The 72,089-nt window shown below is 37.7% G+C and overlaps 1 protein-coding gene across 1 annotated transcript; it reads right to left on the bottom strand.

The window, feature by feature from the left end:
• Positions 1 to 33,779: 33,779 nt before the first annotated feature.
• LOC113100308 (adherens junction-associated protein 1-like) lies at positions 33,780 to 60,055 on the bottom strand. The gene is made up of 5 exons (XM_026265095.1): positions 59,332 to 60,055; positions 38,224 to 38,311; positions 36,653 to 36,895; positions 34,370 to 34,492; positions 33,780 to 33,863 (listed from the first exon to the last, which is right to left on the bottom strand). Exons 1-4 carry the CDS (start codon positions 60,053 to 60,055, stop codon positions 34,420 to 34,422), a joined length of 1,128 nt encoding a protein of 375 aa, XP_026120880.1. The 3' UTR covers positions 33,780 to 33,863; positions 34,370 to 34,419.
• Positions 60,056 to 72,089: the final 12,034 nt, after the last annotated feature.

Consider the following 72,089-nt stretch of genomic DNA (forward strand, 5'->3'; position numbering starts at 1 on the left):
CAATGGAAGCATCTGCCATTAAAACTGCTGCTGTCACCCTGTGACAAAAAAAGCCAACTGCATAATTACTCTTTCTGTCTGCGGTCTTGTTATTTTTTAATTAGTCATACGAGTAATTTATTTCTTTACAAGCAAACTTTCTTATATCAAGTTTGAGACCGTACGTGCAATAGGCCAAAAGTTCATGTTACATTAATGTCAGGTTTGGGGAATGCTGTTGCATGCTTATTAAGTGGGTTGTCATGTGTTGTACATTTTTTTCTGATATTTTTTGTTACATCCAGTGTTATTATAGTATAATTTATTGTTGTACTATTATAGTTTGTTGGGACCTCTGTAATGATAAAACCCTGGCTACGGAAACACAATGCATTAACTCAAAGTTTTATATAAGTTGTATAATTATTTCTGATCTAGTGGTGCTGTAAAAATTTCATAAGTAAGAACACAGGAAACCTGCTTCATCACCTGTGTTCTAAAACCAAGTAACTAAATCCAGGCCAGCAGAAGTACATTAGTACCTCTCTATGTTTCTCACTTCCCACTAATCTGCTGGATCAGGGCCTCTGTCTTAGAGTTGTCCAGGGGGTCTGGAGTGTTTCCCAGTTTCAGTGGAGGCAGGATCTGGGGAGAAAATACTGACACATTACTACGTTCTAACCGAGCAAGGCCAGGAGGGGAAAGGTTAGTAGACACTGAACCTTACTCTCCCAGCCTCTCCAGCAGTGTTGGCAGTCCGTCAACAGAAAATCGTCCCTGTATCCTTCACATTTCAACAACAAATCCCAAAAAAAGAAAAGGAAAAAAAGAGATGTGGCCTACATTAGCGAAGAGCCCATAAGTAAGTTGGCACATCCAAGACATGCTCCATATTGCATATAGTCATTTTTCCTGTGTCATTGAACCCCATTACGAACAGAAATCTGGGCTCATATATCATAGCAGGTGTTCTGACTGACAGGGTCGTTGTGGGAAATGTGACAGTTGCACAGCTCTGCCATTTGCATGATTTCTTTTTCTGCGCATTATCCATAATAAGCATTAGTCAGTGATATATGCAAAATGAAGAGAGCTTCTTGGTATGATAAAAAAAAAACATGCAAACCAACCAAAGGGAGGTTTAGCCATATCATTACATGCATAAACTATATTTATAAATATATATGGCTATATGTATATGTACATACAAGAGCTTTCGCTCTGTCAGCAAGCGCTCTGTGTGTGCATGTCAAAAGTCTGTCCTGTTGGTCCTATTTATTGTTGTCTGTCCCTAGCCATTAAAAGATCGCCAAAACAGCTCAATATGCCAAAAGTAGAAGCATAGACCAACATATTAAGGGCGATTCCAAGCCATGTTAGATTGTGTGTTCCTCCCTGCCCTCGCTACATTACGAGTGGGGATACACACAGTTTGTGTGTGGCTTGCCTGGGATCGAAGCACGCTGAGTCAGCTCTCGAGGGGGCCGACTGCCCGCATTGTGAACGATTGCCAATGCGGACGCTTCGATCCCGGAGGGCTCTCTTCGAGAAGTGAGCCTTCGCCAGCTTTCCTCGCGATGCCGGTTCCGCTTTCGCTGAGGCGGAGCCGCGCCGGCATTCGTTGGGTTCGCAGATCGATCTGCTGGAAGGAATGGAGACGGGCACGTCCTTATCTCCTACCTTATCCACCAGATCTGCCTGATTCCGGGGTCCGGAAGCCCGAGCTTCGGTTCTTCTCCCCCGAGCATCTGGCTTGACGCTCTGCCTTTCTTTCTCCGAGGAGATTGACACGGAGTGCGTCGGCGAGCTTGTAGTTGCACAAACATAAAGTTGCATAAGCACAGTATAAAACAAACAGTGTTATGCCTAACATTATACAGGCAGTGTTAATGAGCAGCTATTTTAATCTCCGAGGGGATTTGTGTGACTAGTTATTCGCGCGCTGTCGAGACAACGCGTGTATTACATCATTTTCAGTTTTGATGTGAATTTTTCCATACCCGACCGCGTGTCTGGTTATTTAAACTCAATTTAATAAGCAGGAGTTAGTTCTTTCACTTCTATGTGTACTATCATGTACTTTCACTTCTATGTGTACTTTAGACCGTGTTTACTTGTCTGATTGTTTGATTATTTTAAATTCTGAGGAATTTAATGATTTGAGAAGTCAATATATCACTACAATGTGCACTTTATCACAATCTAGACCGCGTTTACTTGTCTGATTGTTGAATTGAATTAGATTCTGAGGAATCTAATGACCGTTATCTAACTTTGAGGAGTTCAATATATCACTTCAATGTGAATTTTATCTCAATCCAGACCGTGTTTACTTGTCTGATTGTTTGATTGCATTAAATTCTGAGGAATATAATGACAGTTATTTGACTCATGAAGTCTGGGCAGGAGCAGCCCCGTCCGCGTACAAACAGAGCGGTGCCGCCGTGTTCCCCGCTAAGGAAACGGGACCACAGGCTGAAGCAACGCTCTGGGCCAGTGACTTCTCAGCCTAATCCGAATCCGACGGAGCCATACTTCAGGCTGGGAGGTCCACGGCCAAAAAGTCATGACGCATTTCGGTCACGACTACAGAGGGCGGCCCCTACTGGGGTAGAGCGGTGTCCACGTCATTACACGGTGCCCGTCTCACCTCAGTGCCCTCGGGAGGTGTGTCTGCCAACCCTGCCAGAGTTTCAGGGTGCAGCGGCTTCCAGCGAGCACTGCTCTCAGTTATTTCCGCCCGTGAGCGTAGCGGAGCTGAGATGCTCGCAGCCCCTTCGGGGGCCTTTTTACACCAGAGGTCAGTCTCGAGAGACTGATTCCCTTAGTACATAAGTTTGCAGCGTGGAAACTACTGCCAATGTATCTCAATGGGTCCTGCACACAGTAGAAAGATGCTATCGCATTCAGTTCGGCCTTTCACCGCCGGCATTCAACAGGGTTACATCGACAATAGTCGGCCCTCGGCAGGCTCTGGTGATGGAACAAGAAGTGAAGACCCTATTAAGGAAGGCGGCCATCGAGGTGGTCCCTCCTCTAGACAGGGAATCCGGGTTTTACAGCCAGTATTTCATAGTTCCAAAGAAGGATGGGGGGGTTGCGTCCGTCATCTAAACCTCTCAGTAATGTCACTGAAGTTCAAAATGCTCACTGTCGAACAGGATGCAGCTCAAATTTAGATCCGAGGACTGGTTTGTTGCAATAGATCTCAAAGATGCATACTTCCAAATATCCATCCTTCCACAACACAGGAAGTCTCTGAGGTTCGCTTTGGGGGCAAAGCCTACCAATATCGAGTACTTCCCTTCGGCCTTGCACTCTCACCCAGCACGAAATGTGTAGATGCGGCTCTGGTATCCCTCCGTATGCAGGGCATCCGCATTCTTAATTATATCGACGACTGGTCGATTCTAGCTCAATCAGAGCAGATGGCGGTTCGACATCGAGGTGTCGTTCTCGCCCATATGGGGGAGCTGGGTTTGAGACTGAATGCCAAGAAGAGTGTACTTTCTCCAGTTCAGAGAACCACCTATCTAGGCGTAGTATGGGATTCGACCACGATGCAGGCACGTATGTCTCCTGCTCGGATCGAGTCGATCCTCACATCAGTCAAGAGAGTCAAACAAGGCCAGTCACTCACTCTCAAGCAGTTTCAGAGACTGTTAGGGCTCATGGCAGCTGCGTCCAACGGGATACCTTTTTAGCCTGCTGCACATGAGGCCCCTACAGTGGTGGCTCAAGACCAAGGGGTTTTCCCTGAGGGGAAATCCTTTCCGAACTATTCAGGTCACGCGGCGATGCCTTCGTGCCTTAGACATATGGAAGAAACCTTGGGTCTTGAATCAACACCGGGTCAAGGAAGGGCCCGGTGTTGGGAGCTCTTGGTCGCCGTGTAACGCTAGCGACAGACGTGTCCCTCACCGGTTAGGGTGCGGTCATGAGTGGCCACCCTGCCCGCGGTCTGTGGAGCGGTCGCCATCTGACATGGCATACCAGTTGTCTAAAGATGCTAGTTCTGCATCGAGCATTGAAATATTTCCTCCCAGACGTGAGAGGTCACCATGTGTTGGTGCGCACCGACAACACATTGGCTATCTCTTATATCAGTCACCAGAGAGATCGGCATTCGTGCCCCTTGTACAAGCTGGCACACCAGATCCTTCTGTGGTTCCAGGACAAACTCCTCTCGTTCGGAGCAGTGTATATTCCTGGGAGATTGACTGTAGGAGCAGACATACTGTCGAGACAGGGGCCGAGACCCGGGGGCTTCACCCCAAGGTGGTGAAGTAGATATGGAGAGTTTTTGGACCTCTTTGCGACTCAAGAGATATCGCAATGTCCCCTCTGTTTCTCTCTAGTTCATCCAGCTCCTCTGGGACTGGACGCTATGGTACAGACCTGGCTGAGGCTTCGTCTGTACGCCTTTCCCCCTATCGCTCTGCTCCCGGGAGTTCTGGCGAGAGTACGCCGGGACGGGGTCCGTCTTCTATTAGTAGCCCCGTTCTTGCCGGGCCCAGTATGGCTCGCAGATCTGATCTCTCTCCTCGACGGCTCTCCATGGATGATTCCGATCAGGACAGATCTGCTCTCTCAGGCGTAGGGCAAAATATTCACCCTCGCCCGGAGTTGTGGAAGTTGTCTGTGTAGCCCCTGAGGGGGAACAGCTCATAGCTTCCGGTCTCCCAACCGAGGTTGTTGAGACCCCCATACTCCAATCCAGAGCTCCCTCTATGAGGAAACTGTACGCCCTGAGGTTGAAACCCTTCTCCTCACGGTGCAGAGACCGCCAGCTTGACCCTGTTAACTGCCCAGTTGGTACAGTTCTGGAGTTTCTACAAGCTAGGCTCTCTGCAGGGTTAACTCACTCCACCTTGAAGGTGTACGTGGCGGCCATAGCTGCTTAACACGTCCCTTTCAGTGATCAGTCACTGGGTAGACACCCCCTAGTTACACGTTTCCTCCACGGTGCACTGAGGCTGGGACCTCCAGTACAGTCCCGTATTCCCCCCCTGGGACTTGGTTGTGGTGTTAGAGGCTCTTTGTAAAGCTCCATTTGAGCCGATTCATGAATATTACTGGCAGGCCCCCTCGGTGGCCCCTACCTACTTAGACTTTGCCCCTGGTATGGCCAAAGCATTTATTATACCCGCGAGCGGGTTACATTCCTAAAGTTCCCTCTGTTACGCCACAACCCATAGTACTGCAGGCCTTCTGTCCTCCTCCCTTTCGGGAACCAGACCAGGAGAAGCTAAGTTGTATGTGTCCAGTTCGAGGACTGGACGCATACGTCCACAGAGCTGCTGTGGGAAAAACCTGACCAATTGCTTGTTTGCTACGGTCCTCCTAAAAAGGGTTCCCCTGCCTCTAAGCAGACCCTTAGTCATTGGATAGTCGAGGCTATCAACGAGTCCTATGAGCCCTCTGGTCTTCCCCTTTCTTTGGGAGCCAAGGCTCACTCTACTCGGGGTATGGCGACCTCCAAGGCCTTCTCAGCAGGTGTGTCCCTCTTGGACATCTGCAACGCTGCGGGGTGGTCCACGCCTTCTACATTTGTCAGATTCTACGATCTTGATATGCAAGCCACTCCGGGCTCTTCTGTTCTCTCACCTCAGCTGTGCTCTTTGGATACACACTAGGCAGGGATTTGGTAGTCTGGCAGCGTGGGCACATCGTTCCCCAAGCGCTTCGACGCAGCTCGAGTTCCTGAACAGGAACTCCTCAAGGTTACGTATGTAACCCTAGTTCCTTGAAGGAACGAGACGCTGCGTCGCAGAAGCCATACTCCCGGCACCCCTGCCGGCGCTTGCTTCCCTACACGAAGCTGAAGCCAGCTGCACGGTACGTGCTTTTATAGCTTCCTGGTCGCTACGTCACCCTGCCCGTGACGTCACGTCCTTCCATTGGACAGATTGCACACGATGTTCAGAGTCGGTCTCGTCAGGGACGTTCCCCAAGCGCTTCGACGCAGCGTCTCGTTCCTTCAAGGAACTAGGGTTACATACGTAACCTTGAGGCGTTTTCAGTAACACGCAATCCTTCAGAAATCATTCTAATATTCTGATTTGCTACTTTTTAATTAGCTATTTTAATTTTTTGTCTAAAATGTACTTATTTAGATAATAATAATTTAAAAATCCCATTTGAATGCCTAAACTAAATATAATTTCATTTTGAAAAAGTTGTGTTGTTTACATTGATTACAAGCAAATATTTGCAGTATATTCTGGTCAGAAGAAAACTGGCATACAGACAACTCAATATTTTTTATTTATTTTTTATTATTTTTTTATCAACAACTGTAACACTTTACAAAGCTTTTAAGCTTTATGTCTTTAGGTCATTCCCAGGTAATGTGAATCAGTAAAAAACATATTTTTGGTTGCCCGAATAAAACAGCTTTTTCTAAGTCTTAATGGCCAGAACAGATGCAAAAGCCAACATGCAGATGGAAAATAAATATAACTGATAGCAAATAAAAAGATAAACAAAAAGAGCAGACCAGATAGAACATAATTAGACACTTCTTGTCTCTCTACAAAATATCTACAAAACAGCAAACAAATTAGCTTTGTAATTTGCAGTAGAAAACATTTTTCTCTGTGATAAACTTTTCACTCCTCAAACTTCAGCTTATAGTCTTGGCTTTATTTATTGTTCTTTTTTTTTCTTTTTCTTTTTTTAGATTCCTGACAGAGGCCTACTGTACTGTAACGGATTACCATCCCAGTGATGCTAAGCAGCACACTAGCAAAACAGCTGACTCACTGAATTGTACATAAGCATGTGATTAACCCATTACATTGTATATTTGCACATCTAAAAAGTTAATCCTCAGGCGACAAGGGATTTTGTGACTTGGTGGTTATACAATGCCAGGGGAAATAAAATGAAATTATACAAGCTGGCAGATGACCTAAACATGCACATCTAGTGTAGGCCTAGTATATAGTAAACATGCACACACATAAGCATTTCACTCGAGAATTCACAAGAAAGAGACATCTCAAGAACTCAAGAACAAATAAAAAATAGTACTCTGTAAAGTAAACTCATAGATCAGCAGTTTAGATCAGCTGTTTGACAAGAAGAGTTGTGGCAACCAATAAAAAAAAAAAAAAAACATGGCTTGTCCTGTTGTGTAACACCCGCTGTCTCATCATTCACAAGCTTGTCTCTTTTCCGCTGGCACATGAACATCAGTATGCCTGGCAGTGTCCTAAAAATCCCTTGTTCTTCAAAGGACTCTGTAATTCTTCTATGTTCTTCCATTAGATTTATTGTCCATTTAATAAGTCAAAATGTAATGCAAATGAAACATATCAAATTTAGGCTGAAATAATGGATTGAGGAAGATAAATCAAACACAGTGTGAAGGTAGAACCTCATTAGTATAGCAGATGTTTTTGCTCTCTGCTCTGCTTTTGTCTTGTTGCCAGATGAATCCGGACTGAATAATTAAGCCTGTGGAACAAAGACCCTTTATTGTGGAATATATGATGTGTTTTGTCAACCAGTTTCAGATGGCAAGAGAAAAACTATTCTGTGCCGCATCAAAATAAATAAATAAATAAATCATGCCGAGAAAAAAAAAAAGTGTCGAGTATTAGTATTTATAAAGCCATGTTTTAGCTAATGTGGTGCATTATAAATTGCTCTGACTATCTTTACATGCAATAAAATTTAAAAAGAATTTAAACTGTACATAAACTAATGTCAAAGCTGTATTTAGGCTCTTTGTGCCTAATTGGAGAGGTTTTTAAAATTAAATTACTCTAGTGTTTACTGTTATCAGAATAGTGTCATCTTCACAAAGGAATATTATTCCAATGTAATTAATTTGGTAATGTACACTGGTGTTGTATATACGTTTTACCTCAGTTTATAAACAAATGAACCATAATTCTGAACATATTTAATCACACTTATACAGTAAAATGTAATTAGGAACATCTTGCTTGAAAGTGCAACTTAAATGTACTGCTACCAAGCTTGTCAAGTGTATAGTCTATAAATATTACATGCATTTGGTTAAAAATTTATTTTTAGCACTGATGAGAGACGCTAATCAAAGTGTGCTATGCTCTTTTGTGTTTCATGTCATAAGTCTCCTTCGTCGAGCTCTATTTTTGAGTTAGTAAGAATTAAGGGCAAGAAACTTCTAGAAATCAGTTAATATTCTACAGCTTATTTCCAAACACACAGTGAAATATGTTTTAATGCCTTTTTAGTTTCAAACTGTGGTTTATCAGCACTGCCAGAGCGTAATATGTCTAAGGTTAGCATTCTTGCTTCCAAAAGTCATCGAGTCATCAGATTATTTTACCATGGCATATATTAGCATATAAATCCTGCCGCACTTTACAGATCAGTCTCTCCCTACGAGTTCTTTGATCATTTCCTGCAGACAGCAAAAACTCTCAAAGCTGTGGAAAAGAGATGTTTTAAACAGGAAATGACACATCATCCTCTCACATGAAGTAACAAAATCTATTAGTAACTGATGACACAGTCACTCTAAGCTGCTCTAAAAGATGTTACTGGCTGAATTACAACCTGACACTTCATTTGTGGGAATCAAAAATGTTTATAAATCAAGCCAGAACAGTCCAGTTCCCCTGAATCTGGTCCACTGAAATTATGTAAGTAAGTATATAGAAATGTAAACAAAACTAGAGATGGGGACAAAAAAAAAAATCGGGATTGGCTCCTTTTCAAATCACAATTTGTAATTTGAGTAGAATTACTTTGTGGATTATTGTGCATTATTGACTCTCACAACCTACAGAATATTAGAAAAATAAACATGTTTTTTTTTTTTTGGTCATCGTATTTGTATCAGTGATCGGCATGAACGATTGAACCAGAATGATATATACCATCTCATTATTTTTGAGCGGATAATTCTTTGAGTTTCCAGGCTCACATTAACTTAACACTGCAGCCAGGCCAGAACAATTATTAGAGTGAAAATTAGAGAAAGCAAATGAGCTTTAACATGATATATGAATGTGTTGTGTAAGTGTTTGTGTGCACGCATGTGTATGTTCTTTGTGCAGGCTTAATTCCTGAATAATATTTTGTGAATTTCTGGAAGAAAATAGATGGGATCATAAGAGACAAAAGACTGTGCATTAGAAAGATGTAATAGAGAATGAAAATGAAAGAGTGACTCATGGAAGGAAAACGAGGAGACAGGAACATTCATATCTCTTATGTGGAGGTTGAGATTCACAGACAGCAGGGCAGGTTTGTTTTAATATTAGTGTGGAGTGTGACAACATTTCATAGCATGTGCTATATCATTTTTTTTGTTTTTTTTTTTTTTTTTTTTGCTGAGAATGGTAGTATGTAGAGCAATAAAAGATTTTGTATTTCAAAAACACTAGTGTGGATACACTGAAATGTCATGAGGAAGACTCTCCTGATTATTCTGAACACCATTTTGTCTATTCAGATCAACTAAACAAGGTAGCAGTGATCCAATTTTTAAATCCAGAATTTAAAAAATATCACCTTGGGTTTATGTAACAGAATGCATTTTTTTATTATTATTATTAAACAGTTGTTAGCCAAAAATGATCTGGGCATTTGTCAGCCAAACAAATTCATTCAGAATAGAAGTTTGAACATGAGGAGCAGCAGTCGGTAACGTTTGGAAATGAGCAACTGAAAGTCTGTAAACGATGAAGTGTACTGAATAGACACTTTAAAAAATAAACACTCAGTTGGAGAAAAATTGCCTTCAAGCTGAGGAAGCCGAAAATGTTTCATAAGTAAAGGAAAGTGGTCTCTAGGTAGCTGTACTGATGACATTTGTCTGGAAATCCATTTTGTTCTTTTAAGCCACTTTTTACTCCCTGCTTTAGTGAAAAAAAAAAAAAAATATATTCCTATTCCTAGCAGGTTATTCAGAAGTTATTGTTCGGTTATATATATATTTATAAATAGTGTTGAATTTACAGTGGTCACAAAAAACATATTTTCACAGTATGGGTGCACTTTAAAATGTCTTTGTATTATACAAGAAAATCTCAAATCTAGTGACATTTATTTTTAAAGAAAAATAGCACAAGCACTCAAGACATTTTGTAAAAAGACGTTCGTTGAAAAACAACATATTTTCTGGTTGTCAAACTTTAGTGGCAAGGTGATGAACTATGCTATCTTTAAAAAGGTTTGGAGTCTGTTCGATTTCTTTCCTGTGATGGCCAAGCTTGAGTGCCTTTCTTCAGTGTCACATGATCCTTCAGAAATCTTTCTAATATGCTGTCTTGGTTTTGATTTTGAACATTTATAACGTGTATGTATGTGTATATATGACAATATAAATAGATATAACATTCTGAATGTCTTTGCTGTCACTTTCGAACAATTCAATGCAACCTTTCTAATTAAAAGTTTTCAAACTACAAACTAAACTTTTAAGCTATATTATACATCTGCATTTTTTTCTACATTTATTGCATTCTTCAGATTGTTCTACTAATTTGACAAAACATTTTTGAAGTATCCAAAAGTGTATGTTATTGGAGCCACTCAATGGTACTGAGGTACTTATGACAAGTGAACTGGTATCCAGTATTATTTATTTAACTTCACCCACTACTTTCATCTTTGCCATCCAAACACCTAATTCTTTACTTGAAATTTGAAATAAAAGAATTTCAGGCTCACAAAAGTTAATTACCCTTTAAGTGACCATGAGAAATGTGTGTAAATATTTTAATAAAATGTCTTAAAAGAGCATTCAAAGAGCATGCTTAAATTAACTTTAAAGGCCTTCCTCTAAATTGCACACTGACCCAGTCATGCCTCTGTGCTTTAGTATCCCCATCTAACACCATTAAAAACAACAGAGGTAAGTGATCTACCAGCAGTTATTTATTCTTTTTTTTTTTTTTTTACAGGCAACATATTCTTAAACATTGCATGGGCGTCTTGCTGGCTCAGAAGTTTAATAAGCAGAATGGGCTTTCTGGCAGGAGGAATGTGTTTGAGGGTGGGGGATGTTGGAGGAAGATCCGTGTGATTGTTTTGCATTATCAGCAGAAAATGCACCAGTCCAGATGGAAGCGGAGGTTGCATTAGTAGAAGGGCCAAGAAATGTATGACCCGAAAATTAACCCCACAAGTCCACTGGTGAAAAGATGGTTTTAATGGTGTTAAACCTACCTGAAAATCTCCCAGATAATTCACTGGGTTCTAACTGAGCATGGTTCCTCACAAGTATCTGACAAACTGATAGATAAACAGACATCATTTATTTTCTCCCAGAGGGGAGGCGGTAAATCGAGGGTCAGCTTTCTTTCACTCGTCTGTTTCCGAGGCACATTGTTAGTGTCATAATGGCTTCTGTGTATCTACAGACATGATGTTTGGCCTTCAGGAAAAGGTCATGTAGTAGCAGTTTAGCAGTGCTTTTGGAAACAGCTTGTAGAGGTTACAGTAGTTTATCACAGATATCCAAGAGCAACCAGTCAATGGATAGAATGCAGTGCCCTTTCCCAAAGGCTCATAATATTACAGAAGATTTCCTCTCAAGAGCTCGATCCTCCTCACAAGCAATTTACCCTCATTTCTACAGACTCTGTGCCCTTTTGCTGAAGAACTATTGTTTCTGTTCTTATCATCTGTGTATGTGTGTCTCTGTGTGGAAGCCATTCATTTTGTAGTGTTTTTCTCCTGTCCTAAAATCACATATGCATATGACACGTGCAAACAATGCTTTCATAATATTGCATTGATATACAAGGTACTGTTTAATGCATACACTACAGCTCACGCATGCATAGGTGGAGATTTGACTGCAGATCAATCACCTGTGACAACAGGTTTGGCTGGGGAGATGACAAAGAGTGCTAATGTTATTGAATCTGCATCCTGGAAGGAAACACCGATCCCATTTTTGTCCTTTTTATAAAATTGTATATGATTTTGGTACAGTTCTTTAGTCAGCAGTGGTATCTGCAGTACAATAACTGAACAGTGAACACTTGAGATTATTCAGAAATTTGAATATTTAAGTTTGAATATGAGAAATTGATCAGTGAACAAATCACTGGCCATTCAGACAATTTGTGTTATGTATCTACTGTTTAACTGAAAAATTAACCAGACATAATTGTTCACAATAATGCCAAGGAAAGCTTGTGCGGATGTCAAAATGTTCAGTGAATAACAGTTTTCGGTGCATGAGTCGTATTGACCTGTTTCATGATCCATTTTTTTTTTTGGGGGGGGGGGGGGGGGGGGGGGGGGGCTTGGAAGATTTGATTCCTGAGCATTAAATTCCTTTTGTTCTCTGCATAAGAAAGAAACTGGGCTATCGTAATTGTTTATTACTGTCATATTTTGTACATGCAGCTCAGCTAGTTTTATTGTAAATAATAATAATAATTTCATTTAAACAATCTATTGCATCATCCTTGTTTCTCACTTACATGACTCAAACTTTGAAATTCAGGGCTTAAAGAAACATGTGTCAGTGTAAGTACAACATTGTGGGGCCATTTGTGTTTGTTAAATTCCTTCTTTCTTTTCCAATATTTTAATTTCTCTCACATGTCCCTATAAATAACACTAGGAAAACTAAAGAAAATGCATTACTGAAAAGCTTTTTCTTTCCCAGCCGTAAAAACAGTGTAGATCTGGGTGAGAAAATAAATGAATAGTTGTTTTCTGCCAAGGGTTCGCTTGGTCATTGATTGGTGTCTCAGCTCCTCTGGCCTGACTCTCAGATGTTCAAAAGTCTATTGAATGATTTTGTCCTAGGTCTGAGATGGATCCAAATGGATCTGAGCCATGCCAGGGTGTTTGAGTGAGCTGATGAGGTCCATCATCAGGGCCCAGAGGGTAACAGTGCATTTAACTGATTAACACTAGAGAGTCAAAGTCATAAGACCCTGTCCGCGGTTATTAATGAGAGGTGATTTGCTTGCTCAATATCTCTTTTGCATGCCTCCTGTGTCATTGCTCAAACTAAAAACCCAAATTGTCCCTTTGTCCTTTTCTCTCCATTGCAGATCTGCTGTCCATTTAAGAAGCTGGGTACTGGATGCTCTGAATGGGGCCAAAACGATCGCCTCCTGTTTGTGAATGTGCGTGAATATCCTTAATGTTTTGTCCTTCAATGCTTTTCACTTTGCCAGTAGCTGTTGCTATGGCCACAGAAAACTTCTCTTTCATTCGGCTGCTGCTCTACCACTTTTGCCAGATGTCAGTTTCTGTAATGAAAGCAGTCGACCTCATTATCCCCTTATTATTGTGCTTGGATGTGCTGCTGTGTTCTGTAACTGTGCCTCCAAGCAGAAGTGATTTTGTGTGTGTGGACCACTGTGCCTGACAGCTGTACATCATAATAGGAATGGCAGGGGCATTGGGTATGTTTGGTCAGGACAGCGAGGCCATTGAAAGGATCCATAAAGCGCTCTTTCAATCACTCACTCACTCTCTCTCTCTTCCAGAGATTAAAGACAAGCTGAGTAGATGAGGCTTGCCGAGAGAGTCCTGCAGCTGGACACTTCCTGTGCTCTGATAGGATGACTGATGAGTGATGGCAGTGTGTCTCCATCTGTGACAGGAAGCTGTTACCTCTTCTGACACACTGTAGTATAGATTCAGGTGAGGAGGCCACTATATTACCCATACAATCACAGCAAAACATGTATATAAAAAAGTATTATCACATAGCCAGACTTTTGTCTTGTGGCATAAAGTCTGGACCGGTTTGTAGTTTATTTTGGCTTACAACCGCCAATGGCTCAAAGTATGTCAGGTTACCATGGCCCATTTAGCCCCTGCTGGTAGATGCCATAACTACACCATCTGGCAGCAAAATGCATTTCTTTTCATTAGCAAATATATATATATACAGTATATATGAATGTCACATTTTATAATTGGGTGTTCAGCTGTGTCCTGTTGCATTAATTCTTCAGATATTAAAAGCATGGAATGTGTCTTATCAGTTATTTCCATTGCTTTTGCATTCGACGATGACACATGCAAACCATGATGAAGATGAGAAAGCCGACTCTGAAAGAAAAAGCAAGCAATTTGGGCACTAAAATAAAAGAGGAAGTCAATTAGAACTACAGGAAAAACAAAGGACATGGAGAAATCAAAAGTTTGGGAAATTCCATTGACATCAGCAACCAACGACAACCTGATCAATCTGAGAAAAACAACAGTAGTTGATGACAGACAAATCATAAAAGCTTTGAGAATAAACCCTAAAATACATGTCTGTAAAATCACCAACAACCTCCAGAAAGCTGAGGTGATGCTTTGTGAAATCTACAGTCCGCAGGAGAATTTGACACAGAATTACAAAAGCTATACCACAAGATGCAAACCTCACCAGCAACAAAAATAGAAAGGCAAGGTTCTTCACAAATGTGAGCCAGTACAGTTCTGGAACTGAGTTAATGAACCGATGAGACAAAGATTAACCTTTATCTAGGTGATTGGAAAGCAAAAGTGTGGAGAAAAAAAAGGGAACTGCAAATGATCCTAAGCATACAACCTCATCTGTAAAGCGTGATGGAGGTGGTGTCATGGCATGGTCATGCATGGCTGTCTCTAGAGCGGGACCTCTTCATTTTAATGATGACTTTATGTTTGATGGCAGTAGCAGAATGAATTTGGAAGGGTACAAAATCATCTTGGCTCCCAATATTCAAGAAAATGCCACCAAACTCATTAGAAAGCACTTCATATTAGATCAGGACAGTGACCCAAAACACCCTGCCAGTTCAGTTAAGGACTTTATTAGGGCAAAGAAATGCAAAGTATTAGATTGCCCAAATCAATCTCCAGATTTAAATCTGACTGAACATTAATTTCACCAGCTAAGGGGTTGCAGACTCACTGCTATGATGGCATGCAAGGGATCTGCAACTATTCGCTTAAATTCAACCGTTCCAATACTTATGCTCACATAAATCAAATAGCGGGATGAACTCTCAAAGTGCTGTCCTCTTTATTTGGTAAAACATGTATGTGTCGAAAGACCTAACAATAAAATATGACATTCTGTAGTTTTGTCGCATATTCATCTTTTAATCATATTTGCAAATGTATGGAAAACAACAGGTCTTTGATCATTAAATTTGTTTCATATACACTACATGCATTTCCCCACAAGGATATTAAAACCTGACATATTTGACCTTTCCCCATAAAAGAAATAAATAATAAAAAATGCTAAATTATGTTTATCTGAAAATGTAAGAATCCAATTTTAAGGGGTATGTTTAGAGGTAAGTGGCAAGTCCCCACAGAAATGGCTGTGGAAATGTGTGTGTGTGTGTGTGTGTGTGTGTGTGTGTGTGTGTGTGTGTGTGTGTGTGTAGGGTTTTCCAGCAATTTAAGCCAGCATTTAGATTATCTTAGATTCAACGGTATTGTTATTGCACATATAAGGTACAAGGCAATGAAATCAGTTGGCATCTAACCAGAAGTGCAATAAGCCGTAATTACAGGATATCCAGTGTCTACAATATGTTACAAATCTACAATAAATATACAGATAAGGCAGTAATATGAACATAATTTACAGATTTTTAAATACTATTAGCATGATATACAGATAGGTGTACTATGAACATACTATACAGATGGATTATGTAATAAGTGTATGTACATTATAAGCAGAAAGTATGAACATAATTTACACTAGTGCAATGGACAGTTAAAAAGTTAATAGAAAAATATGCACTTTTTGGCAATTTTGGCTTATTTGCTTGCTCTCAACAAGGTAATGCACATTTGCCATTTTTGTGTAGAATAAGCATCAGGTCAGGCAGCTGTCCTGCATTGCTGTGTTGCTTTATCCCCTGAAAACACAACACATCACATTTGGTATTGTGCACAGCTATTTTTAACATTGCAAGGATATTTTTTCCCTGAATGAATGAAACAATCATATCTTTTCCATTTAATTTATTTCCAGGTCTTGAAGTAAAGATTCTTTGTGCGCACACTTTGATGACTGACTGGCCCACTTTGCTTCAGTTGTGCTATATAGAGAGTTGTAGGGTCCATTCATCACAACCGCTCAACCTGAGCTTAATCTCACTAGTAATGAAACATCTGGGTTCAAAGGACCACCCCGTGCTATATAAAAACGCAAACACACTCAACACACACACATGCACACATTTTACACACACTATTCTGAGAATGGGGCAACAATCACGAAGGCCGAGATAATTAGTTCCTCTTTTTCCCTACGGGCTGGACACAGAGAATAACTATCCTCTCACTCTTCCTCTCTCACTTTATGTTTCATTTTTTTCCCCTTGGCATCTGCAGATACTTGGTTAAATGAAGACATACAGCCACCAGGTCTGCCTGCCCGTTCAAGGTAACCTCTACTGTCACTATGCATTTACTAATGTTGGCTCCCAGCACTTTTCATAAATAATATGGCATTGAGGTAAAGCCTAATACATGAAAAAAAATGAATTTTCATATGTCAAATTACTAAAGCTATAGTGTTACCCCAGGACCTTGCTCAGATTTCTTTCTTTTTTTTCTGTTTAATTTTTTTGAGATCAAGCAAATAAGGCAAAATTGTCAAAAGAGTAAAATATTGAAGCGTATGTTTTATTGAATTTAATTTGAGGAAGAGCATTTGCACCAAACACATGGGATTATCACATTAAAAAGTGATATTTCTCACATTTATGGTGTTATTGTTAGTGTTATTGTGTGCAGAGTCAAAAAAACAAACAAAAAAAACCCTTGGTATCTAACTGAATCGCATATGCTTGCACTCTTTGTGTGCTGAACTCTGCTGTGACAGGAGTGTGGAAAACTCCTGGTGTGTGTGAGAGAGGAGGGATGCAGAGTGCCTGCATGCATGGTTAAACACGGTTAAACATGTTAATGAATGCCAAAAGATTTTCCATGACAGTGCGCACATGCTTGACATACAGTTCAGACTCATAAATGCAATCACATGTGAGAGGCCACGTGTGATCAACAATGGCTCCTGTTAGGGCATTGGTCTTCTGTATCATTCACTTTCTCGTGCCCTCATGTCAGAAGCTCCACTTCTGTTTTGGTCATCATCATCAAAATTGCTCATACCGTTATTGACATTATTATTGTCATTGACATTATAATTTTCATTATCATTACCATCATAATTATCATTACCTTTTCCAACATTGTGCATTCTGTTGATAGATGAACAGGTTCTGGTGACCAGCAGGTTATGCAGAAGGAAACAGTGACTGTTGTGCTTTTTTTCAGAGATAATTTGGGGTTCAGATTTGTCAGAATATATCATTTCATAATGCATAATTTGTGCATAATTCAATGGCATAATCATTGACTGTACTTATAGGTCAGAAGCATGTATCCGATACAGATAATCTAAACGTGATTGTGTATTACCAAATATGACAGATTTAGGTCCTTGCAAGGATTGATTATGCTGCTACACAGCCCTAGGGAACCAACCACTTGGAGGTTGCTCAGAAAAAGAAAAAAAAATTAAAAAAAGATAATGACAGGAGTAAAAAATATGGAAAAGAATGAGGAGTTAGAAAGATAATCATGCTATGATACCTTTTGTGATTTTATGTTACACAGTTGTGAATAAATTGTGACTTTATATAATTATTTATTGTAATTGTGATTTTAGTTTTTGTATATGCTTGCCAAGTTGCTTATAAAAATCTAATTGATATATGTCTGCAAAATAAAATATGACATTATCATTCATTGTGTTCAGTGGCAGATCAGGACTGGCAGATGTGAACGCCTAGGGCAGCAACGTTCTCTGCATATTGTTTTCAGACACGATGTCCACTTGTTTATTTTTAGTTCTAAACAATATATTATATGTGTAACATTTTCTGTATGTTTTTTTTTCCCCCGTGTTACTTCTGCTGTGTGTCTTCCACTGAAAAAGTCCCACATGCTGAAAGCCCAACGCAAGATCTGACTCAAGCAAACCAAGTTTACATAAAAGGGAAAAGAATAAAAATGAAGGTTAGAGTTGTGGTCTTGAAGGGATGCCTTTAGAATGGCTTTAAATGCGACTCTTTAATCGTGTCATAAAACTGAGGTATGCAGAAACTAGAACATGTTATGTGATTGGAACATACAGTATAGTGACTAATGTAGTTTCAGTGTCTGTCTTCTCAAAGCCGTCACTATTAAGAGCTAACAGGCCCTGGTATTGTTGAAAGGCTGATCTTTGGTTCACACTATCATGCATTAGGTTCTCGACTTCTATAAAAGCAATGTGTCCATGCATTTTTTAAGAGCACTTTACGGAAGAGTGCTATCAAGAGCAGTGTTTTTGCTTCAAGACCCAGATTTTACATCACCAGTTTGATAAAATGCACAAAGAAATTTAATTAGTTTTGCTCTCCTAACTCTGTATGATTATATGGCTAGCTGCAGTTTATAATTTGCATTTGCCCCAACAGAACAGACCTGCAGCCCATTTTTGTGTGGCGACCTACCAATTTCCTACCAATCAGGTGAGAGATAGAGAATATATACACCACATAAGCCTCTTTCTCACTTATCCTGTACTACTACCCCCATCTCTCTCTTTTGCTCTCTTCTCTCATTCCTTTGGGAGGTAATTAGGAAAACCTCAGCTGAGATGCAGCCAAGGCTCAGCACAGCTGCTCTAAACATGCTCCACTTTTCACAATCTATTGTACACTGATGCAAAGCAAGAAAAGAGAGACACTATGTTTAAAAGATGAATAATCAGGCCTCTGAGTGAAAGAGTGGTGGGAAATGTGAACTGTTTTTGGATTGAAATCCACATCTGCTTGTTTGAATATTTGTCCGTTTTAATGAAATAAACAAGGCAATCTGTAGCAACACAGCTTCCATAGAAGTGCCATTAAAACTTATTTGACTCAGTGTCACAGTATGAATTTTTCCCCCCAGCTAGTCGGGCTCAGGAATGGAGGAATTTGATATCGCAGAAAGGTCACATTACAGTTGTTATGATACAAGTTAGACAATCAAAACAAAAAGTCACAGCTCTGCTTTCCATCTCCATGTAGCATTATTACATTCCCTTGCTGAGGGGATATTCAAATGAGCTCTTGCCCTCCTCCTCACAGGCTGTGCCCACAGTGTAATAAAAGTTGGTCAGAGAATGCATGATGAATCTTCATCTGTATCGCCTTTGATGCTTTAAATGTATCACGCTGCCCTGGGGACACATACAGCTCTCTGTGATCACTCACCGTCGTGTATGATTTTCATCCAGTGTTAAATATCCATCCGTTCGGGACTATTAACCTGACATTGCATTCTCTGCACGACGCCACGGAGGCCAAACCCTATAGCGTCATTCACAAATCACATGCATTGTGTTTTAGCAGTTGCGAGGGAGCAATCTGAAAAGATTAAGTGTCAAACTAAACATGCTGCTACCGTATGCTCACACCTGCAGACATAATATAATGCATCTCCTTTTGTGGCGGGCTGAAATCAATGGCTTTGTGATTGTTGATTTGTAAGTTTGATATTGTTGCCGGCCAGATGTTATCCAGAAGAAAGAATGCATGTTTCATCAGCATGTGAAAGAAAATTGTGTTGGTAAAACAAATGTATGAGCCATTGAAGGAGATATTCAACAGGGTTTTTCAATAGGGTCTTTATTGGATCTGTGTTGTATCACTAGCTGTTCTTTTTTTTTGCTGAGTCTGTGTAAGCACAAAGTGGAGTCAGATGTGTGTGTGTGTGTGTGTGTGCATGATTTATGAATGCCTATATTTGCTGGCTGTCTCCCTCTTTTTGTTGCTGTCCTGCCAGAGCTGAAGTATGGAGCATTTCAGCTTATTACAACCTGAAGAGCCAAATCTATCTATTTTTCTTTTTGGAATATGGTAGCTCATTTGTTCCACTTCAGACCCATCAATAGGTGGTCTAGCAGGGATTTTTGTACATTTTTATGTCACAAACCCCCATTTATGACAGACTGTTTGCTAAAATATAAAGGGATTGATTTATTTTATAGCATAAAGACCTATTTATATGATTTAAATTAAGTGGTTTTAGATGCCAATTACACTAAGTGAATTTAGCCATCGATGGTATTTACATTAAACTGTAAATATATATTTAAAAAGTACTTTCTTTGCACTAAGTGTAATTAGTAGTCAGATGCTATTTGCAAGTGTAGATAGTATTCAATATTGAGTGAAAATAAAAGCAGATACTACAGTTTTTGTACCTTTGTGTACCATACATTATTAAACATTATGCAATTAATGATTCTGCTGCCTTATTGAGATCCTACTTGTCCATATCAACTAACAAGAAGGGCTTTTTTGTTAGTGTAAATAGACAATCCAACCAACAAACAAATAAACTAAGAATACACACACACACACACACACACACGTATATAAGTATTGAATGAGCAAACTCATCGTCTGCAAGATAAGATGTTGAAGATAATTGATATCATTCTGGTGCAGTGTCTCTAGAAATCTCGTGGACCGGGAGGATCAATTCAAAGTTTGTCAATAACTGCAATTTAAGGAATAGATCACATCATTTACTCACTTTCACGTTATACTACATTCCTCACACAAGTTGTGTGGACCATTTCAGATCCTTTCTAAAGCTTGAAAGCTTCAATCTCCTTTCCCTGTAATTGTATGGAGTAGAATGATAAGTTCAATTCTTCAGATTTTCTACGGAAGCTTGGAATCCTTGCAGATTTGAAATGATATGAGGCTGATTAAATGATGACCATTTTAATTTTTGGATGAACTGTTCCTTTAAATGATACATACATGCAGTTTGGCAGAGCAGAGTGCAGTGATTCGCTGGTATTTTAGGTGAAGTTAGACAGGTGCACCAAAATGGCATTCTCAGTGTGGTGTTGCCATGGTGATGGAGCAGGTGTGTATTGTTTTGCTTGATGTATGAGGAAAGGTGCCCTCCAGCGAGCCAATCTGTCCTTGTGTTTCTGTCCCATCGGAGGGATGATGGATTCTGAAATATAGCAATAACAGGGCCTGATCCGATCGGACTTATCTATGATGCAATATGAAGACGTTTTTTTTTTTTTTTTGTTTTTTTTTTTTGAAAAAGTGCATGTCTGACACAATACATTGGTCAATTCAGTGGAACTAGATTGAGCCTTGTATAGCAAACTTTGATTTACTGCAAATCACACGGCCTTATACATACATACCTTTTATATATCATGGGGGTGTGTGCAAAATATATAAAAACACGCTCAGAAATTATTCCATTAGGTCTTTAATGGTTGTTTAAAGTTTTAATCATTAGTTGACATTCATTTCCTTGCGGAACTCTAAAAATGTCAGCGTGTGAGAGAGTTATGGGATAAATTTGTGTGTATGTATGTGTGTGTGAGAGGGTGTTTTTGTGAATTATACATCCGGTTGTCTGGAGCTGATCCATTTTGGCCAGAAAACTGCTGTGCCCTCAATTTTTACAGAACTCAACAAAACACAGAACGTCTATCTCCTTCTGCTCAAAAGATGACATGGGGAAAATATTTTTTTTAAATTATTTTATATAAACATACAGTAAAAACGGTAATATTGAGAAATATTATTACTATTTTTAATAACTGTTTAATTGTTTTCTATTTTAATATATTTAAAATTGCATTTATTCATGTGATCTCAAAGCTTTTCAGCAGCCTTAACTCCAGTCTTCAATGTCACATGATCCTTCAGAAATTATTCTGCTGGTTGCTTTAATGTTATTAATGTTAGATGTGCTGCTTAATACTTATGTGGAAACCATGATTTTATATATATATAATATATTTTATATATATATATAATTATTTTTTTTTTTTAGAACAAAACTTAAGAAAGAAGGTCCACCCCTAAACCTAACTGGCACTGAGGCATAATCAATTTGTACAAAAATGTCTAAATTTGAATTACAATTTAGCCACCAGTTCATGGAAATTAGCCATAAATTTGCCAAAACACAGTTGCATTTTGCCATGATAGTGTGTTGGGTATAATCAGTCGAGACCCATTAAATCACTTAGAATTCATAAAAACTTGTGAAATATGAGTAAAAATCTGCTTTCTTGTAGTTAACTTATTTTTGTTCAAATACAATAATTTGATTGTATATACTGTAGTACTGTAGCAGTTTCCTTAGCCACTCTGATGGAATCGGTGGGTTTATTCGCGCACGGATTGATTAAAGGCCCCCCTCAGTTGATTCATTCAGTTTAGTCAAATATAAGTAAATTAGAACACTTCTATTGTACAGAAAGAGAGCAAAATATAATTTAAATGATCAAAGAACATTGTCACTGACATTATCATTGAATTCAAGGACTCTTTTTGTCTTCAGGTTGTGAATCCTGCAAGTTTCCAATATTGGAAAGGGTTTTCCTTCGTTGAAATTTCAGAGTAGAACAATGACACATACAATGTTCCAAGACTAATATGCCTACCAAACATTTGCTCTTTCATTGTTGACATCTCCTAAGGATTGCATTTTTATATTTGATGTCTGCTTACTGTGCATGACAGGCATTTCCCCCACGACAGAATTTCATTAATATTTGGTCGAGGTGAAGCCTGCGAAACTCGGATAAATCTCTGGTGGTGCGTGCATGCAGACATTGCTAACATCAGCCTGTGACTGTAGCGTGCCGTTGTGCATGGTTTAATCGTGGCGACAGTTTCAAGCAGACACATTTCAGCATGCTACACAAGCAATGATCTATCATCCACACCCATCAAATCTATGGCAGCTCTGAGATGCAACTCATCCGGCTGTCAGAGACGAAAACAGGAAGTGACTTTTACACCCCAGGAGTTGGTTCTTGTATTTGGCAATTCCTCGTCATCTTAACACTTCCAAACGAAACATTTTGGAAAGATTAAGCTAGTGTAGGGGTGGGATGGTGCTGTTTATTCAGGTCAGAGATGGAGAGAGCTGATACTCACAGTTATTCAGACATTAGTAAACACAGCGTGGTGCGTGTGATATTCTTCATCAGCATGTGCCCACACTGAAATAAATCACACTCTGGGAATTTGGTGTGGATCAAGATTAATCTTCTGTTAGCTGAGGCAGGAGATGGTTTGAAAAGAGCCTTTGGATTTCACCTGTAACTCAGAGCAGAACGCTTAGAAACAGCATCAAAGGCTATCTCACAAACACACACACACACATACACACAATTTTTCTCAGATACATCTGTAAGGGATGGAGACTGTAGAGATCATTGTTGATTGTTGATTTCTTCACAGTCCTATAGGTCCTATAGGTCAAAAATGAAAATAAATGCTTGTCAGTTTCTTTTAACTTTCACAAAATTGTCTATATAAAATGCCAAACACACATCTATATGGCATGTATGCCATGATTTTCCAGAATGTTATGAATGAGTTATGAATTTTTGTGTTAAAGTCTTGAATTTGTCTTCATTATTATAATAACTGTATAATTTCCAGGTATTATTGCAAACTTTTGATGATAGAATGCAATTCGTGTATGCGTGCAATTTTTTTTAACATTTATTGTTTCATAATATTTAATATACAAAAAATACATAATAAAATAAAATTTGATTGAAAAATATTTATAAAAATAATACATGGTAAAATTAAAGAATTTGAAATCTGAAATATTCAATTATAAAAGTAGGAAATTCTAAATTTAAATTAATAAAAAAAAATGAATAAAAATTGATTGATTGATTGATTGATTTCTTGTTATTGGGTGCTATCAGCCGACATGTTTACTGATCTCTCAAATGCAAAATAGGACTTGTGAAATTACAAGCCTTGCTCAATTATTGGCATTAAAACAAAACACATTTTGATAAACAACATAATAACAAGCAGACAATGCAAACGTTTGTGTGTTACATGAGAGAGGTCATGCTTCCCCAAAGTGCTTGGATTAGTTGTACTGGAGCTTTGTATTACATTTATTAATCTAATATATGCATGGAGAGATGCCACGTCCCCACAGGTCCATCCTCGTGCTGCTCAGAGATCCGCCCAGTCCCAAGAAAACAGGGGAAAGGTCACACTGGTGGAGTCATCTCTGGCAAACATGAATATATCTCACTTGTAATTGCAATCACACAACATTCCTCCTTCTACTCTAAGAAGAGGATCACTATAGGAAGCAGCAATCACTTGTCTGATTACAAAATCAAACCTAATGTAGGAATGAAAGCCACCCATCAGGCTCATTGTGTTCTCTGTGTATGCGAGATGCCAGTTGGAGGGATATATAAATGAATATTTATTGTTTTGGAGAGTCCTTCCCTTGCAGTAGTTGTATATCAGCTGGTTTAACTAAACAATTGTTGGTGAAAACTGGATCTCTGGCCCTTTACTGTCATGCAGAGCTGCAGATCAGCACTTGTTTACCAAGCCTGCTGCAGAGAAAGCTGATCTTTTGTTTAGAAATGTGATGAAGTTTGCCACAGGCTGATGTATCTGGGTCAGAATGTGTGGCTTGAATAATTTGTCCTGTATTTCTGTAGGGAAAGGATGGAGTCCAGGGTTATCATGCCAGTTTTAGACAAATATTTTGGTAGTGGCATGACCTCTATTAGACTGTATCAGCATGATTTTTGTTAGGCCTACTTCTAATTCACTGCTGTCTGTTTGTTTCATTTTATAGAATGCCTTATTTGATGGACATGAGGGAACAACAACAACAACAACAACAACAAAACATTTTTTAAAGTAAATAAATAAGGGACTTATTTAGAGCCCATGAATGAAAAGCAAATCTCCACATAGTACCTGCACACACAAGTTCAATAAAATGTGTTAATTTTTCTGGTGGTTTTTATCATTACCTTTGTAGCCATTGTACTGAAAATGGGTGGCTGCAAAGTGAAATGCCTTGTGAAACTGTTTTGAAATTTATGGTGAAAACAGCTATTCAAAGTTAAATAAAATCTTAACTAAAAATTAATCTAATTTTTAAATGCATCTTATTGATCTTATAGCAAACAATTTATGCATTAAATTTATAACATCATATATTTTTTACAAGCGTACATCAATCTTTAGGTTAAACAACAGACTACTCTCAGAACTCAGAACTTTAATAAAAATTTTGACCATCATGCATACAATCTGTAATCTATGGATAGAAACAAGACTTTTTTTTCTTTTTCTTTGACATCTGCTTCACTCAGATGTATAATTATATGGAAGAAAAGATCTTCGGCTTTATATTGACTTTATAGGTAGAAAAATATGTGCTATCTAACTGCTATTCTGTATTTTTCTTTTTTTTTCTTTTTTTTAAAGATAATATTATTTTGTTCAGGCTTCATTATAGTATTATAGTAACAATATAAAATCTGCAAAGCCCATATTAAAATAATTTAACATTACAATCAAAACCTGTCTAAACTGTCACATTCTCTCTTACACAGAAAGAAACATGAATGCATGAAATATTTAGCTGCATACATGACACTAAGGGTATCATATCTGGGGATCTTTCAAAAAGTTTATAGTATATTTTATTTTTGAGTAGATATATAATTTCTATAGTAGATTTTAAATTAGAACTATGGAATAGTGTACAGAAATGATGGAGGAGATTCTGTATCAAAAATGGAGATTCTGGGACAGTTGCAATGATTCTATATTAGTGATGGAGAACGGTGGATGGAAATGTAGAATTGTAGATGCTAGAGTATGTATGTGTGAAGGACGGTCTGTGAAGCAGCGGTGCGTGACTGTCAGGAAGACAGCTAGAGTGACAGCAGCTCCACTGAGCTGAAGGTATTCCAGCTCCATCTTACAGCTGCTGTCGTCACTGTGATGCGGACGTGGGCACTGCCTGCATAATCACAATTAATAGACTAACAGCTGGAACAGAGTGTGTGCGATGAAGTCAGTGAGCACTGTGTATGAAGTACACATTTCTGCAGATGTCATATATTCTGTGAGAGAGTGAGTGAGTGAGTGAGTGTGTGAGTGAGTGTGAGAGTGAGTGAGTGAGAGTGAGTGAGTGATTGAGTGTGTGACTGAGAGTGAGTGAGTGAGTGAGTGAGTGAGTGAGTGAGTGAGTGAGAAAGTGAGAGTGAGTGAGTGAGTGTGTGAGTGAGTGAGTGAAGTGAGTGAGTGAGTGCGTGAGTGAGGTGATTGATAGGGAGTGAGTGAGTGAGTGATTGTGAGTGAGTGAGAGTGAGTGAGTGAGTGAGTGAGAGTAAGTGAGTGAGTGAGTGAGTGAGTGAGTGAGTGAGTGAGATTGAGTGAGTGAGTGAGTGAGTGTGAGTGAGTGAGTGAGTGAGTGAGATTGAGTGAGTGAGTGTGAGAGAGTGAGTGAGTGAGTGAGTGTGTGAGTGAGTGTGAGAGTGAGTGAGTGAGAGTGAGTGAGTGATTGAGTGTGTGACTGAGAGTGAGTGAGTGAGTGAGTGAGAAAGTGAGAGTGAGTGAGTGAGTGTTTGAGTGAGTGAGTGAAGTGAGTGAGTGAGTGCGTGAGTGAGGTGATTGAGTGATAGGGAGTGAGTGAGTGAGTGATTGTGAGTGAGTGAGAGTGAGAGTGAGTGAGTGAGAGTAAGTGAGTGAGTGAGTGAGTGAGTGAGTGAGTGAGTGATTGAGTGAGTGAGATTGAGTGAGTGAGTGAGTGTGAGTGAGTGAGTGAGTGAGTGAGATTGAGTGAGTGAGTGTGAGAGAGTGAGTGAGTGAGTGAGTGAGTGTGAGATTGAGTGAGTGAGTGTGAGAGAGTGAGTGAGTGAGTGAGTGAGTGTGAGAGTGAGTGAGTGAGTGTGTGAGTGAGTGAGTGAGTGAAGTGAGTGAGTGAGTGCGTGAGTGAGGTGATTGATAGGGAGTGAGTGAGTGAGTGATTGTGAGTGAGTGAGAGTGAGAGTGAGTGAGTGAGAGTAAGTGAGTGAGTGAGTGAGTGAGTGAGTGAGTGAGTGAGTGATTGAGTGAGTGAGATTGAGTGAGTGAGTGAGTGTGAGTGAGTGAGTGAGTGAGATTGAGTGAGTGAGTGTGAGAGAGTGAGTGAGTGAGTGAGTGAGTGTGAGATTGAGTGAGTGAGTGTGAGAGAGTGAGTGAGTGAGTGAGTGTGAGAGTGAGTGAGTGAGTGAGTGTGAGTGAGTGAGTGAGTGAGTGAGTAAGTGACTGAGTGAGTGAGTGAGTATGTGTGTGTGTGTGTGTGTGTTTGTGTTTGATGATGGCCTTTTGTTTAGCTAGTCTGGAGTGTGTATGTTGCTGTGCAAGGGATGGAACGGATGCAAGTGTGGCTGTCAGTCGCTATCCATGTGTATCTGTTTGTTTGTGTGTGAATAGAGAATCCAGAAAGTGCTTGTGTGTGTGTCAGGCAGGCTAGGGATCTGAACAGCCTCATATATATGCAGTGTGGTTTCCTTAGGAGCAACAGGAGGCAGCGTGAGAGAGAAACACAATTTGCTTTTATGTTTTGTAATATTTAATTTTATCACACATAATTGCTTTAGCAACACAAACACAATTGTCAAGATTACAGAGCCTTTCAATACTTAATTTTGGCGAGTATGACAGAGAAATAGAAAGGCGAAGCTAATGCAAATGTAGGCGTGTTTAGTACCCTGGTCACAGGAGCGATTGGAGAGAGCGCAGAACCACCGCAGCACCGCTAATGAAGATCTGAGCAGCAGGCTGATGGGAATGCTGGCAAAAAGATGCAATTTATGCAATTCGGATCTCATCATCAGTTACTTTGTGTGCCGTTCACCTGCACATACAGCCCATAAACTGATCAATAAGTAAGTGAGGGTTGTGGATTTGAGTCGGTTTGGTGTCGGGTTGATGGTTTTTGGGGCTGTGAGATCATCTCCTGTCTGAAGTTTCAAGAGGATATGTAAGCTGCTCTGACAGCAGGTGTTCATCTCCTGTTCTCACTCTCAACGCCCCAGAGAGGAAGCGCCCTTTCAACAGAACCAATCAGATTAAAGCGTCCCATTCAGATAGGGAAATCAGATATGAGAGTGTTCTGTCTGACAGACATTTATCAAATAACTAGAAATGATGGGAGAGAAATAGATTATGGCTTCAGATGACTTAAAGCAACACAATTTCTGAACATTTAGTTTTAACTGTGTCCTATCTACAGTGTGGAGTTTTGTTTGAATTTTGTCTAAATATGTAAACGTTGTTTTCTTTTTTTTTTCTTTTTTTTTTTTGCTCACAACTGAAACTAGGAAGTGGATTTTTAGTTCCCAGAATGATCATAAAATAAAAAAAATAAAATAAATTAGATTCACTTTGATTCGTATCTTATCGAATGTTATCAAATCTCACATTGTCTCACACTTTCATTGAACTGTAGCACTTTAATGAGCAACTTTTTGTAATCTCCTGCTTATTGGGGTATCCATCAATATAGACAATGTTTTGGTACTTTGTTGTGTTGATTTCACAGCACAATCCTTTTCACAATCTCTCAGTCTCTCTGCCTCCTGTTGTTCCTTGGAGCATGATGGAGTGTTTTCATTTTTCATCTCGATCATCATCAGAGAAATGCTGCTCATTAGGCTTGGTTTAGCCTAGTCTTTTGATAAATGGGAACACAAAATCATATTTTATGGGAAATCATATAGTGGTTCATCTGGTAAAAATCCGATTGGACGCTTTCATGTCTTACGGCCGGTGTACAGCTAGACCTGATGGTTTAGCCGTACAACAAAAGATACAAAGAGGTCTGTTAAACATTCCTGTCTGGTTCAATCAATAGGAAAAAATATTACATTAAATCTTAGAGGCTACTAACAATCCTGTTCACAAAATGCAATTATTGCAAATAGAGCTGAATGAATGGAACATTAAAGAAATATTTTCAAGAAACAATCAGCAGTAATATGCCAGCATGCAGTGCTTTTCTTTTTTGAATGACTTTTATTTTCAATATCATTGTCCCAGTCCAAATAACACCCCATAATCATTTTACAAACATTTGATGGTGTTTATAGAAAGACAGCCCATTTCATTGTAACATCTTATTCATAGTAACTTGAGAAAGTACTAAATGTACAGATTCATTCTGATGACAGCTGCATTTACAGTGGCCAAAACACAGAGAGCTTTAGAACAAGAATCAAAATTATTGTCACCTGGAAATGTAACTTTACCGATACCTACAAAAAGAGAAAGAGAGAGAGACTCAAAGACACAAAATAAAAGTACACAGCACTATTTCCACACAGAGACTGTTAGTTCATACAGCATCCGTGTATGTTTTCGTGTGTTTTTTTTTCTCATATATTGTGTTGTGTACTATATTCATAGATCTTATAGAAAAGAAGAAAAAAAAGAGGTACTCATTGATATATTAGACATAAATATAAAAAAGTTAAGGTACACAAAGTACAAAGTTTTTATTTCTATGGCAACAACAGGACATGTGTCAGGTTGTTTTCGTATGGAATATGGAGCAATGTAATAAAGTGTACCTGCAGCAAATCAAAAGCCAAAGACCATCTCAGATCCTCCCTGACTAAGCCTTAGTAAAGAGTTTCTGGTTTCTATAAGTTTAAACGGACAAGGAGGAATTTGGCGTAATCTTTCCTGACAGCCCTGGGCTTTTGGGGGGTATGTTTAGGAGTACGCTCTGCACCATATGAAACCTGTCATCATGAAATGTGACTCTGGAAATGTGCGTCACTTAATAATTAAAGAAAAAAAAGGAAAAAAAAAAAAGAACAGAACTGAAGCCAACAAAGATTTTCGTCTGTAAACATTAGACAATTTACTTTTATACAATAACGTTCATAGATAGATGATGCCTGAGTATATTACCACATGAAAAAAAAGTACAACACGACAACAAAATAAGCCTTTACAATAAGCAGTATGTAATTTACATGTCAATAATGAGGACGTTCTGATTTAGATGCATTTGTCATATAAAAAAACATATTGCACTGGATTCAGCAGGTTTCATTCAGAGAAAGTTCTGATAGACTCGAAATGAATGAGAAAGCACATTCAGGTGTAATGCACAGACGATGAAAATGGTCAGTTGTCCGTTTCCCTAAGCTCCGCCCCAATGGTTACTGTTATTCACTTAAGACAAGCCTTATGGAGTGTGCACACCAAAAGCAAATGTAATTATTTGTGAGTAGAATAGCCTACATACAAAATCAACCTAAAGGGGCAAATAGCCTTTAATTTGCAATTGCTGCAAATGTGCGATGTTCGCCTTAATCGTGTCTTCCGCACAAGTTGAACAATTTCAGCTCGAGTGGTGAATACGCATGACATGTTGTGGCGCAGTCCAATCAGCAAAGAGCAGCAACACTTTACAATAACTGCATGCTATTAATCATTAGTTAAGCATTATGAAACAGTTAATTAATCATTTATAAAGCATTAATAAACATTTATAAGCAGTTTATATTTAAATACAGATATAAATGCTTTATTTAAAAACATATCTATAATGTATTTTATAATTGCTTTTTCATACTTTATTAATGATCAATTTATCATTTCTAAATTAAGTATAGCATTATTTACACACCAGTTATTAAGGAGTTGTCAGTGGTTCATAAGATCATTTAGAAATTGTAAGTAAATGATTAATAAATGTGCATTCATACATCTTTTTATTCAGACATATAGTAATAGTTACTTATAGTGTTAATAAATGGTTTATTAACATGTATTTCTACTGTAATTCAGGGTTAATTCAGGTAGTTATAAAACATATGTAGTTGTTAGTTAACTATTTTTGTGAGCTCATCTAAAGTGAGGACTATTTATGCCTTGTAAAGCTTTTACAAATGAGATTTAAAGGCTGTTAATATTTCTATGTTCTGTATCACTGTGTTGTGTTTGTTTCCGTTTTTTGTTTAGAAGATAACTGAGCCATTAAATATCCTTTATAAATGCTTTACAAGGCATAACTAGTCCTCACTTTAGATGAGCTCACATAAATAGTTAACTGACCACTACTAAATGCTTTATAACTACCTGAATTTACTACATTTCTTATGATCTTATGAATCACTGGCAACTCCTAAATAACCGGTTTGTAAATAATGCTATACTTCATTGAGAAATGATCAATTGATCATGAATAAAGTATGAAAATACAATTATTAAACACATTATAGATATGCTTTTAAATCAAGAATAAAGCATTTATATCTGTATTTATAAACTGCTTATTACTTTCTATTAATGCTTTATAAATTATGAATTATCTGTTTACTAATGCTTAATTAATGATTAATAGTGTGCAGTTATTATAAAGAGTTACCCAAAGGGCTTATTGGAATGTCTGGTTTGACACATCTGGTTGTATCAGAAAATGGAGGAGGGCATTACTGTAGCCGTCTCCAGGCACCCTGAAATGTATGACTTCGCTTCGGTTTTGGTGTACACACACCATTACAGAATTTAAAACATTAGCTTGTCTTGTGATATGGCAAACAGTTGGCAAGGTCATTGGATTGGTCATTGTTTTTTTTAAGGCGGGGCTTAGCACAAAGTCAGTTAACCTTTTATCCAGCAGATTTTCATTCAACTGATTCTAAGCTTTGTGTCAAGACTGAAAAACAAATCAACATTCAAAACTCAAGTCCAACTCCAGACATGTTTATCAGACTCACAGCACAAATCTTCTGCTTAAGAGAACATTTTCTGTTCTCAAAGTGTCCCGTTTAGCACTTATTTGGACTTAAAAAAATAATAAATAAAAACATACTCTTGAAACCTGCAAAATGTCTTTAATGGATCTTATCCCATGAAGTTTCCTAGTGATTCCTGGAATTTCCTAATTATTAGGAAAACTACAGCTACAGCAGAAACAACAGTGTTTTTGAGGCTTGGCATAACATCAGTGTACATTTGTCTATCTGTAATGTCCGCAGTGGCTTATGCAATGGAAACAAAAATCTTTTTCAAACATATCCACTGATATTGTGATAAAAACTATTTTTTAAAAATCACACAGATAGAATAGAGGTAAATATATAGAAAACACATTTACACATGTACATAATACAGAGCTTGTGTTCCAGTATATAATTAGTACGCTTTCTAAATACCCAACATGATTGGCCAGTGTGGTTCACATGATCTCTTAAGTTGGTCAATTATAGATTGTGAAAAAAGGGGGTATACATAACTTCATATGTATTGCTGTCTTCCAAGGATCAAAACAGGAATCACAATTCTCTACTGGTTCTAAACATTTTGAATAACATCTGAAAACCTATGTTTAAATTTACTCCAAGAAGTTCAGAAACAACGCTTTTCCTCGTTCACAGTGTTTGCCTTTGTACAATATGTAATTGTAATCATTAAACATCTGTCCTGGGATAAAATAATAGTATCCTCCCTCTTATTTTCTTAACTCATCATGAATAACTGTCCTGGTCTGTTTAAATACTGCTACCCACAGTGAAGTTCTTTGGTCTAGTGATGCTCAACTAACACACACAAACACACACACATTCTCTCTGACACACACACATGCACACACTAATAAAAGTGTTATTTGTTCCTGCTGACTTAATCAATAAATGAAACTGATTGGCACATTTCATGCTGTTGGCACATTATTACATTTCTGAATTTATTAAAATGATTGGCACTATACGATTCGGTTTCTAATAATGGAATATTAACCTTTTAGTCAAATTTAGTATAAATTATAAACTGTTAGCTTAAATTAAATCGTACCACACAATGAAAGGGACATTCATGGTTTTGTTTTAGATTTAAATATAGAAGTAAACAAATGGCACAAATGACTAGGCACGGAAATAAACTATATTTTGTCCTTTATGAGTCTATGCACAGGGCTGATAACTGACTGGTGATTTATTCAAATGTAGAGGAGGTTTATTAGCTATCTGGTAATGTTTTAATAGATAACTGATTGTGATATTTAGGCTCGACCCACAAACTAACAGTTGTCTGGTAGGTATCATACACCTCTCTGAGGGTCTGTGAGTCTGTAAACATGATTAACCCATACAGGTAATTTCTCATCAGTGATAAAAAAAAGGAAACAACAAGCATCTGATGCATGGCTTTGGCAAATCAAATAAGCTTTAAATGAATACTGAATCTGGCTTCCACATTGTTTGATAGCTTTAAAAAACGACTTCATTAAACCTCTGCTCACAGATTAACAGTCCCAAGAGTCCGGTTGAATTGGGTCTGTTTGACTCATAAGTAACATAGTTTGTATAAAAATAGAGACTATTCCTTTAAAACGGGGCCTAGTAACAATGTAGTGAAATTAAAACCTGGGTATACTACTATATTTCTCAATGGGTTCTTTTTTCTCTTTCTCTCTTTAAATGAATAGTGCTCCATATAAATATTTTTTTAGACATTTGTAACACATTTCCTCAGCTATTTCAAAACATATTTCAAATACATATTCATACTTTTTATACAAAAACGGATGACACATTGATATTGGGAGACAGTCACTGAAATTACATGATGTGTCTGTAATTTTCCACAAAACTGAATGCGTCCCATCTATATATGTAGTGGCACATAATGGCATTATTGGCACAAAGTTCAGGAGAGTCTTTTCTCCACACAAGCAGACGTATCATCATGTCAGATAGCGTCCCATGGCCTCTCCACTCCAGCACACCCACATGTGCAGTAATACACATATTCAATATATCAGCTCTAGGTAAAGCATCTCTAAAATGATCGCATGTCTATGGAAAATAATTTGGGAGTGGTATCCATAGCACTGCATCAGTCTAGAAAAATAAACATCTTCAGTCCATTTCTAGAGAGATCAAACATTTGTACAAACTGTTTGATCATCTCACTTCCCATCTCTGTAATTGCTTGTCGTTGTTGTTCTTGCGGTTTTGTTTTGCTTTATTGTGTTTTAGTCTTTTGTGTTTGACTCACAGGTTTTCCAATGAGATCCTGAAAGATACATTGAAAAGATTAAATTAAGTATTTAAATATTAAATTGACTTTTTTAAATAGAATAAGAACTGATAATAAATAAACTACTGTAAAAGTATGTAAGAAAAAATTTAAGATTTAACTTACATGTTACTTTAAAGAACATAATATATATATATATATTTTTTTTTTTTACTTTTTTTAACAAAGATGAATAAATACTGTAACAAATGTATTGTTTGAATAATAAATACTGTAGCAAATGCATTGCTCAATATGTGAAATTGTTACCAATTATTTCCATAAAAGGTGTTCATTGTTAGTTTATGATACAAGTGTTACCATTATATTAGTATTTTCATGTCACACTATATCTCTGCTGTTGGTGTAAATTCTGTTTCAGCAGAATTTTTAAAAGACATGATCCACAAACCACAAGAAACTGTGACTTTCTATTAAGTACACAAGCACGTGTCAGAATTACACTATGTGGACTTCAGAGTCATATGAAATATAGTACGTACCAGGGCACAAACTGAAGACGTGGGCTCAACCCAAAGGTAGTAAAAGGGCCTCAACAGGAGATCTCAAACCATTTCTCCGACACAAAGGCCACAGGGATTAGCTGCCTTTCAGTGGGCGACGGTCTGGAATAGACAGAGAGATCAGCTCTTCAGTCCTGCTGCAGATATAAGCACTTCTGTCCTATTCCCTGATATATATATATATGTTTATATATTTTTTTTTATGTGGCGACTACATTATTCCACAAACAAAGCATCCACAATTACATTTCCTCTAAACCCTCTCATCTAGGCTATTGCGTTCTGAAGCATAAACTATTAAATGAAACTACACTGATACTATTCATACAATTTAAAGCTCATACTCATACTCTTTTGTAAAGACCAGGGCAATGGAAGAATGGAAAAAACAAGACTAAACAACTGTCACAACATACTTGTCTGAAGAATAATGACTCTCTGGCAGATTAAACTGGTTATTTCCAAAATGCACATTAAAGGCTAAATTATTCTATTATTGAAGATCATAGCAGAGAAACATGTTAAAAGCAGCACTTTAAGAATGGTAAAAAAAAAAAAAATTATATATATATATATATATATATATATATATATATATATATATATATACAGCCTATTGTTGTTGTTTTTTAAATGAAGACATTCTTGCATTCAAAAACAGTTTAAATGAAACAAAATGCAGGGGTTTTAAGACCTCTGATATTTAAAGTTGAACTATTATTAACTTGAAAAGCTGTCATAAATATCTCAAATGTAACTCATCACTACATGAAAAACAGCATGAGGCACGATGCAACAGCAAGAGAGTCTGTCTGTGTGTGTGTGAATGGCTGTAGTGGTGTTGCATTACAGTGGAAGAATTTAAACACGCAACTTCTCTAAGAACGTTTTAACATGGAAACATGTTCTTTGTCTCTCAGCTAAAGAACAATTCAGAAAAAGGTACAAAACTCTGCACTTACACTGCAGGCACAAATATGTCATTTGAATCACTTGAGTACTACAGTCCCACATGTGGGATCGTTATTTCTGTGCCACACGGGAGTACGGTCACACATATGGGATTTAGAAAGTACAGCCAGATTCAAATGTGCTTTTGCGCTTTGACTGGAGCCGAGCCAATGATGGGCTCAATCTGCGCTTGTCATGTATCACAATTATGTAGTTTTCAACCACATAATGTTTATTTTAAGTTTCAGACATTAAAAACACATAACTACTAGAAAAACAATAAGTAATACACACTGATTTTACAGCAGTAATAAAAATCCAGTCAATTATAATTTGACGATGGGTCCAGCTTGGGACGGCCCTGTGTGTAGGTAACTATAAACTTCTCTCTATTCTTCTAATTCACCAATCACTTACTTTCATGTATTTCACGAGAATGTGTTGTAAATCTGGCAGATAAAGTATGTTTCTCTGGATTGCTGTGCCCATCACTCAGTATAGATCAACTAACAAGATCATAATGAAGGTTTGTAAACCACAAAACACATTCACTTCCATGTATTTGAGAATCGGAATATCATTTCATGACACAGTTAACAAGTTTGTGATTGTTTTATTACATTGAAAAAATTAAGTAAAAGCGATATATCTTTCATACAGTGCTATTGTGGCTGCAGTGTGTCACGTCGCCATGGAAATAATAAGGCGATACGTTCTAAAATAACAGTCGCCGTAAAAAAAACTCACTGTGGGGGGTCAGTGTGAATATTTCAAACACACGCGTGAAAGGGTTAAGAAACTACCTCTTAGATCTAAGGTACTTTATTTACCATTTAGGGGTAAAAATGGTACAAATTATGTAACGTTTAACTTTTTTACGTTTTTTTTTTTAATGTTTTTTGGATGCCAGTCCAGTGACAGTTTTGTACCATTTTTTCTGAGACTGCACTGTAAAATGTGTGCTTTTCTTCTGTTTTTAGGTGAAAACGGTGTTGTGCAAATGCCCCCTTAGTAAAAAATAAAAAAAAGAGAGAGAAAATGGCTAACAGCCAGGGTTAAATGTGATGTGCACTTTAAACAGCATGTTATACATTTGTGGATAAAGTTTCTTCTGCTCTGCTTTGGTCCAGTGTTCAAGCTTTTTAGAATGAACATTATTTCTGACAGCACTGAACCTACTCTAAGCTATGAGGAAGCCAAACCCTGTCAGAATGTACGGACAGGGCTGCCAGTGCAGTATCTTCACTGTCAGCAACAGCAACATCCAGCCCAGTTTTTTCTACAGAATATATATTAATCTTGGACTCTTGCCTGTTTCCATTGTAGGAGGTCTTGTAGATGGGTGTGTGCTGGATCATCTCATCTGTGTACACCGGTATGCCGGCCCGCACGCACTCGTGTGAGCACTGTAAACTGTCATTGTAGGCGGTGAAGATGTCCATCTTACTGGGCACGCGGGCGGGCGTGAAGTCGGTCAGGTTTTGACAGCTCTCCTCTTGCTGGTTGATCTTTCTCTGATGGCTGCTGTGTCGGCCATTCCCGGACTGCGCACAACTACAAAAACACGCACCAAATTCACAAAGCCAACATAAAATCATACCTTGAACCGCTGTGTCTGTCCAACATTTAACATGGACTGGGGAGGCAGACACAGACAAATTTAGCTCTGTTCGAAACGTAGTAAGCCTCCTCACTGTGTATTTCCTAAATAGGCATTCTGATTGAAAATTACTGATCTGAAATGCTCTACATAGCCAGCAAAGTGCAGCAAAATGACTCAACAAAAGCTGATTTCAAGCAAAGTCCACTAAAGGAGTTAGAGCTTTTTCGAATTTGGCTCCCAAACTCTGGAATAGCTTTCCTGATAATGTTCGGGGTTTAGACACACTCTCTCTGTTTAAATCTAGATTAAAAGCACATCTCTTTCACCAAGCATGCATCTCATAATTTGTGACTGCAGTTGTATCTGATCAGATGTGCATTATTATTCTTTGGCTTGGGTTAAACTAATTAATTTTATTTGGTTGGAATAGCAGTTACGCTAATGATGTCTCTATTTGTTTCTCTGTTTTGCCACGGGATTTACATCATGTGGTAACTAGGATTCACACAAGCTTCAGTTTGGATCCAGAACACCTGAGAAGAGATGATACAAATCATTAATTTGTATCATAAAAAGTGCTATACAAATAAACTTGAATTGAACTATTATAACTACCTTTTTTTTTGCCTTGAATAGTAAACATAATTATTTTCATTATTTTAATTAACTTTTATTCATATACTTTTGACAATTTTAAAAAATATTTTTTCAAGTATTTTAATAATGTAAAAAAAAAGTATGTTTCTAATAATTTACAAATATATTTTTATTATTACTATGATTTTTCATAAGTAATTTTCAGTATTTGTTTATTCTTGTTTAATGAACATTTTAGTTTCTAAATATTATTTTTACAATTGTTTGTTATTTCCATTTTTATTAGCATTATTTATATTATTAACCATTTTTTAAAATAATTTTATAATTTAATGAACACTTTGTGACACACACACACACATATATATATCTCCCACATTCATGTTGCAATGCACTCTGATAATGCTGTCTCAGTAGAAGATTCATAGAGATCAAAAGAAGTTATATTGGGTGCCTTAAAATGCTGCCTACAGAAGAAGCTCAAAAGGTTTGGGAAAGAACTATTGTGTACGAGTATCCAGATTGCTTGGTGCAATAAGGGGTCACTGTCCACATTGACAGACAGAGTGATAGAAAAGGACAGATAATAAACAGACAGAGGGACAGGAATAGGGAGAGACAAACAGGAGGAACACAGACAGAGGTCACTGACACAGTACTGAAAGAAAAGAATGTTTCCTACCAGTTTTTAAGGACTAGAGTCGTGATCAAGGCTGCAACGATCATGATGAGGGACACAGTGATGGTGATGATCTGGTGAACAGCCAGACCTAAGAAGAGAAAAAACAAAGACAGCATAGTTATCAATGTCTCTATGGCAACTAATGTGAGTGCCAGTGCCTCTTGCAAGGTATTTGATTGCAATAACACTGATACTGCATCTTAACATGTACTGCTCTATCTATGCCAGAATAGCATCTTCTAAGCCCCGTCTGCCACCGTTACACCATTTCACAAAGTCTGGAGCATGAAACAGCTTGACTGGGAGAAGATGGCAAGCATACCAGCTGGCTAAAGTTCAGCAAACAACAATTAAAGCAGAACAAGAACACTTTGTTCCAGAATAAAGAGTGTCGCAAGAACTACAGTATGAGCTATGCAGTCTTTCTCACTCCGTCACTCCCGAATGGATAGGAATGAAACCCCGCGGGGAGCCACAGTTACAGACATTTAGATATAAAGAGTACCACGACTTCCATTACTTGCTGGAGCTGATAAGAGTGAAGAAAGCAATTTTATGGATTTGCCCATCAATATTAAAGTGTTTGTGTGCGGGTCTGCAAGGAAGAGCAGCATCCATATTAAAGTATCTGGAATATGAGAATGTGGTACAGCTTAGCACATTTATGCGAGTGTTTAGTGTGCAGGACTTAATGGAGTTTCAAAGTTTAGCATTAATTTATTCACATAACCATTTCAGAGTTATAACAGTAGTTAACCTTACCTCACCTCGCGCTTTAGCTTCACATGGGGTTAAGTGTCAAGCTCAGTATGAGACAGCATTTGAACGTGGGCTGTGTGTAAGTTATAATGTAATCTTGGGTGGGGATAAAAAAAATATATATAAACAATATACTCTATTAATAATGAAGGAATTTTTCCATGTTTTTTTACAGGTGTTTTGCCTCTATTTTGAATATTGCATTTTATTGGATTAGTTTTTTAGGGTTATATATATATATATATATATATATATATATATATATATATATATATATATATATATATATATATATATATATATATATATATATATATTATTATTATTATATTAAAAGACATCAGAGTTTATTAAACTGTGTTCCACAAAAGTGATTTATCTATAAATACATTTATGCCACCTTTGTACATTACAAATTACAAGTACAAGATTAAGTCTGTGCAAGTGTTTCTTTTAAGATATGGGTGGTTGGCATAAAATACTTTTAGGACAGTGAGATAATAAAATAATTTGTACAAATATTTTGCTGATTCTTTTAGAATTATTATGTATTCAGGTGCTATGATATATTAATTGGGAGACTAAGTGCAATATTTACATATATGAAATTAGTAGACACATTAACAGAAGCAGCATACCAAACAAAAGCAATGTCAATGAGTCAACAATATGTACTTATATGCATATATTTCTTAATTTATTGATTACATGACAAGACCCTTTAAATGAATTAAGACTGTGAAAAACAAAACAGAAATGTGGCCACTTATGCAGTACATCCTTATTTTAGGTTAAAGGCACATTTTATGCATCAACTACCCATATGTGTTGCTTCCGCAACTCATTAACATTTGAGGCTGAAACAAGATTTACAGTAATTGATTTACAATGTAAAGATTAAAGATTTTCAATGTTGACACTGTTTGGCAGTAATCAAAAACAAAGTCTTTTTGTTTTTGTTTTTTCTTTGGAAAAAATATAACAAAATAATGCACTCCACCTCAGTACCCAGTTTGCAACCACCACACCGTCAGACTGTTTGCATTATTCAGTATAAAAAATAAAATAAAAAAAATATATCATTTCAAAACCAGCATCCTCTTCCTAATGCATTTGTTTTATTCAGCTAACATAGCAGCAAGTATGCTTGTTTTGCTACTGTATATGTGTGTGCTTCAGTCAGTTTATACACATCATTTTCCTTTCTAGTGCCCCTTGTGTTAGGCGTTTTTCATTTTAGAGTCAATTAAAGGAATGTCTCAGTGCTGGCAGAAATGGCCAAGTTATGTTATACTGTGTTGCTGTACAGAAAACCCTGGAATGGTTTACTTAACCCTACCGACCTCTGGGGTGCTGTGCCCCTCAGGTTCTGGCTGAATAATCAATACTAGAGAGAGAGAGCGAAAAGAAATGGGATATAAACAGAGGAGAGAGAGAGAGCGAGAGAGAGAGAGAGTTAAACACTTCAGTTTTGTGCACATGTGTGCATGTTTCCAAACCTGTACATGCTGTATATGTGTGTATGTGGCGTAAACATCTGGGCCAGTTCTGACAGATTACATTAGCCTTGAGGGCCAACAAGCTCTGCTGAGTAGTACTCCTTATGGAATTTTTTTTGAAGCACTTAATTTAAAGCATTCTCATGTTTTTGAACATCTAGTGTTATGCACTCTATTATTTAGTAGTGTGTTGTCCATAGAAATGCATTTTTCAGTACTGTAAAACGATGTCACTAGCAGATTCTGCATGGTGTGCAGACCAACTAATTGATAATGAAATTTGTTCTTGAATATTTCTAATCAATCAGTCTAATAAGGGGGTTGGAAATATTGATCCTGAAAAGAAATCAGTTTGTTCGAATGCAGTTTTGATTCATTGTAGGCAGTGCATGGCTTACAGGTTGTTTGTTTGACCTGGAGGAGAACTGGTTAAGGTTCAGAGGAGTTCAGACACTCGTTTACCCTTATACTGACATTCTGATTCTTCCTGATTGCTTACCTGGCACTGTGACTGATGGAAGCATGCAGATGCATCTGGGAAAGCTCTCCCTCACTTTCCCTCCCTGTGTTCTGCGTCTGGGTCAGAGCTGGGTTAATATAATCTCAGTCCCTGGCCTGAACACTGCTCCTTGGCATGTAGTCCCCCAGCAACACAAACACATAAACATATCAGACAGCATTTAAATTTCCCTCTCCGTCCCTCTAACTCTGAAATGGAAGGCAGCAGATTGAATTGAGAGAGTGTGTCAGGTGATATATTAAGGTGTTTATGCATCTCTGAAATTTTATGAGACGAGCTCTTCGTCCTCAGCCTTGCTCTGAATCAGAACTCTTGTTGGCTTCTTGGGCTTTTGTTTTATGTATTGATTTTGGCTCTAATTTTTTATTCTCCCACCACATTTGTGCAATGTAGAGCATTATAATACCAGAGTAGACGAATGCAAATGTACCCCCATTATATTCTTATTACTGCCACCCAGGCAAAGAGAACAGGGCGTACATCATCTTGTCGCACCTGGACCTATAATGAGAGAGATAGGCTCACCAATTCCAGTCAGGGAAAGTGTCAAAAGAGGAAAACATCCCTGTGGTATGGTACAGACATGGAGTCACCTTGCTTCAGGTGCTCAGGGTGAGCCTTTGTTTCCCTGGGCGCCTTGCCAATAATCAGGACAAAAGAGCCCAACCCTCATAGGCACTATACTCTACATCCCAAACTCTCCAAACCACAAAGATGCAGAATCCTCACACCCAGAGATATTGCTATGTGTTTTTTTTTCTTTTTAACTATTTTGGAGTGTTGTTTGATTCAATTGTTTCAAAGAATTCAAGGCTGGCTGATTAACATGACCCCCCTGTAGCCTCAATAAACAGCCATTCAAAATTGGTATTCTATTAAAGGTCCCATGATGTGGATTATTTTCTCTTTTTTTATGTTTTTTTTTATGTACTTTAATGTTAGTATGATTTTTACATAATAAAATTTGGAAATAAAAGGCATTTTTATATCCTGATTTTAGGCCTCTGGCTTGAATGCTCTGTTTGAAGGGGCGTGTCTGCTGTGAGACTCCAACTGTTGTGATTGGCTGACATCTTTGCATTTGAAATTCGTATTATATGTGGAAATTTTACTTTTACAATTGTTTTTTTTTTTTTTTACTAATACAGCTGTCGAAATTAACGAATCGTGTAAGTGTAGATTATAGTATTATTATTTTTTTAATCTTTTCCCATCACAAGAAAGGCTGCAGTGATGAGCATTGATTAGAGAGTATACTCAGTGTTGCCAGATTGGGCGGTTTTGAAATTGATTGTGCAGATGAAAAATTGGCTTTGGCAAGTGGACAAAATTTGGGCTGGTTTGGGGTCAGTTTTCAACAATATAAATTGTATAGGCTAACTGGTTAACAAACAAACCCAATTGTGCATATACTGCACCCAAACAGTCATCACGATGTTATAAACACAGGCACACTGCAGTGAGGTGCTGATGCTGATGTGGACTTCGCGGCCGTAGGCTACTTTTAGCCAATCACTTGGGATCTGCAGACAAACCTGATGATGCATGAGTGATGGGTTTTTAGCACGATAACGGATCTAATTTTAAATGTATGAACCACATGAGTGATCATAATGCCTAAATATAAGTGTTTTCACTTATCTGTTGAGGGAGAGATGACACAAAGGCTCTAATATCACTGCAACTTAGCACTTTTTTGCATTTAAATTCTGAATGTTGACACTGAAAATGATGGATGTGTTTTTTCGAGGGTATCGGTAAAATACTTGATTGCCGTTTTGACGGTGCATATTTTAGGCAAAGCATATTTGGTAATTGTCTTTAATATATTTGCCCCGATTTTATCCATGGGAAATGTATCTAACGTTATTATATATTATTTTGTTGTCATTATTTTGTTTTAATGAGTTGAAATGGCTCTTAACAGTCTTGACTGACATATTCTATCACACTATTTTGACACTTACATTTTTGGGCGTTTTTTTGTTGTTGGAGTGGGCGGGTTTTGTGAGCTATGGGGCTGGAAATTGTCCATACAATCTGGCACCACTGAGTAGAGTCAACTAACTACAACTAACCACAACTAACTGCAAACACAATATCAACATGAATACAGTAAGAGATGGTTGTGCAGCATAACAGCGTCATTCATTATAACATCAGTTTGGGCAAATGTGCAGATATACTCGCGATGTGTGACTGACAGCTGTGAACAATATAAAGGGGTCTTCTTTAATCGCTGTCTGTAGTTAAATCACAATTTAAATAACAGATTTGTTTCATGTTACTAAGAGAAACAATGTGAAGTTGATCATTTAGTCACTGCTTGACTACTGATGTATAAACAGTAATTGTAAAACGATTGAGAAAGTGTGAACTTGAATAATTAGCTACACATCAGAAATCACTGATCACAGATCAGGCATTAATGAACACTGTTACTCACTGTTTGTGGCTGTGCTGTCGAATCCATATCTTAAAATTCTGTTGGTAAAGCTTGTGCTGACATTGCGACTGAATTTAATGTAAAAAAAAAAAAAATTGAATACATTTTCTCCAAATTCTCTGGACAGGCAAAGCAGAGAAAGGTGAGGTAACCTTTCCAGATCAGCCCGTCTGAGCTCTCATTTTCTCAAAGGCAGAACAGGACACCCAGGGCTTGGTTTACACCTATTGAAATTTCTAGCCACTGGGGAACCATAGACAGGCTAGGGGAACTCATATTAATGTGACAAAACCTCATAAAGTGAGAATTAAAATTTTTATTTTCATTATAATCAAAATTCAATAACTTTTTTGGACATAACATTCCTTTTATTATGACATTTTCAAGGTTGCATGGACAGATGATAAAAAATATTAATCAGTCAGGGATGAAAAAAAACCCAATGGGAATTTATATTAAAGTGTAAGAATTGCACCCCTCAAGCTAAAATAGCAAAAGGAAGTTTAAATGTAAATTTGCTTTCATTTGTAATCGAGGTATCGGTTTATAAAAATAATTTTACTGTATGTTAAAGGTTTTTTTTTTTGAAAAATTATTAAAATATCATAATTAGTGATAACTGACTTTATGTATATGAAAAAAAATATCTGATTCTAAATGGGAGAGGTTTATATTTTTAATTTTTAATAAAATATATTGTTGAGCTATTCACAAAATATCACACTAGTCAGTCAATGTCTGAATACTTTAAAATTGTTACAAAAAAAGTATTTAATATGAATATATGTGTAAAAATAACAAAAAAGTAATACTTTTTTGTACTACAAAAGGAATGTAGAGCTTTGTTTATCCTCCACTTTATCCTTGCAATCAATAATACTATAAAACATTTTTCTTGTCCTTTATTGTCCTGTTCTGATTATAGTTTTTCATGGAAATACATGGAATAATATATTTGTATATGCTGTATAGCGTTGCCTTTACAGTAAAAAAAAGAAAAAAAAGTAGAACCAGGATGTACAAAACACATGAACAAAAATCCACTAGTTGTCAGTGATATATAGCAGAGTAAACTGGTCCAGATAAAAGTTAGGCTTAACAAAGTGAAATGTCATGAGACTGCCTTTAAAATAGGACAGTAGTGGAAATATATATATATTTTTAAGAGTTGAAAAACTAGGACAAATATAAAACCCAAATAGCACCATTAATACGTATAGGACCTTGAAGAAAAATATGCAAAGGACACAGGGGGAAGTATTTTAACTGATGGTTATGAGTTTGTGCTGCTGGGACCCCATAGAGCAGAGACCACAGACACAGACACTCCTCTATGCACCTAAAGGACATTTAGAGGTTTGGAGCTGGACATTGTGTGGATCTGTCAGCTAAATGCTCTATTAATGCAGCCCAAGCCTGGCATCTGCAGCTACAGATGGCTGTAAAGGGCTAGTGAGATGGAGTGGAAAGAAGATGCCTTCACTGAGTGTTTTAATTCATGCTGTGGTTTGGATGGACTCATGGCAAAGCAAAAGCTTTGACCGTACATTCAAAACCCAAGATCATGAAAGTGACAAAAAAGGACTTTCAGAATTTGTATGCAGGAGTATCCAGACACTTCAAACTTCAAATGGCAAGTTTAAATTGACTTTACAGGAGCACCAATCCCGCCAAAATCATACCTTGGTAAAAAAAATTTGCTGCAATTCCCAGCACTAACACCAGATATTTTTCACAGTAATCTAATAAGTCAATTTAGTTTTATTGGGAATGCTGTAATTTCATTATGAGTGAAATCTCATAGAGAAAGAGAGAAAGAAAGCAAGAGTATTAGGAGACAGAAAATCTTTTTTTCCATGATGTCTGTGCACTATTAAACATTTTCTTTTTCCCTGTGAGTTATAAAATGATTAGTATATGCATATATTATCTGAGCATGGAGATTCTCTGGGGTTTATGAATCTATTTTTTTAATCTTTTTCCAAAAGCAATTATCCATTTTTTGTAACATGGATATTTGTCATGGAAAGCCAAATTCAGAATCTTTTAAAGGGGGATTTTTAGTACCTTTAGCTGCTTTTATATTATGATTATGATTATATTATCATGGTTTCAAATCAGAACATTTTCTTCATCTAACCATTTCCTTTTGCACCTTTTGTATTGCTCTATAAGTGTTTCTACAAACATAGCATTTTAATGTTAAAGAAGTCTCTTATGCTCACTAGGCTGCATTTATTATAAAACTGTATCATTTTAATATTGTGACACATTTAAAATTTAAAAATTTCTTTTGTATTTTAATATATTTTAAAATTTAATGTTATTTCATTTTCATTGAAAAATCATTCTAATATGCTAATTTGGTGCTCAATAAACACTTAAATTTTTTCATTTAGCCAATGCTTTTATCCAAAACCACTTACAATTGCTATATATGTCAGAGGTTGCACACCTCTGGAGCAACTAGGGGTTGAGTGTCTTGCTCAGGGACACATTTGTGTCTCACAGTGGAAAGGCATGTGACTTATCCACTGCGCCAACACCACCCCCAATTAAATTACTGCATTTAGAAGACGCTTAAAGCGATTTACAGTGCATTCAGGCTAACAATTTTTACCTATCATGTGTTCCCAGGGAATCGAACCCCCAACCTTGCGCTTGCTTGCTTACACAATGCGTTACCATTTGAGCTACAGGAACACTTATTTAGAAGATAAATGTTGAAAAATTTGACCTGCTTAATATTTTTGTGATAACTTTTATACATTGTTTCAGGATTTTTTTAACGAATAAAGAAGAAACAGCATTTATTTCAAATAGCACTCTTGCTGAATATTTTTTTTTAATCTCTGTCATACATACACACGCACACACACACACACACACACACACATATATTTACATAATCATGAACTCAAAAATATATTCTTTCATCATTGGTCTTTCTTTCTTCTGTGGAACATAAAAATAAATTTTCAATTCAAGTTTATTGTATATCGCTTTCCACAATGCAAATCGTTGCAAAGCTGCTTTACAGAAAATTATTACAGAAAACCATTTAGTATTTTAGTATATTTTGAAAAATGTCCCAGTGTGTTATTTTCAGTTTTTGGTCTGTTGTTTTGAAACCCACTGATTTTCACTGTATAGTCAAAAACAGTTGAAACATTCTTCAAAATCACTTCTTTTGTGTTGTACCCATATGTTCCAAAACAAGTGTGATATAACAGAAAGCCCACAGCACTACACTGATGCTTTATAATTCAGCACAAGAACGTGTTGAGTTTCACAATTTATGCTTCATTGCCACTGAATTTTAAAAGGTTAAAAGCATGTAAACCGAAAAATGTATGTGAATGAGAGGGTTCCACTTATGAATGGAATCTTAACTTATTCATGGGCAAAAATAGGAATAGCAATTCAAACGCAGGCTTTCTCATGTGTAAACCCTATTTGCTCAGTACATTAGTTAAAAAACTGTTCTTTCTGCACCAGTTCTCCTCTCGCAGACCAGTGAGAATGACTATATCTCCATCCTTGTGCTCTTTGTGAATCTAGCTAAATTTACGTTTGATTGCATCAGCTTTCTGTGCACAGAGCTGTTGACTCCTGCTGAGTGCCCCTCTCCCGTTCATTTGTGGGAACGGGCTTGATGAAAATCTTGCCAACCAACCGACAACCACATACTTCAGATATCCAGCTCTAATTTTGAATGCATTGGATCTGTAGTGAAGGGTTTGAAGTCTTTCCTCCTCCTCCGGGTGTCAACCTTCTCCCCCCTTTGCTCCGTTTGTTGTCCTCGCACACGCCCCACCTGATTGCGGGCAAACTCTCATGGCTCCTGCTGATGGTTCACGATTGCCAATTAACGAAGATGTCATAATGTCAATCTCACTTGACTTTTCACTGAGCTACAGCATTCCCAAACCCTTACTGCAGGAGCAGGGTGAAATGGAGAGGAGAAAGAGAAAGACAAGGAGGATCAAAGGCAATTATTCTAAATTCCTTTTCCCAGTGTCAAAGGCTTCCCTGCATAATTCGATCGCTCTGTACAGTGTGGGAGGGAGAGGTGGTCAAAGTAGACTCTATGATTGTATTACTTAATAGATAATGAAGTTGTCCTGATGGAACTACTTCACGGATGTCTGTCAGAGCAGCCCTGTGAGCTTATCATCACGTCTTTAAAAGGTTTACCTCGGTGAAACCACACGGACCTACTGGTTGAACAGTTTTAAGAAAGATAGCACTTGTAACATAATATAGTTCATGTATTATAATTCTGGCAAAACACATCCCTAAGGGGCCTGTGAGGGAATTTAGCACACCTTTGACAGGAAAAATGTCGCCTTTTAATAAAACTGGAGCACATCAAAACTGGAGGCAATAACTTTAAAAAGTAAGTGCACCTGAAGACATCTCACAAACGCTGTACTGCTGCTACAACACAAGGTCATCCAGTGGGTCATGCTTTGGGACCTAACATAATGTCTTTCAGTTACCACAAAACAAACATACACGGTGGACTGACATAATAAAGGTCAAGTGTATTTTAATAATGTATTTTTCAATACTTCAGTCTATTTTTCTTTTTATTTATTCATTTTATTTTTTATTGTATTTGGCAAATACAATTAAAAACATCTCCATGCACCCTGGTGGGAAAAACTGAGGTATATCTGATGTGCAAATTTTTTTTATGTATGTTGTAGTATGTGAGAATTATGGGTATTGTAATTCTGGTGAGTGTGTGTCACGCTTATCAGTTTAAAGGTTTGATTTTAGTCAGACTACAAAATAATACCTTGTAATAATAATAATAATAATATGAATATTAATATGTATTTTTAAAATGTCATGTCAAAACGAAAGCATAGCATTTAAGCATGACAGAATATCATATCATCATACTACATTGTACAAAAGTAAAAGATTGTGGAAATAAACTTAAAAAGTAACTCTTTATAATAACTTTCATTAATAAATCATTAACAGACATTATATAATGCTTAATGTATCATTAGTTAATAAATAGTCAAAGGGTATATAATGTGCTGAAAGTTTACTGACATTTGTTAACAATTCAATTTACATTACATAATCATATGTTTGATCATATGACATATCATATGTTTATTTAAATAAAAAAAGCAAAAAGTAATGTGAATTAATAACTTTTCATAAAAATATTAATATCTAATTATTATTCACATTACCCAATATTTCCAAATAATGATTATATATAAACATACCAGTTGTCCCTCAGTAAAGTAGGAGAAGGATTAGATATGGAATATATAACAATTTGCATTTGAGTGGAATGTGGAAGCAATATTTTCAGCCCTCCAGTAATTCCTATAATTCTTATTTTACTACTGATCACACTTCATTGAGCAGAGCGTTATTATGAGTAATCGGGATGCCACAACATAATTTCACAAAATAAGTAACCTAAAAAAATATTTTCCAACCATTAACTTTTAAGCACAGTCCGGCTTGGAAAGATGCATAATTTTGTCTTTTCCTTATTAAATGTTCAATTAACCTTTGAGCCTGGGGAGGTGATAACAAGCTTGGAGTGCTGAGCAGCAGGACTGTATTGCATTTTAATCAACTCACGCACAGCTTTAACCTGATGGCTCCATCTGTGATCTTCATGGTAATGATAGCATCTTAAATGGACACAAACGACACACATGATTACACAGGTATGGACTCAGGACGATTGCATTTTTATAAATTTGCCAACATTTTTGGGAATGTTACTTATCTGTACCTTCTGAAACAAGTACTAACCTTAAAAAAAAAAAAGTAGTAATAAATACAAAGTATAAAATAATTTAATATTTGTGCATATGTTGCTTATATATATATATATATATATATATATATATATATATATATATATATATATATATATATATATATATAAATAAAAAATAAAAAAAAAAATTATTTATATATATATATAAATAAAAAAAAGAGCCATTTGCAGAACCATACTGTGCAATTACAGTTCCTACCAGTAGGGGCAAACTGGACCAAACCTTGACCCCTCTGAATGCACACATAGACAAAAAGACATAACACATACACAAACAAATGGATGGGTAAACAGCTGAATCATGTTTGATCTGCTGCGATAAAATCTTCCTTGTGCTGTGCCAACAGACCCGCAAAGTCAAGGCTGTCACCAGGAATAATACGTAACTCTAAAATATAGTCTAGTCAGCACTGAGCTGATGGAGGGAAGTTGATGCATTGCACACAGTTGCAATGCAATGGTCCTTGGGGAAAAGCCTGATATAGTTCTTCATTAAAATGAGTGAAAGGTCTTGAATGTTCGCTATTAAAGGAAAATAAAGGGATATTTCATCCAAAAAATAATTTCTCTCATCATATACTTGATGACTTTTTTTCATGGGTGAAAAAGAAAGGACGTAATTGGACACAGAATGTCCAAGCTGCTTTTTTTCTATATAATGAAAGTGGGTAGAGATTAAAGCTGTTGTCACATGGTTCTCATAAAGTGCACATAGTATAAAAGTCAAACAGTTATATTCACCACGACTGCATTTAATGGACCAGAATACAGCATAAAACTGCATTTTGTTAAATATTTGTACAATTTTAAATAACTATTTTCTTTGAATATCAATATGAATGTTGTGCTGCTTCATATCTTTGTGGAAACCAAGATAGACCTCCATTGAAAAGTTTGGTATGAGTAGATTTAAAAAGAAAGAAAAAAGGAAATAAATTAATACTTTTATTCAACAAGGATGCATTAAAATTGATCAAACATTACAGACATTTACAATTTGACAAAATATTTCTATTTTAAATAAATTGTGCTTTCTGTTCATCAGAGAATCCCGAAAAATGTATCATAGTTTCCAAAAAAAAATATGAAGCAGTTTTCAGTTTCTCAAATGAATGCTTAAAACATTATTTTACATTAATTATTTTGTGTTCCACAGAAGAAAGAAAGTCCTACTGGTTTGAAACAATATGAAAGGAGAAAATGTTGACATAATTTTAACTTTGGGGTAAATATCCCTATACAAAAAAATCTGCGATAATACAGCATCTCCAATACAATAATGAAATAAGTTAATGCTGTTGGTGTCCTGGATATTAATCAGGCATGTGAACAGTTACATTGACCTCCATGCACTTTCTATGCTTTGAAATGAACTCCCTGGCTGAACACCCATTCATATGCATGTCTAATGCTCCAGTTTTGTATTCACAGCCCATTGCTTATTTTCCCCCCATAACTTTGCATGTCAGAAGCAGTTTAGTACTGGTGCAGGTTTGCGAGGGGCTAAATTTACCCATGTTGCTCACTGAACGAGGAAGCAGAGAATTTCACCTTGATAGGTATTTCGTTTCATCAGACCGGTTCAGCTTTAGCTTGACAGAGATGGATAATTATGGCATGCCATAAGGGCACTACATAGGACTCATTTTCATACTGTATATGAAAGATATGGCAAGGCAACATACTACATAATGCATTAATATTTCAGATACTGTAGATCTAGCCCCATCAAGAGACAACATGCAACATTTGATGTGGTTTACTACTCTTTCCATGTGGACAGCGTAGAACAGAGTGAAGGATTATATTCTTCAGGGATTTACATATCAACTTGCTGTTTTTTCCAGCTGCAGTTCCATCAAGTTTTAATATTCTCAGGTCGCTTGTTATTTGTTAGAGTCACTGACGAGTGACTAGCCAATTTTTTTCCCCCCTTATGACAAAAAAGCACTTAAAAGATAGCTACGGACTGTGTGCAGCAAACAAATTATTCAATTTTCACGCCTCAGTTCTATTAAAACTGCAATTAACACCGGTATTCTTTCTATTCACCAGATAATGCAAAAACATCGTCTGTATTAGCCCATTACACTTGCTTTCATAAACAGGAGCAAAAAACACAAACCAGTCAAATTAATTTAGCTGCAAATATTAGATTAAACTGCTTATTCCACATACCGTGACATCACGCTACGAATGTGAGCCACTACCTCAGAGTTCCCACAATACGCAAATAACTATTTGACATTCCCTTTTTACAAACATTTTTTGTTTTATGCAAACTATTAACTTAAAGTAACGCTGCTTAATGTGAACATCTTTGGAACAACCGAAATTCAATTGGATCAGAGCTCAATATTTGAGATTAAAGATTATTGGAGTATATTTTACAAGAAAATTCTATTTCAGTTTTTCGACTTCAAAATTTCTAGTTTAATTCAGTGTTTTACTTGCCATTTCTTTCTAATATTTTTTTTAATTCCTGAGAGAAAACTGTTTTTAAAACTATTTTTTTTTCTCTGTGTTGTAGTTGAGATTTTAACTTGCCATGCAAATATTTTCACCACAAGTCATTATTTTTTTCAGTTATATATATATATAGTGTTAGACTATGTGGTTGTGAACTGTCAGTTTGGTGCGATTGATGTTTTGCCTTCACCTGGGTAAGCCTTTATAAAGATCAGAAGAAATGAAGAAGAGGAAGAAAGGCGAAGAGGATTATTGGCACAGCACTTTAGAGATTAAGGCAATCCTGATGCTGGCCTTTAGATGTGATGACACTGCTGTCCACACTCCAGATTGACTTCATTTGGCTAATCAATCCTGTGGTTAATGAGGCCGTGACATTTGATTGGAGGTTGAACTTTGTGCTGAAATGGAAGCTTTAGCCTAAGTTCTGCCAGGAAGACTCAATCACTTCGTCACTAATTACCTTCATCATTATCCAATCATGTCTTTATACTCCTGTATAAAAGACCGTACTTACACATGTTTGAGTTCGCAGATGCAGACGCGACAACAACCACAGATTCCGACTTGATTGTTCCTTGCTCAAGCTGTTGCGTTTATTCATTTACTTGCTATAGTTAAGTTCATGTCCCGCAAACTATCTAGAGTTTGACGTTCCTCTAAGATGCACACGGGATCGTTGGCTTAGCTCCGTGTCGCGGGTGATTATCTGCAGTCGTTTGTATTGGATGATATACAAGCTTTTCTCGGCAGAGATGTGAAACATTGGCCGAGTTCCGTGTGCTTTCCAGGGTTGCCAGGTTTTCCCAAAACCGCCAGTCACTAAAAAAAAAAAAAAAATAGCCCAATCGCGTTTAAAAAAGGATTCATCGGTAGAATTCACATTCTAGGGGCTATATGACACTTTTGGGGTCACCTCAAACCCCGGACAGAAATAGCAACCCTCAGAAAAGGAGAGAGAAGAAGAGAGGAAAGGGAAAGGAAGAAAAAAAAAAAAAAAAAAAAAAAAAAAAAAAAAAAAACGGTCTTGGCAACGCCGGTGCTTTCCGAGATGTCGCGTCAGTGCTGCTTGGGTCTCAACACCTGAAAAGACTTTGGTCTCAATCAACAAATGTTCATCTGTACGCTCACGTGAACCTGCACGAATGAAGTCTCTTCGGACCAGCAGACAGAATCAAGGCTGCCGGTCTCTTTCGCCATCTCGCCTCCATTACTTCATCAGTCTACAGCATTATAAGTATCATTTTGTTCTATGCACTTGTGGCGCCTGGGCATTAATCTTATTCTCTGCAAGGATTTATACTCACACGTTCAAATAAAGCACTGGGCGTTTCGTGCTTGTTTATCTAGCAGACTCGCACAGCATAATTAAGATGTTGATCATAGTGCATGCAATGTTCTGAATAACTCCTTCGTAATGAGGCACTTTAAGGCTCGTAACAAACGCGACAATCTTTTATACTGATAAAGATTGTTCGCATTTCTGTTAAAAATATGCCTTGTCTAGCACACTGATTCGTTGTTTAATCCTATGCTTTCATCTTTGTTTCAGTCATTGTTTCATTTGCGTCTATTCCTGAAATGCTCCATACTCGAATGGGATTTTATGGCTGCTTATGCAGGGAACCGCTGCTCTCACCTCCTCTTTACATGGCTCACTCTTGGACTAGTGCTATTATGAACACTGGATCTACCAAGCTGATGCGTATATGGACCCTTTTATTTGAGTCGTAGGTAAAATTCGGCTCAATGCTCAGCAGGTATCTTAAAGTCCACGTGAAACGAAGTTGCTGCTGACCTTATTCAGAGTAGTGTCATATCTTCAGTTTAAACCGAATATTAATTAGCAGGCATGGTTCGTTTGCGCTCCTGGTCTCCTGTCTCACTCATAGCAAACTAACGGCTGGAGGGGTGTGTTAAGGAGGTTCTGCTCATGCCGTTAAACTGACGTCATCAGAAAAATATGCATTACAGCGTGGAAATGTTCAGATTTCGATAAAGATTAAGAAGACATAATTGTTTACATCAAGATTAGAAATGTGTGCTAGTAAGCTTAAGTCAATTCGATTTATGCCTACTTTAAACTTCTATAACTTTTGGTACTTCAACTTTTTGAAAAAAAAAAAAAAAAAAAATCCACTTTTGCCAACATCTGCTAATTTTCTTCGTTTAAAAGAGACCAACATTTGTTTATATTCCAAAATGTTCATAAATTTCAGTAATTTAGTTCGGATAGTGCACTCTAATGCTTTAAATATAAAATAAAAAAAAAAAAAAAAAAATAAAAAAATTAAAAAAAATAAATAAATTGGGGGGTGACCGTTAAGGGGTTAGGCTACAATCAAGGCTTGTTTATTTCGTGCATCTACTGGTGTTGGTTCATTCTGTCTCTTACTCAGCTGTTGCGGCCTTTACTTTTCACTTTAGACTTTCAGACAGCTGTGCCCTAGCCTGGTAATACCGGACTCTGCTACTTCACTTTGCTCGTAGACAGAGTCCGGAATGGCATAATAGAGAAATGTTTTCTCTCTCGCTAGGGGGTGCTTGTCTGAAGTTAAAATCATTGGTTACCTGTAAGCCAATCCGATACGTTTAGTTATGACATATGTCTTGCCCTGTACAGCCGCATCGAGGCACAGACATCATGCATTGATCTCAATCTATGTTTGAACTTCCACTGTAAACATGATGATGCGAGCGAAATACCGGCGCGAACATGGCTGTAAATGACTTTTGCAGTTCGAAAAGAGTTGAATGTTCTCCATAACAGAGCGAATTGCATCCCGTGTCTCGTTTCCCATTTCCGCGGTCGTTTCGGTTTTCGATTTCTTTAACCTACAATGTAAAACTCGTCGCTTAGCATCTACGTCACGGCTCTCAGCCCGCCCTCTGCTCGTTGATTGGCCCGGCTGTTTTCAGACCGGTGGCAAACAGAAAGCTCTGACGCTATGTCAGACTGAGTACAGAAGCGAAATGAAATTGAGCGGAAGTAGGAAGTCTGACGTAGTCAGGCTAGCTGTGCCCCTCAGCCAACCCGGATTCTTCAATCTGCCCTCTGTCAGCAGACATAATACTAAACTAAACGACCTGCTTGCGTCAGCTAGAAATCACATTTCTAAGGCGTCGCTCCTCTACAATCAAGCTTACACGTATGCATGGTCCGCTTTCAAATGTTTTTCCTTCCCAAATTTCTGTTCCTATTCTAATTTCGACCGTTGCTCCTTTCTCGTCTATATATATATATATATATACAAAAAAAAAAAAAAAAAAAAAATCGCATTCTTAAATTTCTCTATTTGCAGACTTCTTGCCAGCATCTAATTCTACGCTAAATTTTATAATCTTAATTTTCAAAGCCTTTTCTGAATATTCAGTTCTTTTACTATTTAAGGGGTTAGCTAATTCTTCCAACAAAATTAAAGACAAACGTTTGCCTATTACCCTGCCCATATCGTAAAATTAATTACTTCCATCCGCTACGGCCTCCTTTCTAAGTTCTTTATATTCTATTCTAGGTTGATGCGTCCAGGGGAATTCACTTCAAAACTAATCAATCTGATCCTGCTCGCGGCATTTCCTTTCAGATCTATGATTCGGACCTAAATTCTTCACACTCTTCCTCAAGCAAAAAAAAAAAAAAAAAAACTGATGTGCAAGGTTATGGTGTCACCTAACAAATTCTAAAATCAATAATAATTTCTGTCCCTTCTCAGCCATGGTGAATTCCTTAAAATCCGGCCTAGAACTTCTTAAAACGCACTGCTCTTTATTTTACCTAACGGAGCACCCTTTTCCAAGGCCTGTTTTAGAACTCACTTAACCACTGTTCTCAAAAGCTGCAGTCTATCCCCCCTCTCTATACTGACCATTCATTCAGAATTGGGGCAGCTACTTCAGCAGCTGAATGAAGGATCTCTACATCAGCTATTAAGATCATGGGCAGATGGTCTTCCTCAACGTTTGAATCATACATTAGACCTGATTCAAAAACCATTCTTGAAGCTCAGCAAGCTCTCCTGTAACTAATCAGGTAAATTCATGCAATTACTGGTGGTGGTGTTACTACATCTGTATGTTCTATTAAGGCTGTATATGTCATATTTTGTACGGTCTTTCGAGGCCTGTCTGTGTTCGCCTATCATGGCTGTCTGTGTCTGGCTATCATGGCTATTTTTCTGTACGGTCTATTGAGGCCTGTCCCGTGTCTGCCTATCGCGGCTATTTCTGTACGGTCTATCGAGGCCCATCTGTGTCTGGCTATAATGGCTATTTGTACGGCCTATCGAGGCCTGTCCGCGTCTGCCTATTGTGGCTGTCTGTGTCTGGCCTATTGTGGCTATTTCTGTACGGTCTATCGAGACCTGTCTGTGTCCGGCCATCATGGCTATTTTTCTGTACGGTCTATTGAGGCCTGTCCTGTGTCTGCCTATTGTGGCTATTTTTGTATGGCCTATTGAGGCCTGTCTGCGTCTGCCATTGTGGCTGTCTGCGTCTGCCTATCGTGGCTAATCATGGTCTATCGAGGCCTGTCTTGCGTCTGCCTATCGTGGCTGTCTGCGTCTGGCCTATTGTGGCTATTTATGTACAGTCTATCGAGGCTGTCTGTGTCTGGCTATCATGGCTATTTCTGTACGGTCTATCGAGGCCTGTCCGTGTCTGCCTATCGTGGCTGTCTGCGTCTGGCCTATTGCGGCTATTTCCGTTGGTCTATCGAGGCCTGTCCGTGTCTGGCTATCATGGCTATTTTTCTGTATGGTCTATCGAGGCCTATCTGTGTTGGCCATCATGGCTATTTCTGTACGGTCTATCGAGGCCTGTCTACGTCTGCCTATTGTGGCTGTCTGCGTCTGGCCTATCATGGCTATTTATGTATGGTCTATCGAGGCCTGTCTGTGTCTGGCTATCATGGCTATTTTTCTGTACGGTCTATCGAGGCTGTCTGTGTTCTGCCTATCATGGCTATTCTGTATGGTCTATTGAGGCCTGTCTGCGTCTGCCTATCGTGGCTGTCTGCGTCTGGCCTATTGTGGCTATTTCTGTTGGTCTATTGAGGCCTGTCTGTGTCTGCCTACTGTGGCTGTCTGCGTGTGGCCTATCGTGGCTATTTATGTTGGTCTATTGAGGCCTGTCTGCGTCTGGCCTATCGTGGCTATTTATGTACGGTCTATTAGGGCCTGTCTGTGTCTGCCTATCGTGGCTGTCTGCGTCTGGCCTATCGGGCTATTCATGTTCGGCCAATTGGGGCCTGTCCGCGTTTGCCTATCGTGGCTGTCTGCGTCTGGCCTATCGTGGCTATTTCTGTTGGTCTATCGAGGCCTGTCCGTGTCTGCCTATTGTGGCTATTTCTGTTGGTCTATCGAGGCCTGTCCGTGTCTGCCTATCGTGGCTATTTCTGTTGGTCTATCGAGGCCTGTCTGTGCTGCCTATCGTGGCTGTCTGTGTCTGCCTATCGTGGCTATTTCTGTTGGTCTATCGAGGCCTGTCTGTGCTGCCTATCGTGGCTATTTCTGTTGGTCTATCGAGGCCTGTCCGTGTCTGCCTATCGTGGCTATTTCTGTTGGTCTATTAAGGCCTGTCTCTGTTTGCCTATCGTGGCCGTCTGTGTCTGGCATTTTGCGGCTATTTCCGCAAAAACTTATAAGAAGTTTAATCTAACGTCTTTATACTGGTCATGCTAACTCTCTTTCTATTTCTTCCAGGAACCTCAGGATTCTCAACTGGTGGGTATACTTCATCTACTTTTTGGGGGGAAGGCTGGCCCCGTCTGGAGGTCTCATAATCCACCTAGTTTTGGGGGTCTGCTGCGCCCCTGCCTTCGTCTTCAGGCAGGAAATGCAGATTCGCTACCCTCGGATTGCGAGCCATGGATGGGGCCTTCCGCCAAAGAAATTTATAATTGTGCTCGCTGAGCTGTCAATAAATGTATGCTTCGTACATTCTTTTATCTCCCGAGTCTTTCTGGTAGAAATACAATTCGACATGCATGGATGTATGTAAGTCTCCATTCAGGGGAGTCGTAAAAATTGTTCTCGCTTGTATATTACTCACCACAAATTAAATTTTATGGGAGTCTTCATTGTTAATATCTTTCGCAGCTAATGTAATATATGGCATGCTAATATGCAAAACTAGTGAAGATTAATAACTTTGAAGAACTGCAGATCTGTAGTGTAGAATTAGGGGATTTAAACATATTTTTCTGCAAATTGGCAACGTGTCAGTTTTAGGGGGTCATGCTATGTGCCTTTTATTATGTCTGGTGCTGAACCACGCTTTTGTGTAAACTTAAACAGATCTCTGTGCATGGCGTACACAGATAGTGTCAAGCTAATTTGTAGAAAGTGTCAAGACACTTCCCCTTTTGCACAGATTTATGGAGCACAATAGTTGATCTACCCAGAGGACTTCACACTGAATGGATGACTAGCCTAATGCTGTGCAATACCAAACACAGAGGACAGATTGCAGCCTAATGGTGAACATGAGAGCTTATGCCAATCATCATCATCCTTCTAAGACAGAGAATAATCTCCCCAGGATTCACAAAAACTACAGACAGACACTGAGGTTGCCATATTTAGGCTACTCTGCCATGCAGTACCAAGGCCTAGATTATCCAAAGGAGCCAAATATGAGAAATGTAACAGCAGAAGAGCACCAAAACCATCTTGCTGCCTCTGTGCCCAGTCAATGACTAAACAAGCAACATTTCGCATATAAAAACTAATTTTCAGGCTTCCGGGGCTCCAGAACATTTAGAGATGATTACGATGCTTATTTCACAGTTGAAACAGAGTGTTGAAAAAATGGACATTAATAAATAACCTTTTTTTTTTTAAATGTAATTCTTATTCCACACACTATATTGCATAATATCAAAAACAGCAAAGGATTCAGAAAGGAATTCCAGTTAAATTGTCATTGAAAATTGCTGTTCAAATGTAAGTGTTAATATAAACTGTAATTGAAGAATTATATATGATCAGCAGATTAAAATGATTTCTGAAGGATATGACTGGAATTACAGGTTTCTGTGAATTAAATTGAATAAATGCAGCCTTGATTTATAAGATACTTATTTGAAAAACATTTAAAGATTCATATCATATACGTACAACACTGTATTCTTCTGCCTGCTTAAAAAACTTTAAGCCACAAAAAGCAAAAGTGACACATTTTCACTTTTGCACAAAACTTTCAAAATAGCATATTAACTAATATGACAAACTTTCAACACTAGTACATTTTTTTATTTTCTCCATGTTTGCTTATTTTCCATAATTATGCATGCTGCTGGCTCTTCGACAATCCAACCACTTTGTCTGCTGTAAATTGCCGAGCTGAGTATTTTCCACCCTCAGTTTTTCAAAGAACCCACACAGATCTTGATGCACTGCATTGTGGTTTGAGACCCAAAGGCCTCATGAATGACCTTAAACCTCCTGAAGGCCCCTAGAAATATCTTTGCATGTTTCAGCTTCTCTGAATTTTAAATACGTGATCAAACATAAGCTGATTATAAGTACCTTACACAGATTAGAAAACAAAAAGCCACATGAAAAAACAGTTGCCATTCAGATTTACACCCTACCTGGTGTCCCCTCAAAAGGTTTCGGTGGTTTGGCAGTCACTCTGGAGTTGCTTGGCTGTGTGGTGCTGTGCCTCTTAGGATGTGCAGTTGTAATCTCTGCATACGTCCTTTGGGGGCTGCGTGTGGTAGTGCTAGTTATGGTAACTGTGGTGGTGGATGGGGCTAAAAAGGTGACGGTGGCATTCAGGGTCGCCTTCGCCTCCTCCTCAAGCACCTCATCAGCCCCTGTAGGGCCCCAGTCAATAAATCCTGCCACTGTAGTGGTCCTCCCCTCCAGGGAGTCATAGCCGTCCCCTTTCAGCTGCCTCCGTGAGCGAGATAAATGCAGATTTAAATCAGATTTACTCCCCTCTGGTAATGCAGCCGACTTCCCTTTCTCAGAGGGGGTCAATTGGCAATCTGCACAAAGTTGTCGTTTTTGGAGTGACCTGCGGTTTCTCCGCCACCACAGTTTGGTGCCCCCCAGCTCCCCATGATTGCCTAGTGATGGCAAGGGAGGTGGAACACCACGATGCAAGACACGAGTCCTCGAGTGCTGGCCGGTGAGCGTGTCCCGACTAGGCAGAGGGTGTGGTTGCCAGCGGGACACTGATCTGGGCAGTAGTTTCAGTGTGAGCCCTTGGCCTGCTGGTGCACATACAGACAGATCCATTATGAGATGGACAAGGATGAAGAGGATCCACATTCTACATCCCAGAATTCCTCCAGGTCTCAAAGCAACCATGGACCTGAAGAGCAGAGAAAGAGAGAGAGGGAAATCAGCCGCATTGGAGAATCTTAATCAGTGCATGTTTTATACATCACAGAGAGAGTATGCAGGCTCTGCAAAATTTACACAACTTCTTTACCTTAAACACTGTCTTATTAGATATTTGAAAGACTGACTACAGTAGATTGTGTTTTACTGCACTCTTTGTAATGTCCTTATTTCCAGCACCATTTTCCAGTCTAGCGATTTTCGCTCTAGGCTTTGTTCTGCTCTGTGACTCACTAAGTTCTCATAAATTGAACCCCAATATTAATTAGACGTGTGATTCCCCTTTAACAGCTAGATGCTAAAAGCACACTTCAATGTTGTTTTCAAAGACATTTACTTTCAAAGACACACTTCAATTACTTTGCTTTGTAAACAAACGTTCCTTTAGCTGAATTGGTCTCATGGTGGCAACATAAAGATTATTAAGATTATCTAAATATATAATAACTAGTGGTGGGCCGTTATCGCCGTTAACGTGTTGTGTTAACGCGAGACTCTTATCGGGCGATAAAAAAAATATCGCCGTTAATCTATTCTCAAAGTTGGGTTGGGAGCTGGGTCTATACGAAGCAAGCTATGATGACTTTCACCTTGATATTTTATATAACTGACTCGCTGAGGACAGCCTAAAAAGATGCTCAGGACAGTTGACGGGCCACTGCTGCGCATCGTCACGAAAGCTTATCTTTCTCACGTGTTGTTAAGCCTTACCGCTTGTCGATTTAAACATTAAAGCATCCAAAAACTAGACGCGGAAAACTGAACAGAGTAGCGCGTGCCGTTAGGTGCGCACGAGAGAGAGAGCCGCGTATCACGGACAGCGACACTGAACTGAGCTCTCTCCTGCGAAGTTCACCTCGAAGTTCCTCCTGCACCCGAACGAACAAATGCAAATCGCAGTTTGAACAAACAAAAAGATGTGGAAGAGCCCAATTAAACACCACGGTGTTCTGGTGTTCAGGGTTCGCGCAGAGAAAGGCGTTTCAAAACACTTGAACATGCTTATTTTTGCTCTTGTGCCGACAAATACATACAAAATATGTCAAAATATCCACCTTGGAAATTATGCTCGAAAAAAACTGTAAGTTATTTCTTAAGTGAATTTAAACAGTTGAGGAAAAAATGGGATGTGTATTATATTGGATGCGTTCATGGTCTCTTAAAGGGACCGCGCCTAATTTAGCTACTGGCTGCTGTAATGTTAATCCAAAAAATGAAAATCACTCACTGCTCTTGACTGAATTTCTTCGTAGTTTTAACAGTCAAACCAAAAATTATTCAGAAACCAGATATATTTTTTGATATATATAGCAAAACTGTAATAATGTGAGAAATGTTGAAGGTGTCTGAATAAATGTGGGTTTGATTGTATATTTCATTTTTACATTGAAGACTATCCAGTGCTATTATTTGGTTTCTGTACCTTGACACCTACAAACTTGAAAAAAAAACTTAAACATTGGTGTAAAACAGGTGTTAGGTTGATTGCACCTTGTGCAATGTGGAATTAGTTTACATATTTTTCAAGCACTTTGTGATACATTTTGGAAACAGGAGATGAGCCCCTTTTCTTATTCACCACCTAGCTTGATAAACCCCTCCTCAAAGACTTACTGTTTGTCAATTTTATTTGGGTAACACATATTCTGAATGCCTTCGGCAGAATTCGAATGAGCCATTTTAATCTAGATTAATCTAGATTAATCTAGATTAATTTCAAGATCACAGTGAGATTAATCTAGATTAAAAAAATTAATCTATGCCCACCTCTAATAATAACATAAAGATTAGGTTTACACATACTAATAAAATGCATTGCTTGAATCAATCAAATATTGCTTTGGATAAACGTGTGCCAAATGTTTTTATTGGAATCTCATAAAATTAGAGTCTGAAAATTCTGCCAGTGAACTAATAATGTTGGGTTACAGATAAAATACAAGCGCAACTAAAACATAAAATATATATATATATAAAGAATTAATAATATATTGTGAAGTATTTCTAAAATTAAGTAAAAAATATTAAAATGTAATTTATAATTATATGTTTAATATTTAATACTACCTACAAACTATATCCAGATATTTCCTTCAGATAGTGCCTTCATTTTACCCTACATATTGTCTTTTGAAAGCAGAATTAGGGGTTCAATTGTAATGTATGGTCAAATTTGGTGGTTTAAATAATAATAATAATAATAATAATAATATCACATTTTATGAAATCCCTAAAAAAAAGCATTTTGTACAATTTCTCTCTTTTGTTTTCCTCATTGTTTCATAGACACCCTAGCACCCCCTTGTGGTCCCTTGAGGGTCCCTGAAACCACTTTGAAGACCTCTGATGAAATAAACTCCTCAAACCACAAAATGTCCAATTTCCTTCCACTGTGAGTCTACAGTACCTCTCTGGTCTGTTTCAGCTGAACTTGTTTTAGCTCTTTAAGGGGTGCTGTTTTTTTTTTTTTTTTTTCAATTCCAGAATCACAAACACATTGAAATGGGCTATTATACCCATATCTAATCTAAGAATCTCTATTTATCCAGACAGAAAGAGAGTTCATCGAGATAAACTTTTCTGTCCTTCAATAACATTGGTCATGGTCAAAGGCTAATTTAAAAGGGTTAAAGAACCCACACATGGCCACACATACTATTAATGGCCCTTGCGTTGCTTTGAGTTCAGAGATGGATTTTATAGCATTATCTGACCCATTGGTGAACTGCCATGTCTGAACCAGCAAGTGCAACACAAAGTAAAATATGAGTCATACTTAAAAATCATATATTTGAAATATACTACAACAGTTTATAAAACCACAAATCGAAAGCAATATAAATTATTTTTTCATCTTAAATAGAACTTTCATTTAACTATACTCAAGTATTGAAGCACATGGGTAGCAAAATTCATTTTGAAATGTAATATTTAAGTGAAAGTGAGTCTTTTTTCACAAAACATATTTTAATGCTTTATAAGTTGCAAATTTAAAGTGAAATTGTATTGGCGCCACAAGGATGTACTGTTTTTACGTGTGTTTAGCTTTGTTTTGAAATAAAACAGCGCATTCTTGTGGCGTGAAAGACACAGAAGAGCACACTCAGCACAAGACATGGAGTGACACAGAGGAGACCGTTGACAAAGGAATCATTAAATGCTTTTTGAAATTCACAGTGCATTTTGCTCCAATTTGCAATTGCAACTAGCAATCTCAAGGGTCCTATCCGTAAGTCTAAATGCATTAAGGATAATGGCATTTAAATGATAATTTTTCTACAGTTTTTGCTTGGACATGTTAAACATATCAAATAAATTTGGGTAATACAATTTCATTTTAATTTTTATAAAGCAACTTATAAAGCATTAAAATATGTTTTTAATTTACATATTATAATGTGTGTAGAAAATGGCCCATGTAAATTATATAACTGAATTTTCATTTTGCACTAAATGTTGCACATATGTATAGGATAACTGAACTTTTAATTTCATTCTGCACTAAATGTTGTACATATGTATGGGAAAACCTAAATTTGTAAATACAGAAATACATTGCCATTTTACATATTGCATTGTCATTTTGCATATTACATTTCAAAATTAATTTTGCTACCCATGTGCTTCCATACTCAAGAGCCAGTTCGGGAAGCTGCTTCATCTGTTCATCAATAAGATGGATTCCCCAGGCACACAAAGATAGGGTCTTTTGCTCTCCATGTTTGCCTCTTCTAGTCTCTCTTTACATTTCTCTCTCATTTTCCATTCAGAAAAAAAAATAATATATATATTATATAGAGATCTGGTCTGACTGAACTGGGTCAGGACCTTGGGTTGGCCACTCATCTGAGAGATTTTACCTCACTAATAAGGTCCTTCAGTCCTATTGGCCTGGGCCCTGGGGGGCCTGACTCACACTCCCTGTGCAAATGTGTTCCATTAGAATGTAATTCCTGTCAGCAAAATCATTGTATTTACTTAAGAAGATGTATTGGAACCGATGTCGTGCTATTAATGATCACCCGTCTGCTGGTTTTTGATGAAATTAGGTGGCTACATTGTGAATTCAAGGAGGCTGCTGTGATATTAATGAGGACTAAATTAAGGGTCGCATAAGACAGGGTGTGAATGAGAGAGAAAAACATAGAGGACAGCTTTGCATGAACAAACCCTCCCTGCTCTGTACTTATAACGCATCAGCGTAATCAGATTCGGGTCCTTTCAGCACGGTGCAACTCATTTAGATTCTGCATTGTAATTCCACACATTGCCCACAAAGCAAAAGTCTTGTTTCTATTTAGATTTTTTTAGCAACCAGTTTGAATTCACAAACTACCAACAGGCACACAGTTCAGAATTCGCTGTTTGCCACACAAGCCAATTAAGATGACAGGCAAACCTCTTTAAATGTTTATGTTTGCAAACGTGCATTAGATTTGTTCTTAGTTGCTTAGATTTAACAGCAGAACAAATATAGACTCAGTGGGAAAATGTAATTTATTTTCTCATCCATATTCATAATAATGAAGAAAATATATATTTTATTTAAATGAAAACACTTAAAGAACACATTTCCTGACACAATGAAGTTAAAAGAAGAAACTCTGGAGTTCCTAAAAAGTTAAATGGAAAATATGCTATCTGAAAAAGCCAGAAAGAAAATGATAACACCATCTCCTTTTTCCATCTCACTCGTATCCGCTCTGTTAAAAGTAAAGGGAATAACATTATAAACACTGAATGGATTGATCATGCGTTTCACCAAAGTCCTTTTAAGCCATTTTCATAACACCCCCAGGCAACTACTTTGAGTCAAATGATACTTCTAGCTCTGTGGAAAGACTTAAAAATCCAGAACTGTTTCCCAAGCTTACATTTCAAAAACATATTTCAAATCACCAATGAAATCTGCCTGATTAGTTTGAGAAACATTATTGTTTTTCGTTCCTAACATTTTGTTAATAATCTCCAATTTGAGTAAATGGCCAGGCTCCATAACTTTTCCACAGAGCTCTGAAGCTAAAGGTTACATTTTTTAATTGATGACGCAACAAATTATGGGAAATAACACAATAAAAAGGATTTATTAACCATTACACAGAGAGAGAGCATAGTCTTTTGATCACTTGAACTTTCCCTCTCTGTTTTTTTCTTTCTCTCTTCTTCTGTATTTTAACATTTTAATTATATATGTAGCTCAGTCTGTTCTGATGAGTGTTGCAGGGTGGTACAGGTCTTATACAGTATGATTCCCCTTTATAGATAGTCATTTACTAACCCTCTCAGGACTAAATCGCACAACTAACACACCACACTTTGCAACAAATAATACTGTCAAAGCTACACAGACAGTCAGGCATAACATTATGACCACTGACAGTTGAAGTGAATAACTGTTAGTAGGTGGGATATACAATATTAGGCAGAAAGTGAACATTTGGTCCTCAAAGTTGATGGGCTGGAAGCAGGAAAAAATGGACAAGTGTAAGGATTTGAGCAAGTCTGACGAGGGCCAAATTGTGATGGCTAGACAACTTGACTTGGTCAAAGCATCTCCAAAACTGCAGCTCTTGTGGGGCGTTCCTTGCCTGCAGTATGTGTATCTATCAAAAGTGGTGCAAGGAAGGAACAGTGGAGAACCAGCAACAGGGACATGGGCAGCCTAGGCCCACTGATACACATGGGGAGCGAAGGCTGGCCCATGTGGTCCAATCCAACAGACGAGCTACCGTAGCTCAAGTTAATGCTGGTTCTGATGGAAAGGTGTCACAATACACAGTGCATAACAGTTTTTTACGTATGGGTCTGCAATCTGCATAGCTATAGACCAGTCAGGGTGCCCATTCTGACCCCTGTCTAACACCAAAAGCACCAACAGTGGGCACATGAGTGTCGCTTACCTGGGGAACACATGGCACCAGGATGCACTATGGGAAGAAGGCAAGCAGCGGAGGCAGTGTGATGCTTTGGCTAATGTTCTTCTTGGAAACCTTGGGTCCTGCCATCCATGTGAATGTTACTTTGATGCATACCAACTACCTAACCATTATTGCAGACCATGTACGCCCTTTCATGGAAAGGTATTCCCTGGTGGCTGTGGTCTCTTTCAGCAGGATAATGCGGTCTGCCACAAAGCAAAAATGGTTCAGGAGTGGTTTGAGGAGCACAGCGGGTTTGAGGTGTTGACTTTGCTTCCAAATTCCCAAAATCTCAATCCAACCGAGCGTCTGTGGGAAGTGCTGAACAAAGAAGTCCAATCCATGGATGCACCACCTCGCAACATACCGGATTGAAAGTATCTGCTGCTAAAATCTTGGTGTCAGAGACCACAGTACACCTACGTGGGTCTAGAGGAGGCCATGTCTCAATGGGTCAGGGCTGTTTTGGAAGCAAAAGGGGGACCAACACTATATGAAGGTGGTCATAATATAATGTCTGATCGGTGTAAATTATACATAATTCTACTGTGTAGGCAGATCCAATATTAAACATAAGTAGCGCGTTCCCCAGCCAAGTTCATCGACACCAAGAGACTTAAAGGAACAGTTAACCAAAAAATTAATTTATTTGTTCCTTTTACATCATAACATTGATTTTTTTTTACCTAAAACTTAAACTTATTTTAAAGGTTTAAATTAAAATGTCTATTTCATATTTTCACTAAAGACTTAGACGTTAGGAGTGTAGGTTACAAAAGAATATCAAATAATAGTGGTCTGAATACACATGCAAGCACAGTATATCCAGAGGGAATATGGTCAACACTGTCCCAGGTAACTTTTAATGAGATCGTAGGTCTGGTAGATGAACATATGGCCTGTGGAAAATACAGGAACATCCAGTACTAGTTACTCAGCTGTCTTCACATTACGAATCATCACACATACTCTCTAGACACAAGACGAAACTTGAGAAACCCGACAAGAATGGTTTCTGACAGCAAGCCGAATGCTCACTGACATATGACTCATGGACTGATTTTTCAGCTGAATTACACTTAAAGAGAAGTGTTGCAAATAAATATGGATTTCGTGCCTGCATGTTGGATAAGCGGACAACTTATATCTGAGTCAGTCTTATCCTTGCACAGCCGACTGAATCCTTGGATCAGTCAGCTGGTTTATCCTTAGCTGAATTAAAATAATCAAAATGTAATAGAACAGGTAGAATTATCTATATTTACAAATAATTCATAATAATCTATTTTATAAGATAACTAGTGGAGTCTGTTGTAATTGTGAAATCAAAAGGGCTAACATTTAATACAAGTAAGATGCCATAAGATATATGGCCTGATATAGGGTTATATAAAAGTAGGAAATACATGCATATAGGCGTATTAATATACTGTAATATACTGTATTAAAGGGTAATAACATTAGTAATCACATATATCTGTTTGTAAAATATGCATTTTGTATCACAGTACCGAATTACTCAAAAACAGTCCGATTGAACAAAATACTTAATTAAATACTTAATTATGCACTCTTTCCTTGACTAAATGTAATTATAATTTAACTTTGCATGAAAGCATAAAATAGAGGCATAGAAAGTTTCTTATTACATATGTTAATCTAAAAAAAGTTAATACCTACTAATTAGACCACAATATAAAATCATGGCATCTTTGAAAAAAATTTAACTTGTCCTTCATATATGGTTCATAAATAAATTGGAAGGATTTCACTTTTCATATTTAGAGACTGGCAGTAATGAACAGGCAGCTGTCATCCTCGCATTGGCCCATTAGCACATGAGTGTACAAGAGCACTGCATCAGAATATGCTTCCTGCTGGATCACTGGGATGTAAATGGCTGTTTCACATACTCTGATCTGTGTGCTGCAGAACCTGTGTGTGTGAGTGTGAACCACTGGAGAGATCAGCTGTGTGTGTGTGTGTGTGTGTGTTGTGACTGTGGGGAGATATCTCCGACAGCCTTGCACTGACATTTCATATCCCTGCCACAATGATGGCAGAACATGACTCCCTCTTCACACATACGCCCTCTCAACACAAACACACACGCACATAGACACATAGAATGCCTCAGAGAAAGAGAGAGAGATATGATTAAAAGACTGAAGGCATGTAATGATGACAAAATTTCTGAATGTCAATTGATGCTCATGAAATTTGCAGAACAATTTCATAATTCTTGATACAAGTTCTCAGTACCACAGCAAACTAAAAGCTATTGAAGAACTTCCTTTATAAATAAAAGTTCACTTTAAATAATAAAAATAATAATAATAATAATAATAATAAATTAAACAATGGCATATAGACTAAGTATTTAAGTAAACAATGAAACAGATGTTTCCATACCTATATTTGATGAATTACTGTTGCTATGATCAACACAGAGTAAAATGAAATGAAGTTGTGAATAAAATAAAATAATAAAATTAACACTTTAAATATGGCAGGAAAATAGAGCCATGTTGTAAATAAATAAATTTAAAAACGTGTAAAATAAAATAATATAACACAATATTAAAAGCCACATTAAATATGAAAAAATGGAAAGATGTGAATAAATGAAATAAAATAACATAAAATACTGTATTTATCTGGACAGCAATGCTAGTCTTTCTTAAAATTGGCCAGTAGGAAGCTATTGAGGAAGGCTCTCCTAGTAATTATCCCGATATAGAAGCATCAGAAGCAGGCTGGAGAGACATGACAGGGGTGTCTGCGTATGTGAGAGTGTGTAATGAGGCTTAGCCAAGGAAAAGGACAAATCCCTGCTCTCTCGTTGGGAGAGATGTGACGTCATTCCAGAGCCCTGCCATTAACTCACTATAGGAAAGATTTCACACATTAATCTGCTGACATGTCTTAGTTAGTACATCAAATAAGTGAGATTATCTTCACAGTTTTTCAAAGACATGCCTGAGCTATTCAGTGTAACAATGTTATTTCTCCAAACACAGATTTATGAATCAGCGAAAAAGGTGCTGTTCCTGCAGAAGTAAGACATAAAGGTCCCAAAAGAGATTACAATGAACATATCCTTTGGTTGTTTCAGAGTCATTCTAGATATTTGAGGCTTTCTGGAGCTGACACTTAAATCAAAAGAGCAGCATGAAGGTCTTTCTTCAGCACCTTGGACAGCGCCACGACTTCTGGCTTACAGTCACAACAGCACGCACACAGAAAGAGAAACACTATATTCCTGAAAGTTCAATGTCAACAAGACAACATTTACTAAATTACCCAACCTACCTAAGACACTCTGCTACCCTATTTACATCTTACCATGATTTAACCAAGTAGTACATGTTCCTTGATCAACACAATTCCTATCAACCAATCAGAATTTAGGTTTAGGGTTCTAAGGTTTGGCCTGTAACAACATTTATCAGCCTATAATTTCAGGGTTAGGTTTAGGTCTTATGGTTAAACTACAAAGTAGTGAATGTGAATTTTTTTAACCTTCAAATATAAATTGATTTCACCCTAGAAATCAACTTTTATTGTTAGTTAATGTGTGGTTCCCGGTGGCTGCTTCACAATAAAACTTTCTAGAACCTTCAGTCTCTCTGTAGCTCTGAACGAGTGGCAAATTTCGACCTGATCTGTTGAGACCCTCACACCCTTTAGAAAACAACTGAAGACACTTCATATGCAAGTGCAATCATAAACAAAGGAGCTCCCTGTAATAGCAATCTAATCTAATCTTCCACTTGAAACTTTATACTACAAATATTGTTGGCTCTCATGATAAACTTGCTTATGGTGCTCCTTATATTTAAGTTATTTAGATAAACGCATCTGCTAAATGAATAAAGTAATGCAATATACTGTATAGTATAATATACACTACCATTCAGATGTTTGGGGTCACAAAGAGTTTTTAATGTTTTGAAAGTATTTTCTAATGCTCAGCAAGAATGCACGTATTTATTCACAAGATACAGTAAGTACAGTAAGATTGTGAAACTATACAATGTATAATAACCATTTATTTGTTTGTTTGATTGCTTGATATTTAAATTGTAATTTATTCCTTTGAGGACCAAGCTGAATTTTCAACAGCAATTAATTATCAATTTAATGTGTCCTTGCTGTATAAAAGTATTGCTTTCTAGACCCCAAACCTTTCAGGAGTTCATTTTTGAGTTTACTTGATAGCAATGTCATACAAAACCTGTAAAAGAGAACAAAACTCTAAAACAGCATCATGAGCCATCATGTGGTATTTTATACAGTGTTAGAGAATTCTAAAAAGCATCATGCCTTGTGGCTCAAGAGAGTGTAACTGTTAGTGAGCAGAGTGGCTTGAGCAGCCCTGAAACAATCAGATCCTCCAAACGTTCAACACTGTACACACATGCATATGTGTGCCAAAACACACACACTTCCAGTCCATTCAGCCAGCTTATCCTGGGTTGTATAGTGAGTATCTCCCTGAGCAAGTCTCCATACCGCTTTTCACACACCTAAAATAGAACTCAGCAGATACAAGAAACCTTTCATTTGCATCACGTTAGAAGAAGCTCATGAATAGCTCCGTGAGGGTCCTTTCATTCTCTCTCCCTCTCTTTCCCTCCGTCATGCATTTCTTGCTCCAGGGGAAACTCTATGTGATCAAACATGCCTATTCATCTGACTGGATGGAACCGCCTAAATGCAAAAGCAGAAAAATAGATACAAAGACAGAAACAGAAAGGCAAGAGCATCAACCATTCTTCTCTTTATCGGACGTTCTTCTCTTTATCTGAGATATTTACCTTTTCCAAAAGCAGTCTGATGGAAAACTGATGACCTCCAGTAATGCATTCATCTCATCCCTCTCTTCTTTCATTACAGAATGAAACTTTTAAGTTTCCTTTTAGCATCTCCCCTGGACTCAGACAGAGAAAAGAATTAATTTTTTAGTGCCTTACAGGCATAATACTGACAATGGCATCTCCAAACATAGTTGATGTGAAAAGACCTATAAAAAATAATTAAAAAACAATTATTGTGGATTTATCAGAAAATGAAATAAACAGCCCACGCGTCTTCACTTGGCCCGGATCACTGCGTACCCGTCTATAAAACTGGCCTCTTTAATGCTCAGTGGCTGAGTGTAATTCTGAATGGCAAGCATCAACTATTGTTTGATTCTGGTCTTGAAACCACAGGCTTTATCTGCTCTATTAATGATCTATGCTCTCAGCTCTGCTTTGAGGTCATCTCGTGTATGCAGGAAAGGGGGCATGAGAGCAAGACAGGAAACGCGCATCTGACCTGCACAGGACCTCACCTGTAACCTCCCTGAGATGCCCATAGGCTTTTCTGAGAGTGGCCAACAGCAAGCAGTGAGAGAGAACCAACTACAATCAAAAGAGGGGGAAAAATATCCATGACAGTTTATAAATAAGAAAGAAAGAGCCTACTGTACCGGTCAAAAGTTTCGGGGTATTATTTTCAAAGCATTACAAAGGATTTCAATCATCAATAAATATTTTTTTATTCATCAAAGAATCTCACCCCCCATAAAACGTATAATTTTCCAAAAATATTTTGAGCATCAAAACTTTTTTTAAACATTAATATTAATCATCCTTCAAAAAATAAACAGCCATATACACTCACCTAAAGGATTATTAGAAACACTTGTTCAATTTCTCATGAATGCATTTATGTATTCAACCAATCACATGGCAGTTGCTTCAGTGCATTTAGGGGCGTGGTCCTGGTCAAGACAATCTCCTGAACTCCAAACTGAATGTCAGAATGGGAAAGAAAGGGGATTTAAGCAATTTTGAGCGTGGAATGGTTGTTAGTGCCAGACGGGCCGATCTGAGTATTTCACAATCTGCTCAGTTACTGGGATTTTCACGCACTACATGAAGACCCCACCGGGTACCACTCATCTCCACTACAAATAGTTAAAAGAGGCTACAATTTGCACAAGCTCATAAAAATTGGACAGTTGAAGAATGGAAAAATGTTGCCTGGTGTGATGAATCTCAATTTCTGTTGAGACATTCAGTTGGTAGAGTCAT

This window comes from Carassius auratus, unplaced genomic scaffold, assembly GCF_003368295.1.
Source record: "Carassius auratus strain Wakin unplaced genomic scaffold, ASM336829v1 scaf_tig00217242, whole genome shotgun sequence".
NCBI lineage: Eukaryota > Metazoa > Chordata > Actinopteri > Cypriniformes > Cyprinidae > Carassius > Carassius auratus.

Excerpts from the sequence above, each read along its gene's own strand:
- LOC113100308 (XM_026265095.1), bottom strand. The coding sequence starts at position 60,055 with ATGGTTGCTTTGAGACCTGGAGGAATTCTGGGATGTAGAATGTGGATC. Across the intron at positions 38,312-59,331 it reads ACCTTTTGAGGGGACACCAG|GTCTGGCTGTTCACCAGATC; the intron begins GTAGGGTGTAAA and ends TTCTCTTCTTAG. Across the intron at positions 34,493-36,652 it reads ACCTCCTACAATGGAAACAG|ACCGTCGCCCACTGAAAGGC; the intron begins GCAAGAGTCCAA and ends TGTCTATTCCAG.